Raw genomic sequence first — 72,089 nt, 5'->3', positions numbered from 1 at the left:
CATACATACAGCTTCTCCCTCCCCTGGCCCGACATACATACATACAGCATCTCCCTCCCCAGGCCCGACATACATACATACAGCATCTCCCTCCCAGGCCCGACATACATACATACAGCATCCCCCTCCCAGGCCCGACATACATACATATAGCATCTCTCTCCCCAGGCCCGACATACATACAGCTTTGCATCTCCCTCCCCAGGTCCGACATACATACATACAGCATCTCCCTCCCAGGCCCGACATACATACATACAGCATCTCCCTCCCAGGCCTGACATACATACAGCTTTGCATCTCCCTCCCCAGGTCCGACATACATACATACAGCATCTCCCTCCCAGGCCCGATATACATACATACAGCATCTCCCTCCCCAGGCCCGACATACATACTTACAGCATCCCCCTCGCAGGCCCGACATACATACATACAGCATCTCCCTCCCAGGCCCGACATACATACATACAGCATCTCCCTCCCCAGGCCCGATATACATACATACAGCATCTCCCTCCCCAGGCCCGACATACATACATACAGCATCCCCCTCCCAGGCCCGACATACATACATACAGCATCTCCCTCCCAGGCCCGACATACAAACATACAACATCCCCCTCCCAGGCCCGACATACATACATATAGCATCTCTCTCCCCAGGCCCGACATACATACATACAGCATCTCCCTCCCAGGTCCGACATACATACATACAGCATCTCCCTCCCCAGGCCCGACATACATACATACAGCATCCCCCTCCCAGGCCCGACATACATACATACAGCATCCCCCTCCCAGGCCCGACATACATACATACAGCATCTCCCTCCCCAGGCCCGACATACATACATACAGCATCTCCCTCCCAGGCCCGACATACATACATACAGCATCTCCCTCCCAGGCCCGACATACATACATACAGCATCTCCCTCCCAGACCCGACATACATACATACAGCATCTCCCTCCCCAGGCCCGACATACATACATACAGCATCTCCCTCCCCAGGCCCGACATACATACATACAGCATCTCCCTCCCAGGCCCGACATACATACATACAGCATCTCCCTCCCAGGCCCGACATACATACAGCTTTGCATCTCCCTCCCCGGGTCCGACATAAATACAGCATCTCCCTCCCCGGGTCCGACATACATACATACAGCATCTCTTGTCCCTCCTCTTTATACCACAGATCACTTCTACTACATCAATTAATGAGCCTTTTTCAGACATGTTTCTATGTCATTAATTGCTTTTAAAATACACAACACAGACCACAGCAATTTATGGCAAATTTAAAGTAGTATGTAAAGTCCTATCTCCTGTCCATGATAGGACATGGCTGACGTCCCACTGTGATGTCAGCCATACCCTTTTATGAACATGAAGAACTACAGAAGCCTGGGGGACCCAGAAACTATTGGCGGCACACAGGTGAGGATGGAACCTGCTTGGTGCTGCCTCAAGCTGCACCTGGTTACAGCATCAGATTGTCAAGGGAGCAAGGGCATGATGTGTGCCAGCTACCTTCACAAGTCAATGCTGAAACCAGGCTGATCACGATATGAAATGTGCTGTCACCACCGCTCACATCACCATCTTGCAAAGCTAATTGGTAGACCTCCAAGGCCTTTACACTGCTAATAAATTGAACTTGCATAGCCGCTTCACTGACTTCACCTTCAGACTGAGCCTCTTCAATGGAAGGTTGCCTGGAGATATACAATGAATCAAGAATTAGAAAATAAGCATATTAAATTATTATAATAAAATAACATTAAATATATGTAGATACATACCTTCAAACAACACCAAGACTAGAGCCACATAAGCTCAAGCTCAAGGGAGATACATAAATAAATGAATAAAAATATTTTTATTAAGGTAATTTAAAAATTATCACATATAAGGTCATTTAGGAAACAGAAGCCTTCCAATACCAATTGCAAAAAACCTTTTGTATAAATTACAAATGTATATATCAATAATAGATATCCTAAAACATGGCCCATATCTCATATCGGTTTAATATTAGGCTTAAGACCATTACAGTACATAAAGGGATAGTCCTTGTAACAAAGTATCAAGAAATAGCTAGAGTTGCAACACAAAGTATTAGTTATATATAGTATATAAGTCAGTGCAGACCCAAATGACTGGACTATATCTAAATTATGAAGAAGATTTTATAATTAGCCTTAATCAACCATGGTATATCCAGGATAAAGTGTCAAAGCATAATGCAGGGCTCAATTGAGGGATAATACTCACAAGTAAACAAGGTTTTCAGCATAGGATGGGGTTTAATGCTATGCTGAAAACCTTGTTTACTTGTGAGTATTATCCCTCAATTGAGCCCTGCATTATGCTTTGACACTTTATCCTGGATAAACTGAGGTGTCATGGTATTTTATATTTATATGGTAGAGAGTAGGCCGGAGCCAGCCATGCAATGTACTTTTCACACCTGAATAGTGCAACAGTAGCAACTCAAATGTAACATTTGAATTTCACACTTTTATTTGCTTTTCACACTCATAGACAAATACTGGCCAGCATTTACACCACCACTTCTTTAAACTTGTGCTTTATTAATTAACATTTATTTAATTGCCAAGGACACTATATACCTTTAATTATCTATTAGGATACACACAGACAGTCTGACATCTGACTCATTCATAACAGATGTAAAACTAAGCCATGAATTAAAAGACTTTTAAGGGAGCAATCTGTTTACAGAGCTAAAGTAGAACTACACAATGAGTGGTGGCACTTGTTCATAGCAAGAGTGGTTCCAGTACAAGACATGTCTAAAATTGGTACTGTTTGCTCCGATTCCGAAGGTTCAATCGAAAAACAGAGATAAACACTTTGAAGCAATCACTCTCCCCTTTCAAGGGACTCCTCACATGTGTATGTATGCCATTTCCCTGAGAAGCAGCATAATAATGCTCTTTATAATGCCCCATGCAGTGCTTCTCCAGGTGGTAGAGGAGGGGGCTGTCTACTGTCAGTGACAGACAGACAGACAGAATTAGACGATTATATAGTAGCATGTGTTTATGGCCATATAAGATATAATCATCATCATAACTGCCTTTTCTCATTCTTAGGTTTCTTACACCCAAAGACAGTTGAAAGATTCTTATTTCAGAAAAAGCCACTATGGACGGTATATTCACAAAGGCAGAATTGGGCGAGGAGTTGGACACTAAAGAAAAGATGCTGGCTTGTTTGTACCTTGATGTTTCCTGAGCCAATTTTGAAAATACACTATATGACAATGTCAAGAGAAACAATAGGAGGCATTTACAAAGCTCAAATCATAAAAGTCCTTGAAAAACCTTTTAACATACCTTCTCTGATTTTGACTTCACAGAGAAAGTGTCTCCAAGAGGCCAAGGAGCAGCGCTGCCCAGGGATCGGACAGCAGTGAAGGGTCGAGCACAGAGGGCCACAGTGAAGGGTCGAGCACAGAGGGCCACAGTGAAGAGGAACAAAGCAGTGATGAGGAAGAAAGCAGTGATGAGGAAGCTGTGTGTCCGCGCAGTTTGTTGTTTCGGAAGCTGACAGCTATACACCGAGTAGCAATACACAGTTCTCCACCTACAATAAGAGAATGTAGAAATGTAAACCGGGAGCATGCAAAATTTCTGCAAAAGAAATGGCTCTACAATCAGAAAAAATTAAGATTAACAGATGCTGCTGGTAAGATTTTAAAGTTTACACCCCCCCCCATTCCAATCTATCTACAGTAGATGGCACTGTTCCAGGCCTATGCTTATATAGAAAATATGTGTGCTGATTATTCTAACATTCTTATTTTTTTCGTATTTAGAATATTTCAAGACAGTCCCCAATGAAAAAGAATTGTTTAAGTATGCAAAAGAACGGGGATGGGGCACAAATGTTCCAGACATAAAACAAGTGAAAAGCGCTTGGAAACCCCATGGGCGAAGGCACAAGCCCAATTTTCAAGATGAGGAGATCAAAGAGCTTGTGTTAACACAGAAATGGAAGGGACTAATTATAGCAGAAGACATTGGCAAAGGTGGACGTACCGTAAAGACCATCAGTGCTTTTAAAAGGGGTCAAGTGATATGTGACTATCGCGGGGAACTTATGGACCATCAAAGTGCGGAAAAGCTGCAGAAAATGCTGACCGGACCATCATATATGTACTTTTTTCAACACAAAGGCCGAAAATTATGCATTAATGGCTCCAAAGCGCCTTGTGATTGCCATCCAGATATAGAGTCCACTTTTGGAAGGCTGATCAATCATAAGCCCGCCAATTTCAATCTTCACTCAAAGGTTTGGTCATATGGAGATGGGTCACCAACAATTCTGTTTTATGCTAATCAAGATCTGAAGCCAGGAACAGAAATCTTCTTTGATTATGGTGTCCGAAAAAATGATTTTGGAGAAGGGGCGGAATTAGACTGGCTAGACGAGTAATATTTTACATGGGTTCTATCCCTGCATCTGACCCGCTGTTCTTTGTATCTGTGTACTTTATATATTAGCTTTATGGGTGGACAAAGGGGCAGTTGACTGTTATATTATTGTAATTTGTTTTTTCAATAATAAAGTTGGTATTTTACTGTTGAAGTGTTTGTACTAGGACTTATAATTGCTTCTCAACTACTCTGTCCATCCAGGTTGCTTCTGACCAGAAAATGTGACTGCCTCAGCCAATCACAGGCCATAATTAACCGGATTTACCCAAAGTCCATTTTCCCTAAACTGGGTAAATCCAGTTAATTTGTAGCATATAGCGCAGAAGATAACCAAAGTCCATTTTTCCCTAATCAGGTGAACAACTGCACCATATGATACTACTTAACCGCATTTACTCAAAATGAAGGGACTTTGCTGGTTTTTTAGACCCTGGGTCACTTCCACTGTCAGAGGTGCGGGCATTCAGGTGTCTGATGCCCGTCCCTGCTGGCCAGGGGGGACGACACCATCACCAGCAGCCGCGTCCCAGCTGGCCAGGGGGGACGACACCACCACCAGCAGCCGCGTCCCAGCGGGCTAGGTGGGAGACGGTCTCTGGTGGCTCACGCCATACAAATACACACATATACATATATACTCAAACCAAGGAAGAAGAGGGTAGCCGGGTTGCATTATACTACTTAACCGGAATTACTCAAAATGAAGGGACTTTGTCGTTTTTTAGACCCTGGGTCACTCCCACTGTCAGAGGTGCGGGCATCCAGGTGTCCGGAATAGGGGGTGCGGGCATCCAGGTGTCCGGAGTGGGGTCAATAAACTTTGGGTACATCCGGTTAACATCTGCACCATGTTCTGCTAAGTAACGGGATTAGGGTGAATAAACTTTGGGTACATCCGGTTAACATCTGCACCATGTTCTGCTAAGTAACGGGATTAGGGTGAATAAACTTTGGGTACATCCGGTTAACATCTGTACCATGTTCTGCTAAATAACCGGATTTGCTCAAAATGAAGGGACTTTGCCGTTTTTTAGACCCTGGGTTACTCCCACTGTCAGAGGTGCGGACATTCAGGTGTCTGTACCCGCTGGCCATCGGGGGCGACACCACCACCAGCAGCCAAGTCCCAGCTGGCCCGACACCACCACTAGCAGCCTCGTCCCAACTGGCCAGGCGGGATGACATCACCACCAGCAGCCGCGTCCCAGCTGGCCAGGGGAGGCGACACCACCACCAGCAGCCGCGTCCCAGCTGGCCCGACACCACGACAAGCAACCCTAACCCTCTAATCCATTCCAGCACCTTAATTTTAAATAAATGTACCCCATCACCATCCCTTCTAAGTGGAGGTGTATGATCAATGATTCTAAATTTAGCATGCTTTTCAGAGTGTCCATTCTCTATAAAAGTGTTTGAGACAGGCAAGTCTAATCACTTCTTTCTGATTGAGTCATCATAGGTATACTTTCTGGTCTTGAAATTGAGCATAGTCTCGCCTACATATAAAAGATTGTAAGGGTATTGTAAGAAGAATCATGTATTCCGATGAACACGTAAGGTAGTGGTTAGAATTCCTCCACTAACGATGGTGGAACACATTGCGGCAGTAGATACAGTTCAGACACGGAAAACAACCAGTCCTGTGCTTCCCAGTTAAGGGACTTAGGATTGATGTCTTTTGAGACCCTACATCCGATCAAACTAATCTATCCTTAATAAACTTAGCACGCTTCTACGAAATCAAAAAAGATAGCTTCATCTCTTTAATCTCAGGTAAACATCTGTCCAACATAGGCCAATGGCGTTTAATAATATTCACTATATCCTTGCTCTCCTCACAAAAAGGTAGTCACGATTGGTATTCTTTCCATAGATTTCTCTTTATTAGTTGCTCGATCAATATTCCTCACCTTCTCTTTCCATTCATCTAAGGGTTTTCTAGGATATTTCTCTTCCCTCTAAACGTCCTGGTCATTGACTTCAAAAGATGTATCACGTCACTGAATTCATACAGGACTGTGTAATGGGATTATCCACTCACAGATATTTGTATAAGCCCTCATCTATAAAGGCCCTGATGAATTGTTCCATCCATGTTTCATCTTCCTTAAAAATCGAAAATTAGGGTCCCTATTTAATTTTTCATAAACCATTCTGATAATTATGAATTTATTTCTGCTATATATTTAGCTGTATCCATGAAGAAGACCACAACGCCTTTGTTGGCCGGATTGATTGTAATGTTGACATCCTGCATCATCAATGCCATATACTCAGCGCTAGTAAGATTTGGATGTCTAAATTGGTCTTCATTATGGACCGCTTCAACACCTCTATATCCCTATTCACAGATGCTATATATGCCTTAATAGCAGGGGCATTCACAATAGGCACAAAATCACTTAGAGAGCATAAAATCTTGTCATTTAAAAGTAGTTTTACTTACTACACCAATCGACTGTTCCTTGGTATTTTTACCATACTGATATTTCGGCTTTATAAATCTAAAAAAAAATAAAAATTAATAAATAAATAATCTAATCTAAAGAGCTCAGCTTCTAATCTAAACCAATTGACATGAATACACTGACTATATGAAAAACCTTTGTTAAAACATTAATCTCATTCTCAGAGGACTTTAGAAGAAAGGTTTACTACCAGACTTTTTATCCTCACTGTTCTGTCCCAGTGGATTCATCCAATCTGTCCTTTTTGGTCCACAATGGTGTTTTCTTCCTCTTCTTCCATTCCTCTGGTATCTTCCATTTTGCTCAAGTCTTTCTAGAAATATGATGTAAAACAAGTAAGGCATCATAGTTAACATCAATACAGTCTCTAGAGGGTTAGCAGCTTTTTCATTGATACCTCCTGCGGTTTCTGGTGGCTCGGGGAAGAGGGCACCATCAGCACCATGTTAAGTCAATGGTAGGAATCAATGGCATTTCCCTATCTCACTTTCACCTGGATTTTTCCGGAACCGTGGGTCCGATGAACAATCCGAGATATACGTTCTGTAGACTGGACCATCAGCTTTCCAGGGATTCATATTCTGAGTGAGAGGCATCTTGTACCAAGGAGCAGCACCCCGAGAGCCATGATCCCCCTCTGACCAGACGGCCCATGTCTGCTAAATGAGGTTACCCACTTTTCAGTGCTGACATCTTGACTTGTGAAGGTCCAAGATGGCCCAAACTTGCAGTGTTTACAGAGATAAAGTAGAACTACACAATGTGTGGTGGCACTTGTTCATAGCTAGAGTGGTTCCAGTACAAGACATGTCTAAAATTGGTACTGTTTGCTCCGGTTCTGAAGGTCCAATAGAAAATCAGAGATAAACACTTTGTAGCACTCGCTCTCCCCTTTCCAGGGACTCCTCACATTTGTATGTATGCCATTTCCCTGAGGAGCAGCGCCCCAAGAAGCGAGCCACCCCTACCTGGTAAATGCTAAATGTGAGTCTGTGATAGTGAGTGCCGTATTTGGCACATTCTATCAAAGTCTCACACTAAAGATCTGCATCTGAAAATGCTCCTCCGACTTTGGGGGGCAGATCTCAGCAGCAAAGGGAGCAGACTGCAAACGGACAGAGATGTATTTAGATAATCCTCTTGGCTTCAATATTCACTAAGCAGCTTTTTCTTTGATCCCTCCAGCGGTTTCTGGGGGCTCGGGGAAGAGGGCACCCCTAGCACCATGTTAAGTCAATGGTAAGAATCAATGGCATTTCCCTATCTCACTTTCACCTGGATTTTTCCGGAACCGTGGGTCCGATGAACAATCCGAGATATACGTTCTGTAGACTGGACCGTCAGCTTTCCAGTGATTTATATCCTGAGTGAGAGGCATCTTGTACCAAGGAGCAGCACCCCAAGAGCCGTGATCCCCCTCTGACCAGGCGGCCCATGTCTGCTAAATGAGGTTACCCATTTTCCAGTGCTGACATCTCGACTTGTGAAGGTCCAAGATGGCCCAAACTTGCAGTGTTTACAGAGCTAAAGTAGAACTACACAATGAGTGGTGGCACTTGTTCATAGCAAGAGTGGTTCCAGTACAAGACATGTCTAAAATTGGTACTGTTTGCTCCGGTTCTGAAGGTCCAATAGAAAATCAGAGATAAACACTTTGTAGCACTCGCTCTCCCCTTTCAAGGGACTCCTCACATGTGTATGTATGCCATTTCCCTGAGGAGCAGCGCCCCAAGAAGCGAGCCACCCCTACCTGGTAAATGCTAAGTGTGAGTCTGTCATAGTGAGTGCCATATTTGGCACATTCTATCAAAGTCTCACACTAAAGATCTGCATCTGAAAATGCTCCTCCGACTTTGGGGGGCAGATCTCAGCAGCTAAGGGAGCATACTGCAAACGGACAGAGATGTATTTAGATAATCCTCTTGGCTTCAATATTCACTAAGCAGCTTTTTCTTTGATCCCTCCTGCGGTTTCTGGTGGATCAGGGAAGAGGACACCCCCAGCACCATGTTAAGTCAATGGTAGGAATCAATGGCATTTCCCTATCTCACTTTTACCTGGATTTTTCCGGAACCGTGGGTCCGATAAACAATCCGAGATATACGTTCTGTAGACTGGACCGTCAGCTTTCCAGGGATTCATATCCTGAGTGAGAGGCATCTTGTACCGAGGAGCAGCACCCCAAGAGCCGTGATCCCCCTCTGACCAGGCGGTCCATGTCTGCTAAATGAGGTTACCCACTTTCCAGTGCTGACATCTCGACTTGTGAAGGTCCAAGATGGCCCAAACTTGCAGTGTTTACAGAGCTAAAGTAGAACTACACAATGAGTGGTGGCACTTGTTCATAGCAAGAGTGGTTCCAGTACAAGGCATGTCTAAAATTGGCACTGTTTGCTCCGGTTCTGAAGGTCCAATAGAAAATCAGAGATAAACACTTTGTAGCACTCGCTCTCCCCTTTCCAGGGACTCCTCACATGTGTACGTATGCCATTTCCCTGAGGAGCAGCACCCCAAGAAGCGAGCCACCCCTACCTGGTAAATGCTAAGTGTGAGTCTGTGATAGTGAGTGCCGTATTTGGCACATTCTATCAAAGTCTCACACTAAAGATCTGCATCTGAAAATGCTCCTCCGACTTTGGGGGCAGATCTCAGCAGCAAAGGGAGCAGACTGCAAACGGACAGAGATGTATTTAGATAATCCTCTTGGCTTCAATATTCACTAAGCAGCTTTTTCATTGATCCCTCCTGCGGTTTCTGGTGGATCGGGGAAGAGGGCACCCCCAGCACCATGTTAAGTCAATGGTAGGAATCAATGGCATTTCCCTATCTCACTTTCACCTGGATTTTTCCTGAACCGTGGGTCCGATAAACAATCCGAGATATAGGTTCTGTAGACTGGACCATCAGCTTTCCAGGGATTCATATCCTAAGTGAGAGGCATCTTGTATTGAGGAGCAGCACCCCGAGAGCCGTGATCCTCCTCTGATCAGGCTGCCCATGTCTACTAAATGAGGTTACCCAATTTCCAGTGCTGACATCTCGACTTGTGAAGGTCCAAGATGGCCCAAACTTGCAGTGTTTACAGAGCTAAAGTAGAACTACACAATGAGTGGTGGCACTTGTTCATATCAAAAGTGGTTCCAGTACAAGACATGTCTAAAATTGGTACTGTTTGCTTCGGTTCTGAAGGTCCAATAGAAAATCAGAGATAAACACTTTGTAGCACTCGCTCTCCCCTTTCAAGGGACTCCTCACATGTGTATGTATGCCATTTCCCTGAGGAGCAGCACCCCAAGAAGCGAGCCACCCCTACCTGGTAAATGCTAAGTGTGAGTCTGTGATAGTGAGTGCCGTATTTGGCACATTCTATCAAAGTCTCACACTAAAGATCTGCATCTGAAAATGCTCCTCCAACTTTGGGGGGCAGATCTCAGCAGCAAAGGGAGCAGACTGCAAACGGACAGAGATGTATTTAGATAATCCTCTTGGCTTCAATATTCACTAAGCAGCTTTTTCTTTGATCCCTCCTGCGGTTTCTGGGGGCTCAGGGAAGAGGGCACCCCTAGCACCATGTTAAGTCAATGGTAAGAATCAATGGCATTTCCCTATCTCACTTTCACCTGGATTTTTCCGGAACCGTGGGTCCGATGAACAATCCAAGATATACGTTCTGTAGACTGGACCGTCAGCTTTCCAGTGATTTATATCCTGAGTGAGAGGCATCTTGTACCAAGGAGCAGCACCCCAAGAGCCGTGATCCCCCTCTGACCAGGCGGCCCATGTCTGCTAAATGAGGTTACCCATTTTCCAGTGCTGACATCTCGACTTGTGAAGGTCCAAGATGGCCCAAACTTGCAGTGTTTACAGAGCTAAAGTAGAACTACACAATGAGTGGTGGCACTTGTTCATAGCAAGAGTGGTTCCACTACAAGACATGTCTAAAATTGGTACTGTTTGCTCCGGTTCTGAAGGTCCAATAGAAAATCAGAGATAAACACTTTGTAGCACTCGCTCTCCCCTTTCAAGGGACTACTCACATGTGTATGTATGCCATTTCCCTGAGGAGCAGTGCCCCAAGAAGCGAGCCACCCCTACCTGGTAAATGCTAAGTGTGAGTCTGTGATAGTGAGTGCCATATTTGGTACATTCTATCAAAGTCTCACACTAAAGATCTGCATCTGAAAATGCTCCTCCGACTTTGGGGGGCAGATCTCAGCAGCTAAGGGAACAGACTGCAAACGGACAGAGATGTATTTAGATAATCCTCTTGGCTTCAATATTCACTAAGCAGCTTTTTCTTTGATCCCTCCTGCGGTTTCTGGTGGATCGGGGAAGAGGGCACCCGCAGCACCATGTTAAGTCAATGGTAGGAATCAATGGCATTTCCCTATCTCACATTCACCTGGATTTTTCCGGAACCGTGGGTCCGATAAACATTCCGAGATGTACGTTTTGTAGACTGGACCGTTAGCTTTCCAGGGATTCATATTCTGAGTGAGAGGCATCTTGTACCAAGGAGCAGCACCCCGAGAGCCGTGATCCCCCTCTGACCAGGCGGCCCATGTCTGCTAAATGAGGTTACCCACTTTCCAGTGCTGACATCTCGACTTGTGAAGGTCCAAGATGGCCCAAACTTGCAGTGTTTACAGAGCTAAAGTAGAACTACACAATGAGTGGTGGCACTTGTTCATAGCAAGAGTGGTTCCAGTACAAGGCATGTCTAAAATTGGTACTGTTTGCTCCGGTTCTGAAGGTCCAATAGAAAATCAGAGATAAACACTTTGTAGCATACGCTCTCCCCTTTTAAGGGACTCCTCACATGTGTATGTATGCCATTTCCCTGAGGAGCAGCGCCCCAAGAAGCGACCACCCTACCTGGTTAATGCTAAGTGTGAGTCTGTCATAGTGAGTGCCATATTTGGCACATTCTATCAAAGTCTCACACTAAAGATCTGCATCTGAAAATGCTCCTCCGACTTTAGGGGGCAGATCTCAGCAGCTAAGGGAGCAGACTGCAAACGGACAGAGATGTATTTAGATAATCCTCTTGGCTTCAATATTCACGAAGCAGCTTTTTCTTTGATCCATCCTGCGGTTTCTGGTGGATCGGGGAAGAGGGCACCCCCACCACCATGTTAAGTCAATGGTAGGAATCAATGGCATTTCCCTATCTCACTTTCACCTGGATTTTTCCGGAACCGTGGGTCCGATGAACAATCCGAGATATACGTTCTGTAGACTGGACCATCAGCTTTCCAGGGATTCATATCCTGAGTGAGAGGCATCTTGTACCGAGGAGCAGCACCCCGTGAGGAGCTCTAACACTGTCAATTTGTAACAGGGGGTAAATCCGGTTAAAGAGTGAACTATATGCTATATTTTAACCAATGGCATGCACTAACAAATTTCCGTCACCAGGTGGAGCACGGTCAATGGAAATTTGTAATGAGGTTAAATCCGGTTAAGACTGCACTATATGCTACTACTTTACCGGATTAGGGTTGTGCATGCACTAACAAATTTCCGTCACCAGGTGGAGCACGGTCAATGGAAATTTGTAATGAGGGTATATCCAGTTAACATGTGCACCATGTGCTGCTAAATAACCGGATTTACTCAAAATGAAGGGACTTTGCTGTATTTTAGAGCTTGGGTCACTTCCACTATCAGAGGTTCAGGCAGTCAGGTGTCTGATGCCCGAAATGACCTCCAGGGGTTATGGCCCATTACCCCCCCCCCTGACAGTGCTGGACATTATATTTCATTAACCTCAGATTGATTAGTGTAATTTTCTGACTTTTTTGAAAATTTAATTTTTGGTGAAAATCTCCGCTAAATGAGGGAATAATATGTTAGAGGGCATCCCAGGAGGGTTCCAAATGTGTGGGTAAAATATATATCCCACGAGGGGAAAATTGAAAAAACGTTGGAAAAAAAATTTTTTGTGGACTTAGAAAATTTTCCAACTTGTGTCAGACTTCCAGAGAGGGGAGCATGTCAGTGCGCGCATCCGATTTCAGTTCCAGAGCGATTTGCCCGATGAGTCCTTCATACTTAGTCGTTTTTGCCAATTTTCTGATATTTGTCTGGAATGGGGTCAATAAACTTTGGGTAAATCCGGTTATCATCTGTACCATGTTCTGCTAATTAACGGGATTAGGGTGAATAAACTTTGGGTACATCCGGTTAACATCTGTACCATGTTCTGCTAATTAACCGGATTTACTCAAAATCAAGGGACTTTGCCGTTTTTTAGACCCTGGGTCACTTCCACTATCAGAGGTGCGGGCATTAAGGTGTCTTATGCCCGAAATGACCTCCAGGGGTTATGGCCCATCACCCCCCCCCCCTGACAGTGCTGGACATTATATTTCATTAGCCTCAGATTGATTAGTGTAATTTTCTGACTTTTTTGAAAATGTAATTTTTTGTGAAAATCTCCGCTAAATGAGGGAATAATATGTTAGAGGGCATGCCAGGAGGGTTCCAAATGTGTGGGTAAAACATATATCCCACGAGGGGAAAATTGAAAAAAAGTTGGAAAAATTTTTTTTTGTGGACTTAGAAAATTTTCCAACTTGTGTCAGACTTCCAGAGAGGGGAGCATGTCAGTGCGCGCATCCGATTTCAGTTCCAGAGCGATTTGCCCGATGAGTCCTTCATACTTAGTCGTTTTTGCCAATTTTCTGATATTTGTCTGGAATGGGGTCAATAAACTTTGGGTAAATCCGGTTATCATCTGTACCATGTTCTGCTAATTAACGGGATTAGGGTGAATAAACTTTGGGTACATCCGGTTAACATCTGTACCATGTTCTGCTAATTAACCGGATTTACTCAAAATGAAGGGACTTTGCCGTTTTTTAGACCCTGGGTCACTTCCACTATCAGAGGTGTGGGCATTAAGGTGTCTTATGCCCGAAATGACCTCCAGGGGTTATGGCCCATTACCCCCCCTCCCCTGACAGTGCTGGACATTATATTTCATTAGCCTCAGATTGATTAGTGTAATTTTCTGACTTTTTTGAAAATGTAATTTTTTGTGAAAATCTCCGCTAAATGAGGGAATAATATGTTAGAGGGCATCCCAGGAGGGTTCCAAATGTGTGGGTAAAATATATATCCCACGAGGGGAAAATTGAAAAAAAGTTGGAAAAAAAAATTTTTTGGGACTTAGAAAATTTTTCAACTTGTGTCAGACTTCCAGAGAGGGGAGCATGTCATTTCCGCGCCTCCGATTTCAGTTCCAGAGATTTGCCCGATGAGTCCTTCATACTTAGTCGTTTTTGCCAATTTTCTGATATTTGTCTGGAATGGGGTCAATAAACTTTGGGTAAATCCGGTTATCATCTGTACCATGTTCTGCTAATTAACGGGATTAGGGTGAATAAACTTTGGGTACATCCGGATAACATCTGTACCATGTTCTGCTAATTAACCGGATTTACTCAAAATCAAGGGACTTTGCCGTTTTTTAGACCCTGGGTCACTTCCACTATCAGAGGTGCGGGCATTAAGGTGTCTTATGCCCGAAATGACCTCCAGGGGTTATGGCCCATTATCCCACCCCCCTGACAGTGCTGGACATTATATTTCATTAGCCTCAGATTGATTAGTGTAATTTTCTGACTTTTTTGAAAATGTAATTTTTTGTGAAAATCTCCGCTAAATGAGGGAATAATATGTTAGAGGGCATCCCAGGAGGGTTCCAAATGTGTGGGTAAAATATATATCCCACAAGGGGAAAATTGAAAAAAAGTTGGAAAAATTTTTTTTTGTGGACTTAGAAAATTTTCCAACTTGTGTCAGACTTCCAGAGAGGGGAGCATGTCAGTGCGCGCATCCGATTTCAGTTCCAGAGCGATTTGCCCGATGAGTCCTTCATACTTAGTCGTTTTTGCCAATTTTCTGATATTTGTCTGGAATGGGGTCAATAAACTTTGGGTAAATCCGGTTATCATCTGTACCATGTTCTGCTAATTAATGGGATTAGGGTGAATAAACTTTGGGTACATCCGGTTAACATCTGTACCATGTTCTGGTAATTAACCGGATTTACTCAAAATGAAGGACTTTGCCGTTTTTTAGACCCTGGGTCACTTCCACTATCAGAGGTGTGGGCATTAAGGTGTCTTATGCCCGAAATGACCTCCAGGGGTTATGGCCCATTACCCCACCCCCCCCCCCCTGACAGTGCTGGACATTATATTTCATTAGCCTCAGATTGATTAGTGTAATTTTCTGACTTTTTTGAAAATGTAATTTTTTGTGAAAATCTCCGCTAAATGAGGGAATAATATGTTAGAGGGCATCCCAGGAGGGTTCCAAATGTGTGGGTAAAATATATATCCCACGAGGGGAAAATTGAAAAAAAGTTGGAAAAATTTTTTTTTGTGGACTTAGAAAATTTTCCAACTTGTGTCAGACTTCCAGAGAGGGGAGCATGTCAGTGCGCGCATCCAATTTCAGTTCCAGAGCGATTTGCCCGATGAGTCCTTCATACTTAGTCGTTTTTGCCAATTTTCTGATATTTGTCTGGAATGGGGTCAATTTGATGCCATTAATCAGAGCGTCAGTTGCCCCGTCGACGTGGCAAGCATACGGTAAGGCATGGGAAGAGTGGACACGACTAGTAGCAGGCAGACGGGTTGACATATCAGGGGCGTCAGCGCAGCGGTGTCTGACTGGAGTAGCATTTCACTTCCAACTACTGAATTGGGGAGTTGTGACAAAGGTTCATCATCAGACAATCCATAAAAGGGTGGAAAAGGGGTCAGCCAAGTCAGGAGTGTAGACGTCCCGTCCCGTGTCACTAAAACTGATTTCTCACATCATATCCCTAACACCATTAACATGACACTCACAATTTGAAGCAACACTACTGTCTACTGCCTTTGTGATCGCCTTCTTCGGGGCGCTATGCATAAGCGAATTAGTCCCTCAATCCAAAATTACCACCAGTGGAGGCTTATTACACCAGGACGTAGTCATAGCCAATAATGCAATACGTCTACGCATACACAAATCGAAAACGGTTCCAGCGGGCAGGGGCACTTGGGTACTTCTACAACCCACAAACGGTACACTGAGTTGGGTAACAATAGTAAAAACATATCTAACCATCAGATCACAAAGTAATTTCTTCCTATCACACATTGATGGAATGCCATTATCAAGATACCAGTTCCAAGCTATATTTAATAAATGCATAACATCGGCAGGGAACCACCCCAAAGATTATGGGACACACTCATTCCGCATAGGCGCGGCCACGGAAGCAGCAAGAGCAGGACTGTCAGAAACGGAAGTTCAGAGGATAGGGAGACGGCGATCCACGTGTTTGGCAAGATACATAAGACCGGACTTGTTATCCTAACGTGGTTTGTTTCTTTTACAGGTGACGCTAAGCCAACAGTGTGGGTGATAGGCCACTCGTATATGTATTGGGCAGAAAAAAGGGCGAAAGTCTGCCCAGGCGGGAGGAAATTAGAGTTTCATAACACATATTTCAACTAGAGAGGTATTAGAGGCCTGCTATGGCCACAGGTACTAATGGAGGTAATCAAGGTAGGGAGAGAGGCAAGATGTCCGGTCATCTTAGTTATACAGGCCGGGGGAAACAACCTAGGTCATCATAACAGCGCATAAGTAATGGCAATAATGAAACTAGACACTGAGCGCTTTAGAGAATTTTTCACAAAACTAGCGATAGTATGGTCAGAGATTGTGCCGATAGCGGTATGGCAAGGTGCGCGAGACATCACGGCCATCGAACGGACAAGGCGGGTAATAAATATTCGGATGGCAAAATTTAGAAGAGACAGAGGCGGTGTAGTGGTACGACACCGACAACTGGAAGGAGATAAAGCAGGCCTCATACGGCCCGACGTTGTTCATTTAATGAATATTGAACTGGACATATTCCTGTCAGGACTCCAGGACGGAGTGGAACAAGCGTTAAGAGTGATGGGTGGGGGTCAGAGTCCTACATACGAGTACGCAGGATCCTCTGTGGCCTGGAAATAGAAAGGACATGTTGGAGAGTTACACTTGTTGGCCAACTTGCCGGAGTGGAGACCCAGGGCATGCTGCAACAAGCTGAATTATTTTAGAAATAAAATGCCTTTCTAATGGAATGAGTATAAAGAGTTAATAAAGCTGTGACCGATCCTCACCCATCCAGTTGTAACAGTTACATTATTGTATTGTCAAGGAAAGGGGGGCGGTAGGGGGGCTGAGCGTCTGGGTTTGGTTGGGGGTCCCCACAGTCTGCCTAGGCTAGATGCATTTAAAAATTCTTATTAGATACACAGGCGGTGCAGCTTGCTTCGCAGCTGGGCTACTACGCCCAAAGTATTGCCTAGGCTAGATGCAGTTAAAAATTCTACGCTGACTAGCAGACACTGAAGATTTGGAGCAGACCTCTGAGCTCTTCAGACTCAACCATCTGTGTTACCCCAAGCCATAGTGTATCTAGTTTCTTACAGTTAAAAAGGGGGGGGGAGCGACCCAACCCACCTGGAATTGACGATGCCAACGTCACGTAAGACACAGCAAGGGGACTCCAAAAAGAGTCTCCATTTTTTCCCAAAATTGTGGCACAGACACCACTTAACCCTAGAACGCATACCTGGGGCCTCGCAGGCCCGCCCTGTTAATTGTTTTCTATTTTCTGCAAGATTACTTTAGTTAGAATTTTGAAACTCTAGGTATTCTTCATGTATATAGTTGTTTGTCATTTGGGTTTGAGTTATTCCATGTTATTTGCACACGAGCCTAAAAGGCCCCAGGTATATGAAAGTGTAGATATTTATGGTCATGCGTTCTAGGGTTAAGTGGCATCAATTGCCCCACAGTTGCTTAAAACGGTTGGTGAGGTGATTTTACCAAATCCTCAAGGTTTTAGTCTCCCAAGGATAACACAGGGGTAGAAAAGTCCTTGCGAATCCATGATTTGTTCATCTTTATGAACGTGAGTCTGTCTACATTCTCAGTGGACAGACGCGTGCGCTTATCTGTCAGCAAACCACCAGCAGCGCTGAACACACTTTCAGAGAGAACACTGGCTGCAGGGCATGACAAGATCTCCAAGGCGTGAGTGGCGAGCTCCGGCCATTTTTCCAGATTGGAATACCAAAATGAGCAAGGGTCCAGTGACACAGTCATGGCTTCGATGTTCACTTGGAGATACTCCTGCACCATCCTCTCTAGGCGTTGACTATGTGTCAGACTTCTTGCCTCCTGTGGCCTTGCCAAGGATGGTCTAAAAAAGTGGGGAAACGATTCCACAAAATTGCTGTTACCAGCAGATACTGTGTTACTGTTACGGTTTGAGTGATGAAGACTCGACAGTCCCACGGTTGGCAAGTTAGAACTGTGAGATTCACTACGTGCACCACTGGTGTTTTGTGGAAAAGCACATGTAAGATTCTGCAACAGCTTCTGCAGATACTCCTGCATTCGTCAATACCTTTTTATGGCAGGAATTATTTCGGCAAATATACTTTTGTACCGGGGATCTAAGAGTGTGGCAACCCAGTAGTCGGGATTACTTCGAATTCTGACAATCTGAGGGTCATGTTGCAGGTAGTGCAGCAAGAAGGCACTAATGAGTCTTGCGCATCCAGGAGGACCAAGTCCTTGTTGTGTTGGTAGAGAGGTAAGAATCATGCTTCCTTCCTCTGCCCTCTCCCCTCAACCTCGCACAACAGAAATGTGATCAAGGTCTCCCTCATCTGATGAGTCTTCCATGCCCACCGCCAGTTCGTCCTCCACTTCTTCCTCGGCTCCTGCACCTTCCTCAACAGTTTGGCTGCTACCATGCGCCCTGGTTAATCCCTCTCCCCCACCCTCCCATGCCTGCTGCCTTGGTGCTGCCAACCGTCTGGACCTTGGAGATGTTATCCCTTCCGCATACGACTCCTCCTCTACTTCCTCCACCTCCTCTTGTCCCACCACCTGACTCTGAATTCTGTTTAGTGTGTGCTCCAGCATGTAAATCACCGGAATAGTCATGCTGATAATGGCATCGTCGTCAGCACTAAACATCTTCGTCGCCATTTCAAAACTGTGCAAAAGGGTGTGTGGCGCCCCTGAGGGTTCAGTCACCACAGAGTTACTGCATCTCACCCAGAGGTGTGGTATCTCACCCTCAGGTAAGGAAGGCATATGGCTCGGGACCCTAACACCTGCATCCTACACATACCCGCAGTGGGGGTAGGGCAAGATTGCTCCTAAGGGAGAGCACAGTCCCAGGTCCCTAGCTGGTGGAAGGGTCCTATGTAGTGGGTGCTTAGGGGAGCAGCTTAGCGGAGCACATGACAGGGAGAGTATAAATAGGAAGCTATCTTAGAAAGAGCAAGCCAGTCAGAGGAGGAAAAGTGACAGGAGCAGAGGCTCGGCATGAGCTCTGCTCCAGAGGCGGGCCTAGCCTGGGAGGCCCAGGACTGAAGGAGAGAAGAGAGGAGTGGGAGCAGGAAGGCTCCAGGAACCGAAGGGACCCTAGGGCTATGGGCCGTGTAGAAGGCCACCCGTACTCCTGCTGCTACCAGGAGGTAGAGGGGTCAGACCAGATAAGGGGAACCGGTCCCTCAACTAGCGGAGAAACAGCAAGGCTCAACTAGAAACCGGAGGCTGCAGCATTTCATGTACTGCAGGTAAAAGTCCACACCAGTCTCACTAAGAAGGTAGCCACATAGGACCCAGGGGACGGAACACAAGTCGCCCGCCAAGGCCCGAGGATACCAGATAGAAGTGTCACTGAGTGTGAGGTGCAGGTAGAAGGCCAGAGAAAGGACACACAGAAGGGGGTCCTGCTAAGTACTCCGGAGCTATCTGGGGGTGGACTGAGCCCCTCACTGAGTACGCACAGCACGACGGGTGAGATTGCTCTGGTACCTGTAATCTGGACTGCAACAACTGTGAGTAAAGATCTTGGGACTGCATCACACGGACTCTGTGTTCATTAATGACTCCCTGCACTACAACCACCATCATCCACCCACACTGCCCTCAAGCTACACTCTTCCTGTGGTGAGTAATAATACCATTGCTGCAAAATCACCAGCTTCAGAGGACTGTTCCACAGCGGCGGCCCCTTTTGCCCCACTCCAGAGGTGGCGTAGTCGGAGATTATAAAACCCATATATACAAATTACCCTTGGATTGACCACCCTGGATCACGGACCGGGTCACCGCCACAGTGACTACAACCCCCAGCGTCTACCGGCCCGGCTCAGGGTACCCCACGGCCCAGGGGGCGCGTCAACTTCATAGGTCCCTGATCTGAGACCACTCCTGCAGCGTGATTTGAACCACCTCTGGATCTCGTTGGCCCAGGCTATACGTCAGAACGTATTGCACCAGGGCTTGTCGGTGCTGCCACAGTCGCTGCAACATGGTCAGAGTTGAATTCCACCGTGTCGGCACATCGCATTTCAGCCGGTGAACTGGCAGGCCCAACGACTTCTGTAGAGATGTAAGTCATTGAGCTGCGGGATGCAAACGGCGGAAGTGAGCACACAGCGACCGTGCAACCTGCAGAAGGCCATCTAGTCCGGGATAGTGGGCTAACAATTTATGGACAACCAGGTTCAACACGTGAGCCATACAAGGCACGTGTGTGACATTGCCCCGGCGATGCAGCATTGTCGCACACGGCTTTCCCTGGTTGCAGGTCCAGTGGAGACAACCATTCATGAAACTGGGTCTCCAGAGCTGACCACAACTCCTCAGCTGTGTGACTCACATTTCAAAGTAAACACTGATGCCTTGAGCCCTGCTGCCAGCATAGTAAGGAGGTGTGCAGGATTCCTTCTGCGCAGTTAGAATGCAGGTGGCATTACCAGACAGGCTTTGGGTGCAGGTGGAGGACCAAGAGGAGGTTGAGGAGGCAGAAGCAGTGGAGGAACTTTGAGATAAAGAGGATTGACGCACAACTCGTGAGGACGGTAAGACTTGGACAGCAGCCCCTTGTCCTGCTGTCACCATAGTTACCCAGTGCCCAGTCAGCGACATGTAACGCCCCTGTCCATGCCTACTCGTCCAAGTGTCTGTGGTGAAATGCACCCTGTCACACACAGAGTTTCTCAAAGAAGCGGTGATGTTGTGTGCGACATGCTGGTGGAGCGCAGGCACACCTTTCTTTGAGAAGTAGTGCCGACTGAGCATCTGGTACTGGGGCACTGAGACGGACATAAGGTCTCGAAAATCCACTGTGTCCTCCAGGCGGAAAGGCAGCATTTCTGTAGCCAAGAGCTTGCAGATGGTGAAATTCAACCTCTTAGCTTTCTCATGGCTAGGAGGAAATGGTCTTTTACTTTTCCACATCTGAGGGACCGAGGGCTGGCTGTTGTGCTTAGACGGAGTTGAGTAGGATGTCCCCGGCAAACTGCCGGTCTGTGAGGAAGATGCAGGCGGACATGTTAGATTGCCTTGATCCAAAGCTGGTGCTCTCGATGTCAGAGAGCGCTCAACACCAGCAGGTGTTTCCACTTCCCAATGAACTGATGACCTGCCAATCACACTGGCTGTTACAGGTAAAGAGATGGCAGGTCTGCGTCCAAAAACATGTGTGACTGCTGTCCCCCCAGTCACAGAGGATGAAGAGGCCGCGGATGCACAAGATGGGGCAGACGGTGGTTGGCCCAGTCTGCTAGGCCGCATTGTAGCACAGTGAGCTTCCCACTGCAACTTATTCTTCATATCCATGTGCCGGTTCATGCATGGAGTACTCAAACTATGGATTTTTTGGCCTCTACTTATGTTTTGGTTACAAATATTACAGATAACACGAGTTGGGTCATCCTTATCATTCTGAATAAATGCCCAGGCTATGCAAGGCTTAGAGCCCATGCCACCTGAAGAACCACTACGACTTGTGGTCAGAGGCAGAGTTGTGGTTGAGGATGCAGTTGTTGACGTGCTTCCAGTACTCCATCTGTGTCCAGGAAGGCGCAACCTAACCTCGTCGTCAATAGCATCTGTGACGCCCCGCTGTGCTTGGTATAACATATCCTAGAAGAGTGTATTGATGGAATCCTCCACAAGAGGCCCCCATAAACATTCACACATCTCCACCTTCCACCTCAGACCAGCAGAGGGAGCCCGTTAGGGATATAAATAGGGAAGGTGGAGCTAGGCAGTTCAGTTTCTCTGAAGAGTTCCTGCAGTAGAGAAGCCTAAGAGAGGTCAGTCTGCAGTGGAGCTCAGTCTAGTCTAGAGAACTCAGTTAATAGTTCAGCAGTGGAGCACGAGGCTCCTGCTAACTAGATTCAGTAAGGCATAACCGGAATCCCTGGAGAACTACAAGTCCCAGGATGGCTAAGGTGCTGATACGTAACAGAGCCAGGAGACGCATAGTGGGAGCGTGAACTCCAAGAGAAGGCCCTACCACAAGGTCAGCCAGCGCAGGACAGAGACAAAGTTAGGCCTAGCTCCAGCCAGGTCAGAAACTTACTACGCAGAGGCAAGAAACAGGAGGACCTACACCCGCTCATTGGGGAGGATCCTGATATTCACCCTTCACCCTACAGTGCTCCGGGATGTGCCTGAATTTCCTCCAGTAAAAGGTACTGAAGTGACTACCGTGTCCGTTCCCGTTCTTGCTCTGACCCAGCTGGGTCTCGCCTGTCCTGCATTCCCCCTGCATACGCTGCCCTGAGACCTAGCTCCACCTGTGGGGAGCTATACCATCGAGCAGCCTTATCACGGGTCTCAGTGGACTGCTGCAGCGCTGGTGCTTCTCACCAGATACCACAGGTGGCGTCACAAACTCTTATAAAATTAACAATTATCCACTCTTTTAAAGAGTGACCCCAGGGTACGGGCCAGGGAGCCGACCACCGCGACATCCCCAAGGCCAGGCAAAGGCCCGGGTACCGAGTCATCCCCATCCCCTGGGCTAGTCACATCCTCCTCCACCTCCTCCGTTGACCTCATCGACTGGCTGACTGTGGGTTGACAGTAAGTGGGATCTCCAACCTCGTCATCATCACCCTGTGTGTTATCACATCCGTCGTCCTCAAAGCCAACCTCTTCCTGCCCTGACCGAAAAGTCAAGTTGTCGCTCCAATCAGGTATTTGAGTCTCATCATTGTCTTCATCATTGTCTCCACCAACAGGAGTGACAGTTTGGGAACGAGGGTCTACATTATGCTCAGAACCTTCTTCATCTGGTCCTGGATCCGACTTATAAAGATTCTGGGCATCAGTGCAGATCATTTCCTCGTCTGGATTAACAGAAGCTCTGGAGCAGACTTACATTTCCCAGGCTATAGTATGAGTAAACAGCTCTGCAGACTCAACCATCTGTGTTACCCCATACTCAGATGGGCAGCTGGAGACTTGGGAGCTGTGAGGAAGCAAGTGCGATTGGGGTGACACCTCTGAGGACTGGAATATTTGTGATGTTGAAATTGAGGAGGAGGAGAGCCCACTTGAAGGAGCACTTGATATCCGCTGAAGCACCTGCTGTTTTTGTGCCTCATCTGGAATTTGTAGCGATGGGCGTGTCCGTAAGAAAGGGATTGTATCACATTGTCCACGAAAAGAAGTCGACATCTTAGCTTGGCTGGAAGATGGTCTTTCTTCTGCAGATGTTACCCCCCCCCCCACTGCGGGGGGGCTCGACCCACCAGCGGACAGGCACCAGTATTGGGAGTGGGGGGCTGGCCGTCAGGGTCCACCGCGGCTCTGGCACAAACCCGGCGACACGGAGGTGGCACGGGCAGGAACGAACTGGCCGTGTCGGCTTCTCACTTTTTGGATTTTAGAAGGGCATGACATGCCTATATCTGTGTCTCCCCCTCCTTTTACTCCTCCACCTCTTTTCTTTTCGCATGACTATATGTACTTGTCACTTTTCCATGTGTTAGTTATGTCTTCTGAGCAGTTTGTCAGCTTTTGGACACCTTTGAAGGTGTTTTCTATGTGTTTCTATGTGTTTTTGTTTGCCTGCCATTGGTTTTAACGGTGTTCGAAGGTGTTCGACGAACAGTTCGACGAACAGTTCGGCGAACACACGGGTGTTCGACGAACCGAACCGAACTCGAACACTACGGGGGTGGCTCAACACTACTGCAGAGATATGTCGTATTGGGGGACCTACAATACAAGCTGCATCCAATGATTACATCCGTGACCACGGTTCGTTAAGAGAAGGAGAGGTGATGGCTACAAGAGCCGGACAGCTATCATGTCAGTTTGTTATACATGCGGTTGGACCAAAATATGATCCCCTGGATTTTCCCAGGTCACAACACCTGCTTACAGAAACAATCCAAAACACCATAGCATACACATCACAGCTTCATGCGGCCCCAACCCTAGCCCTGCCATTCATTTCCACTGGTATCTTTGGATACCCAAAAGAGGATGCGGCCAAAATAATAGTCAGGGCTATAAAGCAGTATATTGCCACACATCCACCTAAATTGAGAGAGATAAGACTCTTGGCCATCGACAGGGAGCTTGTTGATTATGCCGCTCAATTAATCAAACCCACAATCAAACCCGATATCTGGTCTTCCCTAGTGTTCCCCTACCTCCAAGATCTCCCCACAATCAGTACTCTTGCTGATTTCCTTCCACTTCCACCCCCTCTGGAGGAAGCAGCCCCGAATACAAGTACCAGATGTCACGGGTGTGTCGCCACAAAGATCGTCATGATTACACAGCCTGACTTCTCGCAGCTGAGTTTTTGGTGTTTTGTGTTTTTCGGCAGTGAGGGAGTTAACTCTCTCTCTCTGTGCTAGACGAGGTCCTGCCTCGCCCAGCTGCAATCAATGCTGCAGTAGTGGGACTCCTTCAAATGCCTGCCAGTCTGTTAGGGAAGTGTCGGTGAAAGCATTTCATACAGACAAACAGAGCGGATCGTGGTATTTTGGAGTTCTGAGCTAAGTGTATTTGGTGTGGTTTTTCCCTTCCTCGCTTTATCATTTATCTCCTTTCCCGTTGGTGTTCCCTCTGTAGTTGTGGTGTAGTTTTTGTATGCAAGGTGGTTTTTGGTTTGACCCTTGTACTGTCTCGTTCGTCTAAGTACTGTGTGTTGGCATATTATTTCCTGTCCCCTATTGTTGTGATCGGGGTCCTTCTCAGGACTAGATTACTGAGGTGCAGGGATCCTCAGGAGGTAGGGGTTACGCTGGCGGCCTGGACCTCTGTACCTTTAACAGTACCTCCAGGTAGAGGGATTAGTCAGGGCCCCAGCTTAGGGTCAGCTTAGGCCCCTGACCTCCTGTACGCAGTGTCAGTGTGACACCAGACCACCCAAATATACCCCGTTTACCCCACCACAGACGGATAATCTGTGTAACCGTCTCCCAGATCCCGAACATTCCCCCGTGGCTTTTTACAGAGCCATGGCCACAAATAGAGATATATATTGAACAACAAGGCAAGATCTTTTACACCTATCCGTGTAAAAGTCGGTGAAGGATATTATCCGATGATAGAGACTGCTATCCCATATAACAGAGCATTAGACTCCAATACGTATGAGAGTGCGGTTGACTTTTGAAAAGCCCTTAAAATATGGGCTCAGGATAAGTTGACTGAACAATCCACTACCCTCACAGATGTCACTCAAGAGAAGGGAGAGTCGGCTGAGAAGTTTTATGGGCGCCTTATGCAGGTCTATAAGGACCTTGGGTTTTCCTTGCATACTAAAACTCATTGCCAGCTGTTGGTATCCGCCTTTATCCAGGGATTACGGGCTGAAATCAAGGATGCGATATTGGCTGTACTACCAGATGTTGAGTCAGCCACCCCAGGAGATGCCCTAAAGGTAGCAAAAAGCTTCCAGAAAAGTGTCGACCGGACCGCTTCTGCGGTTAAGTCTAAATCCAAACCCGCTGCAATGGTAGTTGCTGCACCCGCAGTACCCATAGTACAGTATCCCCCCTTGCCCCCTCAGTATCATCCTCCTCCCTTACAGCCCCACTATTACCCCATGGCGGTACCTGATCAGCGAATAATGTATCCCGAGAGAAGACCAGAAGTGAATTCCCGTCTTCAGTGTTGGAGGTGTGGCCGAGCAGGACACTTCCAAAGGGACTGTCACACCCCTTCTGGTCAGTGCACCACACAAGCCCCCGTATCCAGAAATAGGATGCCTGGCCCACAGGACTTGTCAAGAGAATATGTCCCCCAGGACCGCCCATTCTGAAATGAAGGCCAACCAGAGTCTGCCATCGTGATGCCCGTAACCACCCCCGGGCTCTGTTCATCTGTAGTTCTCCCAGTAGGAGGGAATCCGGTGAAGTTCATGGTAGACACTGGGGTGGCCAGCTCCATTTTAAAATCCACTGAACTATCCCAGGGTCTCCCAGTCCAATTTTCTAACGACAATCTAATATTGATTGGTGTAGATGGCAGACCTAACAAACACACTCTCACCAAACCTATTCCGATTGGCCCATTTCCAGAAGTAATGGCACAATTTGTCATATCCCCAACCTGCCCGGTAAATCTTTTAGGAGCAGACCTCTTGTCTAAATTCCGATCCTGAATTCAATTCCAGGACAATGGTCAGATGATCCTTACTTTAAAAGATCCAAACTCTGATGCACACATAGAGGAGGTCTGCATCTTACGGGCACTACCCACGGTTATGATTAACATATCAGATACCAATGGAAATCTCCCTAAAGATCCCAGGTTAGCTCCATACATAGAGGAAATCCCTTCTCATCTGTGGTTACAAGGCCCAGATGACATTGGGAGATTGCCGGTAGAACCAATACAGGTGTACCTGAAGCCTGAAGCTCCCTTTCCCACTCACACATTCACAAGAACAAGGTCTACACCAGCAAATTCAGACCTTGTTAGAGAAAGGGGCACTAATTCCCTGCGTCTCCCCGTGCAATACGCCGTTGTTCCCCGTAAAGATAAAATCCCAACCGGGGCAGCCGCTGGCTGCCGATTGGTGCAGATACCATCTACTGTTGCCTGGTTTACAGTAATTGATTTAGCAAATGCCTTTTTCAGTATTCCACTACACAAAGACTGTCAGTTTCTGTTTGCACTTACATATCAAGGCAGGCAATTAACCTGGACGGTGATGCCACAAGGAACGCAGAATAGCTCTAATCAGTTTGCAAAGAACATGTCTAGCTGTCTGCTGCCGTGGTAGCTGGACAACTCAGAGGTAGTACTGTTACAATACGTGGATGATCTTCTTTTGTGTGCCCCCATGGAGCAAGTGTCCATCAGGACCAGTGTTAGCCTCCTCAAGCATCTGGCAAAACTGAACTGTCGAGTCTAAGCCTCGAAACTTCAGTTTTGCCTCAGTCAAGTGGTCTTCTTAGGCCACTGCCTTACTCAGGGAGCCAGACATCTCACAGAAGAAAGGAAGACGAACATCTACGCAATACCATTCCCAAAAGATCACATAGAGCAGCAACGGTTCCTCGGACTATATACATATTGCAGACAATGGATCCCCGACGCCTCACGTCTGATGCAGCCCCTATATGATGCATTAAAAGAAGACACTCTGGCTGATGTAAACAACAAGGACCACCAAGAACTGCAGCAACAAGCTTTTAAGCAACTAAAGTCAAGGATAATGACAGCCCCTGCCCTTGGATACCCGGACTATGCTCAACCTTTCCATTTGTATGTCTCTGAGACAGGAGGGCATGCAGCCGGAGTACTCATGCAGAAACACTGTACAAAGCAACGCCCAGTCAGGTATTACTCAGCGCATCTGGACCCGGTAGCCAGGGCCTCCCCCAGCTGTCTATGAGCGGTTCATGCCACACAGCAGTTACTTGAAAAAACGGCGGACATCATCCTTGGACATGAGACTCACATTTATGCTCCGCACGATATTGCGGCTGTTCTGGCTTTACAGCAACCTAAACATCTGTCCACACAGAGTCATCTGCGGCTGCACTGTTCATTGATGTTGCCAGAAAATGTGAAATTACACCGGTGCACCACCATCAACCCGGCCACCCTGCTACTAGCACCTGAAGGGGAGGGGAAAGAGGCTCCACCACATGACTGTCTGGAACAGATTACTGAGGAGTCAACTCCACTTGTTTTAGTGGGGGAAGTACCCTTGGATGACCCAGAACTTATGTTATATATGGATGGATCAAGATATTCTGACACCTCTGGCAGGTTTCATACTGGATATGCAGTCACAACAGAAGATACATTGGTAGAGGCTGCAGCCTTACCTCCCAGTATGTCAGCACAGGAAGGCGAGCTCAAAGCTCTGATTGCTGCTTGTCAACAGGCCAAAGGAAAACGTGTGAATATATTTACTGACTCGAGATACCCATTCGGGATTGCGCATGATTTTGGGGAAATCTGGGCAAGGAGAGGCTTTGTCACAACTGCAGGTTCTCCAGTGAAAAATGCTGAAAGCGTCAGACAATTGATGGAAGCGGTGCAACTACCAAGACAGTTGGCTGTCGTAAAGGTAAAAGCTCATACCCAACCAGATGCCCCTGAAGCAAGAGGTAATGCACTTGCTGATCTCCATGCTAAGCGAGCAGCTCTTCTTCCGACATCCATGTCCATGGCTGTTACGCTGCAACAGGCCAAACAGCTAAATTCCGTGCCAACCCAGGATCAACCTGCAGAAGAGCATCAACCGGTCCCTCCAATCACAAAGCTACGCTCCACACAGCAAAAAGTCTCTAAAGAAGAACGCCAGTCGTGGAATGAGTCGTGTGCTAAGTTGATAGATGGGCTATGGAAGAAGGAACAACTGTATTGCTTGCCTAGACTTCTATATCCAGCCGGTGCGGCCTGAGCCCATGGACCGGTACATCGAGGGAAGAATCAAGCTTTGCTTTGGTACAGAAACTCTATTGGGCCCTAGGAATTTCCACCGTGTTGAGTGCACAGAACAAAGGTTGCACAATATGCCAAACCTGGAACCCAGGCAGATTACAGAATGTAGCGACAAAACACCTTGACAAACCAGAGTATCCGTTCCAACGATTGCAAGTTGATCACATCACTCTCCCTAAAGCAGGACGATATGAATACTGCTTAGTGGTAGTGGATATGTTTTCTAGTTGGCCAGAAGCATTCGCCATTCCAAACATGACTGCCAAGACTACCGCCAAGAAGCTGATCTCTGAAGTTGTTTGCCTGTATGGAGTCCCAGAAGTTATCGAAAGTGATCAAGGACCAGCTTTTTCCTCATGCGTGTATCAAGAAATACTTACCATGATCGGATCAACAGTGGCGCTGCATACTCCTTATCATCCACAGTCAAGCGGCAAGATGGAGAGATTGAATGGCACACTGAAAAGGCAGTTGACCAAAATGATGCTGGAGACTACGGACAAGTGGCCTGGGCTCCTTCCCATTGCACTATATCACATACGCACCACCCCCATAGGGAAACACAAACTGTCACCCTATGAGATACTATTTGGGTCACAACCAGCTATAGCTCGATTTACCCCACAACAATTATCTGAAGAAACAGATCATGTTTTACAATATGTGATTCAGCATGCCAAAGCACTAGCTAACACCCATGCGTTAGTATCATCTTCTATGCCAGATCCAGCTCATGCAGAAGGTTGTCATACCCTCAAGCCTGGAGATTATGTGTATGTGAAGAAGCATGTTTGGAAACACGGACTAGAGCCATTGTATGACAGACCATACCAAGTGCTCCTGACAACGCCAACAGCAGTAACACTTGAAGGGAAGTCAACATGGATCCATGCTTCACACTGCAAACGTCAACCATCTTGAGATGTTTTATGATAATTGTAATGCACACGCCCGGGCTGAGCGGCGTGTGCGTGTGAATGTAGTGATTCCACTGGACCGTGCCGGAGAGTGAATGCCTGGAGGGGCGTAACTAGGTATTCACCCGATCCGACCAGGGTCACACGACGGCATACGACGCCAGTGCACCAAGGAGGAACCGAGCGGAGGGACCAGGTGCTACTCCAGGACAGACCCCGGACACGGCTGTTGACCCACACAGGGGAATACAGGAACAGACTGGTAGGCTGACACACAGACTGGTGGGAATAGGCAGGCGGGTATGCAGGCAGGTGGGTATGCAGGCAGGTGGGTATGCAGGCAGGCGGGAATGCAGGCAGGCACGGCTAGAGTGCAGCCAGGGAGGCACTAGCATGTAGGAACACTGGCGGAATAGGACCCAGTACACACTGGGACTCAGGAACAGAACCACAGATGTGGCGGACAAACACAGCAGAGTGAGGCCGCCCAGAGAGGTGAGCGAGAACAGGGCAGGACAAGGCCACCTGGAGCGGTGAGCAAAGGGTCAGAGCTGAGCGAGACTGCCGGAGCAGCGAGCAAAGGAGTCAGAGCAGGCTAGAACCGCCGGAGCGGCGAGCAAAGGAGTCAGAGCAGGCTAGAACCGCCGGAGCGGCGAGCAAAGGAGTCAGAGCAGGCTAGAACCGCCAGAGCGGTGAGCAAAGGAGTCAGAGCAGGCTAGAACCGCCGGAGCAGTGAGCAAAGGAGTCAGAGCAGGCTAGAACCGCCGGAGCGGTGAGCAAAGGAGTCAGAGCAGGCTAGAACCGCCGGAGCGGTGAGCAAAGGAGTCAGAGCAGGCTAGAACCGCCGGAGCGGTGAGCAAAGGAGTCAGAGCAGGCTAGAACCGCCGGAGCGGTGAGCAAAGGAGTCAGAGCAGGCTAGAACCGCCGGAGCGGTGAGCAAAGGAGTCAGAGCAGGCAAGGCTGAGCAGGGGGGACAGGGCTCTGTTCACACGGAACAGACAGGAAGGGAAAGGCAGAGCCAGATACCCACAGGGTACTTGCAGTGAAGTAGCGAGTGGACCACAAACTCACAAACGGGAGTACAGAGACAACAAGCAGGAGTTAGGTACGAGTTCAGACTCTGCAGAAAAAGGAAGGGAACGGACATAGAGGCAAAACAGGTAAAGGATAGGAGAGAGTTCAGACTGGAACTGAGTGTACGGAGGAGACTGACACTGCAGCGGAATACAGGAGCGGGTCTGGGAATACGGCCCCCAGAGAGGCAGGACGAACAGGCAAGAAGCGTGTTCAGACAGGACAGACAAGATACAGGAGCGGGTCTAGGTAATCGGCCCCTAGAAGGCAGGAGGAACAGGCTAGGAGCGTGTTCAGACAGGCCTGGAAATACAGCCTCCAGGATAGGCAGACAAGAGAACACAGAACGGGACCTGGCACCTTCAGAATGCAAGCACACACTGAATGAAACACTATGCTCAGGCAGGGATAGATGGGAGCAGCTGAGCTATATACCTGGTGACAGACAGCAATAGGCTGAGGACGCACAAGGGGTGTGACCCACAGCAGGTACAAAAAGCAGGAAGTGATCGGGCGCCGCCCTTAAGCAGCAGAAACAGACACAAACAGACAGCATGGAGGGAAGCCAGAGAGACATTCTGGACAGGAGATCAAGTGCGCGCTCTTGCACAGTGGGAGATGGACCACTATGCAAGGACGCCGCCAGGTATGTTACAGTACCCCCCCCTTACGCCCCCTCTTCTTCAGGCCTGCCAGAATCTCCCACAGGGAATTTGAGGGCCAATTCCTCCCTTCGAAGAGATCACTTCCACTGTCCACCGGAAAAACTGGTCTCCTCTGGGTAGCTAGGATGCTACCTCCCATCCAGCCACCCTTAGCAACAGACTAAATGGGTGGAGTACCAGGAACAGCACACAAGGAAGTCTCACTCCACATACTTTCAGGTGGCATCCCAGAGGGTACAGGAGACAACTGGAAGTCCTTCACCGGGTTGGAGGGGGACAGAGACTTGAGGGTAATCTCTGCTTCGAGGTACATCTTGTCAAGCTCACAGGAAGAAATAGACGGGTTATCAGGTACAGGATGAGGAAAAGTCACTGTCTCTTTGTTATCTGGTGGTACCCCGGAGGATTCAGGAAACAACTGGAGGTCCTCCGCCGGGTCAGAAGAGTGCAGAGGCTCAGAGAAAACATCTGCTTCAGAGTACACAAGGTCGGACTCACTGGACGAAGCAGGCGAGGTATCGGGTACCGAGTATAGGAAAGTCTCTGTCCATTCACCACCAGGTGGCACCCCGAAGGGTTCTGGAGACAACTGGCGGTCCTCCGCCTGGTCAGAGGGGTGTAGAGACTCACGGGTAACCTCTGCTTCAGAGTACACTAGGTCGGACTCACTGGACGAAGCGAGCGAGGTATCAGATCCAGGATATAGGAAAGTCTCTGTCCATTCACCACCAGGTGGCAACCCGAAGGGTTCTGGAGACAACTGGAGGTCCTCCGCCTGGTCAGAGGGGTGTAGAGACTCATGGGTAACCTCTGCTTCAGAGTACACTAGGTTGGACTCAGTGGACGAAGCGAGCGAGGTATCAGGTACAGAGTATAGGAGAGTCTCTGTCCTTTCGCTACCAGGTAGCACCCCGAAGGGTTCTGGAGACAACTGGAGGTCCTCCGCCTGGTCGGAGGGGTGTAGAGACTCGGGGGTAACTACCACTTTGGGGTACCCATTGTCAGGCTCACAGGACGAAGCGGACAAAGTATCGAGTACCGGGTGTAGAGAAGTCTCTCTCCATTTGTCATCGAGTGGTATCCCGGAGGATTCAGGAGGCAACAGGGGGTCCTCCGCCAGGTAGTAGAGGTGCACAGACTCTGAGATAACCACAGCTTTGGAGCATCCTTGGACATACACACCGGTTAAAGTGGGTGAAGCATCTGATGCCGGGTGCAGGAAGTTCTCCTGTGTGGAGTCTGGATGGGCAGAAGTCTCTTCGGGCAGGAGAACTGGTGCACTACCCACGCACATTACCCGTTGGGGCTTCTCCGGGATACAGGGAGATGAAGCTTCAGTAGGGACTTCAAGGTTGGGGTCAGGAGGTCTCAGGGAGGACAGACCCTGGCGTGACGGCTTGCCTCTACGTCTAGCACGTCTGGACTGCCTCTTGAGGTTGGGAGAAGTATTCCGGAAAGCGTAGTCACCCTGTGAGGATTCTGGGTGGGCAGTAGTCTCATTGGGCTGGAGGACTATTGCGCTACCCACACACATTACCCATTGGGGCTGCTCCAGGATATTGGGAAGTGAAGCTTCAGCAGGAGCCTCCGGGTTAGGATCATCGAAGACCATTAGAAAGGCCACCAGGAAGGCCATTAGGTCCAGGAGGATCGGATCCTGTGTTTCATATAGGGGGTTGATCCATTCCAAGGCATCACCCGCCAGGTAAGACATAATGAATGCCACCTTAACCCGATCGGTGGGAAAACATAGAGGGTAGAACTTGAAGTGTAGCATGCATTGCTCCACAAATGCACGACTTTGTCTTGGATCCCCATAGTAACGTGGCGGATCGGCAGGAGCGAGAGCAGATAGATCCATCTGGACGGGTGCGTAATTCGCCTGGAACTCGGCTGAAAAAAAAAAAAAAATTATTTATTTATTTTAATGCATGTATTCGCTGGAAAACTTCTCAGAGAGCGAAGGCCATGGGGCTCAACGGGAACCATGGCCTGAGCATGCTGTAATGCACACGCCCGGGCTGAGCGGCGTGTGCGTGTGAATGTAGTGATTCCACTGGACCGTGCCGGAGAGTGAATGCCTGGAGGGGCGTAACTAGGTATTCACCCGATCCGACCAGGGTCACACGACGGCATACGACGCCAGTGCACCAAGGAGGAACCGAGCGGAGGGACCAGGTGCTACTCCAGGACAGACCCCGGACACGGCTGTTGACCCACACAGGGGAATACAGGAACAGACTGGTAGGCTGACACACAGACTGGTGGGAATAGGCAGGCGGGTATGCAGGCAGGTGGGTATGCAGGCAGGTGGGTATGCAGGCAGGCGGGAATGCAGGCAGGCACGGCTAGAGTGCAGCCAGGGAGGCACTAGCATGTAGGAACACTGGCGGGATAGGACCCAGTACACACTGGGACTCAGGAACAGAACCACAGATGTGGCGGACAAACACAGCAGAGTGAGGCCGCCCAGAGAGGTGAGCGAGAACAGGGCAGGACAAGACCACCTGGAGCGGTGAGCAAAGGGTCAGAGCTGAGCGAGACTGCCGGAGCAGCGAGCAAAGGAGTCAGAGCAGGCTAGAACCGCCGGAGCGGCGAGCAAAGGAGTCAGAGCAGGCTAGAACCGCCGGAGCGGCGAGCAAAGGAGTCAGAGCAGGCTAGAACCGCCGGAGCGGTGAGCAAAGGAGTCAGAGCAGGCTAGAACCGCCGGAGCGGTGAGCAAAGGAGTCAGAGCAGGCTAGAACCGCTGGAGCGGTGAGCAAAGGAGTCAGAGCAGGCTAGAACCGCCGGAGCGGTGAGCAAAGGAGTCAGAGCAGGCTAGAACCGCCGGAGCGGTGAGCAAAGGAGTCAGAGCAGGCTAGAACCGCCGGAGCGGTGAGCAAAGGAGTCAGAGCAGGCTAGAACCGCCTGAGCGGTGAGCAAAGGAGTCAGAGCAGGCTAGAACCGCCGGAGCGGTGAGCAAAGGAGTCAGAGCAGGCTAGAACCGCCGGAGCGGTGAGCAAAGGAGTCAGAGCAGGCTAGAACCGCCGGAGCGGTGAGCAAAGGAGTCAGAGCAGGCTAGAACCGCCGGAGCGGTGAGCAAAGGAGTCAGAGCAGGCAAGGCTGAGCAGGGGGGACAGGGCTCTGTTCACACGGAACAGAGAGGAAGGGAAAGGCAGAGCCAGATACCCACAGGGTACTTGCAGTGAAGTAGCGAGTGGACCACAAACTCACAAACAGGAGTACAGAGACAACAAGCAGGAGTTAGGTACGAGTTCAGACTCTGCAGAAAAAGGAAGGGAACGGACATAGAGGCAAAACAGGTAAAGGATAGGAGAGAGTTCAGACTGGAACTGAGTGTACGGAGGAGACCGACACTTCAACGGAATACAGGAGCGGGTCTGGGAATACGGCCCCCAGAGAGGCAGGATGAACAGGCAAGAAGCGTGTTCAGACAGGACAGACAAGATACAGGAGCTGGTCTAGGTAATCGGCCCCTAGAAGGCAGGAGGAACAGGCTAGGAGCGTGTTCAGACAGGACAGACAAGATACAGGAGCGGGTCTAGGTAATCTGCCCCTAGAAGGCAGGAGGAACAGGCTAGGAGCATGTTCAGACAGGCCTGGAAATACAGCCTCCAGGATAGGCAGACAAGAGAACACAGAACGGGACCTTGCACCTTCAGAATGCAAGCACACACTGAATGAAACACTATGCTCAGGCAGGGATAGATGGGAGCAGCTGAGCTATATACCAGGTGACAGACAGCAATAGGCTGAGGACGCACAAGGGGTGTGACCCACAGCAGGTAGAAAAAGCAGGAAGTGATCGGGCGCCGCCCTTAAGCAGCAGAAACAGACACAAACAGACAGCATGGAGGGAAGCCAGAGAGACATTCTGGACAGGAGATCAAGTGCGCGCTCTTGCACAGTGGGAGATGGACCACTATGCAAGGACGCCGCCAGGTATGTTACAATAATATGTATGGTTGGACTAGGCAATACCTGGAATATCCTACAACAGAGTACTGACCCTTTTAATAACAAGTTCATTACTCACCACCAGATTTTGGTACAAGAATTGAGTCAATTAGAGAACAACCAGATCAGTGACTGTTGGATATGTACTCACTCACCAGTTTCAGCCGCTAGTATGCCCTTTCTGGCGGTCCCAGTCACTCTGGAAGAAATACTAAACTGGCCCAATTGTAGTGACGCCTTTGCTAATAACGCTAATATGTTTAGTAGATTATGGAACACCACTGTAGGTATACCAGTAATTGGGTGGGTGGATCTCCCCTGGTGGCAAGGAAATCTTACTGCCACCAGTAAATACCTACAATTTCTTGCCCTTAATGGAAACATATGGGTGCCCATAAACAAGTCTTCCTTCACTAATTTAGGCTTCATACCAACTGAAGGTTTACAAATTAGTTTTAATGCTACCTCTAGTATGGCAGATGCTTTTAAACCGTCATTGTTGGAAAGATACATTCATAATCACTCATGGGTACATGCAAATCTGTTTAGAAAAGGTACCAATGACACATGTTATAAAATATCTGGTAACATCCCTTGTAATTAATCCTCTGAATATAAGCCTAGTGTTCCAACATGTGGCAATCCGAATGTTGGATATTGTAGCCCCCTGGGACAAATGCCTTCATGGTGTATGTTATCAAATAACACCGTTTTTATCGATTTGGTACATAAATTAGTATTACAGCACTCTGCTTTATGGGATTTACCATCAGCCACATATTGGGTCTGTGGGAATAATGCATATAAATGGCTCCCAGTCGGAGTTGGGGGGACTTGTACGTTGGCCCGGCTAACTCCAGCCACTTATCTTATTCCCCGTAGTAAAGTAGATATGAGAGCCATCCCTCTTCATACTATTTATAAACATGCCAAAGACAACACCCCACACCCATATGGAAGACCTCATTTAGTACAAATGAGTATACCCAATAAGATAACCAGTACCGTCTTCCTCTACCCTATGGTTACACAAATGTGGGACAAGTTAGTGGAAGTCACTGATTACTTAGATGACCAGATTTGGAATATTTTGGAAGTAATTAATACTACTGTTGCAGTGCAGAATCAACTTATTATAGTGGCCAATCAACATACTTTAGTGCTGGACTATTTGACAGCAGCTCAAGGAGGGATGTGTCAGGTTATAGGCCCAGCCTGTTGTCACTATATTGATCCCGACTCTACCATACGGTTAAAGACTAAAATGGAAGACATTAGGAAACTCAGGGAAGAGTATAACAAACATAACGAATTGACCAAAGACAGTTGGTGGTCTGATACATTCTCCTTTTTGAATTCTGCTAATTGGTTTAAAGGGATTGGTGAGTGGATTGCTGGAATATTGCAAGGAGTGTTGCATATTGCTGCTTGCGTCTTGTTAATATATGTTTTACTAAAACTAGTCTTTTATTGTATCCCATTTTGCATGAGGAAAACCTGCCAGTCATCAGAGAGCAAGGACGACGCTGTTAACCGACATCCACGGCTAATGTACACGGACCTCCCAGATGTAACCAGCATTGAGGACCTGGATGACAAGGGAATGATGACCTTTACCCGCATACCCCAACCAACCTCACGTCTGAAGATCAGAGCTTTATGATTATATCAACGAACAAGGGGGGATGGACATGCCGCGACAGCCTCGATTGGTAACAAGGACACTAATTGAGTGAAGACCAATGTCCCTCAGGCTCAAAGCATGACCCTGGGATAGCACCTCTATTGTTGACAATAGCATAATTTTTAGGGGGGAAATGTAAAGGACATATTGATATGACGCGCCCCCTGGGCCGTGTATGGGGGAATACCCGGAGCCGGGTCTCTGTGTAATGTAAGGGGTTGTAGTCTCCTTGGCGGCGACCCGGTCCCCTGGCACAGGGTAGTCAAACCAGTGGTGGATCTGTTTACTTGGTTTTTAATATTTAAATGTCCGACTACGCCACCAGTGGATTGCGGTCACTGAGAACCGCCGTTGCAGGGCAGACCGCTGAGGATGATGTTGTGCGCACAGCAGAGGGTAGTATAACTCCCCACGGGAGGAGAATAGCCTCAGGTCAGCGTGTGTAAATGGTGGGGGTTGTGGTGCCTGGGCGCAGCAGAAATGACTCAGAGTCCGTGAAGTGCAGTTCAGGGTCTTTACTGTTGGGAATGAAGAAGGCCCTGCCGGGAGTACTGGCTAACATTAGAGGCCTGGTCAGTCTGTGAGCGAACAAGAGTTCCCCTGGCCAGGTGGAGGTGTAGGCCTTCCCATCTGACTGCACTCTTCCTGGCTACCTTGCTGTAGTCGTGTAGTATGGCTGGTGACTTGGGGCCTTTGGTTCCTTCCGCTCCTCGATGGCAGTGCCGGTCCCTTGCGTGTGACTGAGCCTCCGGGCTTTCTATGGCCAGAGGACCTGAAATCCCTTGCCAGGTGGTTTCTGCTGCTGGATGTGGATATCCTCACAGCCTCGGACTCTGGTGTCCGGTTCTATCAGCTCCAATCCCTGGCTTTCAGCTCCTGGCTCCTACAGAGCTCCTTGCTGCTCCTCAGTCCCTTCCTCTGGAACTAACTAACTAACCCCGCCCCAGATCCAGTTTGTGAAGGGCAGGTTCCTCCCCTCCCTGGATTGGGGCAGGAGGCGTTGCATGCAAATGTGCTCCTGACCAGGAAAACCCATGCTCGCTCTCAGACATAGTATTTCTACCACTGTGGCAACCAGACCCCCTGGGGTGCCACAGATAGTCATGATATAGCAACTCCATTTTGTCTGCTTGTTTCAAAATCATGTTATTATCACTCCTTGCATAACATACATTCTTTCCATCTTTTCTCATGCTTTACATGGAACTTTCTCACACTAACTATTTCTCAAGAGAACATTTTGTCAGACACCTGCTTCTGTTATCTAACTAGTCTAGGCCAGGATTGACCTTGTAAATCGTGCTTCGAACTAACGATGATAATATGACCATATATGTCTTTCCGTAATAATTGCACTAACATTGGTTAGCCTGTAGTACTGTAGTATGGCTGTAGAGTTGATTGGCTATTGATATACTCAAAACAATATAAAATGCTAAGCAAAATAAACGGGATCAGAGATTTGTTGAATCCTCCCAATACAGAACACTGTTTACATTTGGTTTTCTGTGGATTGCAATCAACATAATAATTTGACACTCACTTGGTTAACCGTGAAGGGTTATTGCCCTCCCTCAACAGTGACACCCCAATTACCCTTGTTTTCCCCGTCACAACTTTCCAACCGCCCAACTGACTGTGGGGAACCACAGATAGGAAAGTCTGCGGAGCTCTTCACACATCCTATTCTATGGATATTACAAGTTTACTACAAAGAATCACAGACTCAAGAAGAGGAAAGCATCTGCAGCAATGTCCCAATTTTTTTTCAGTTGGATCCAGGGCCGAACGAAGTAGGGTACGAGCAAAATCCAGACTCTCGTCACCAGACGTTAATCCCTGGGGGTGGAGTGAACCTGATGAGACTCCGATACCTGAGGGTCAGTCGGACTGTACTGTGCTATCAAGGCAGGAAGAGGGTAACTCTCAAGCCAAGGAGTGGGAGAACAGAAAGGATGACAATGAGGTTGTAGATCCCACTTGGTGTGAACCCAAAGGCACACAGCTGAATAACGCAGCAGAGGAGGTGGAGGAGGAGAAAGATGAGGTGGTTACGTTGCAGCTTCCAACACAGACACGGAGCGATGTGATGCAACCACGACAAACACTGCATCCTCAGCTACAACTCTGGCTGTGCCCAGCAGCGGTCATGGGTCTGCAGCTTGCAGGAGTGGCAAGTGTTGCCTAGCCTGGGTTTTTTTTGGAGACCACTAAGAATGACACAACTCACGTTATCTGCCAACTTTGTTAAAAACGACTAGAGGCAAAAATTGCAATAATTTGACTACTACATGCAAGAACTGGCACATGCATGATCAACATGCGTTAGTCTGGGAATCTCACTGCTCCAAAATGCAGACTAGCAGTCTTCGCCAACCACCGGCTGCCCTATTAACCGCATATGCTGCTTCTTCCTCCTCCGTCACCGTGGCAAGTGTTCTCACACAGGTCTCCAGCTTCAGAACCTTCACTTGTTTACCTGCTACAGTTGGGGTGAGTGAGAGCCCATCAGCTGTTACAAATGTGGACTTGCTTGCTGTTTTTGAGTGATCTCAGACACTGAGTACACCACATCTTTCTCAATCCACCATAACATCTCCACCTACAGCTCTCTCACAGTCCAGCAGTTTGTCTTGTTCACCCTACTCCACTTTTTCTCAGTACAGAAGCCAGCCCTCGATCCCGCAGTTGTGGTCACATAAAAGATTGTTTCCTTCTACATATTCCAAAGCAAACAGCTTGGACTTCACCATCTCCAATCTGTTGGCCACAGAAATGCTGCCTTTTCACCTGGAGGAAACAGACGGCTTCCGAAAACTGATGGCCATCACGGTCCCCAGTACTAATTGCCCAGTTGCCATTACTTCTCTAAGAATGATGTGCTTGCGATACACGAGTATGTTGCCAACATCACCCGTTCCTTGAAAAAAACTGTGTCTGCCAGGTTGCATTTCATCACTGACACCTGGACAAGCAAGCATGGCCAGGAGAGTTACGTCTCACTGACTGGGCACTGGGTGACTGTGGTGGCTGTGGGGGCAATGGGAGAAGGGGCTGCTTCCCAAGTCTTGGAATCCCCAAGGCTTGCAGGACAAAACTCTGTATTTCACACTTTCTCTACTCCTTTGGCCTCCTCCACCTCCACTAGGTTCTCTAACTGCTCCCTCAACCTCTGCCTTAATGAGACAAGCATTTCAACAGTGCAGAGCGTATCCCCACCACCTCCATACTGAACAGCCAGAGCTCACTGCAAATAGGCAGTTTTAAAATTAATATGCCTTGGAGATCACATTCATACAGCTGAAGAGTTGTGGACAGTTATCCAGGCCAAGTTTGAGCAATGGGTGTCTCCACTGAACCTGGAGCCAGGGAAGGCCGTGTGCGATAATAGTGCGAACATGTTGGTGGCCCTACGCCGAGGCGAGCTCATACATGTGCCTTGCATGGCTTAAATCCTCAACCTGGTGGTACAGCGATTTCTCCGCCACTATCCCGGTCTGGATGAGCTGCTTCAGAAAGTACAGAAACTGTGTGCTCACTTACACTATCCGCATACCTCATGTCATTGATGGGGGACATTTTGCTTCCCATGCTTGCAAACCTCGTGGTGGCCCTACACCGGGGCAAGCTCACACATGTGCCTTGCATGGCTCATGTCCTAAACCTGGTGGTACAGCAATTTCTCCACCACTATCCTGGCCTGGATGCGCTGATTCAGAAAGTACGGGTACAGAGGTCTTTTTATTTCATACCAGTTAACCGATTGATATCCGATGTGCCGACAGGGTGGAATTCCACTCTGCACATGTTGCAGCGACTGTGGGAGCAGCAAAGAGCCCAGATGCAGTATGTCATGTCTGATAGCCTGGGCTAATGCAGTACATCTCGTTGACTGGGCACTGGGTGACACTGGTGGCTGTGGGGGCATTCCTGGAATGGGCTGCTCCACAAGTCTTGGAATCCCCAATGCTTGCAGGGCACTTGGAGATTGAGAACTAAACCACTACACAATTGAAGATGGAGAAGTAAAGTGCTAGACAACAGGGGATGAAGCTACTAAACACTTAGGGATGGAGAACTATAGCACTACACACCAGAAGATGGAGAACTAAAGCCCTAGACACCAAGTCTTGAAATCCCCAAGGCTTGCGGGACAAACCTCTGTATCTAAAACTTCCTCCACTTATTCTGCCTCCTCCACCTCTTCTAGGGCCTCCACCTGTGCCCTCAACCTCTCCCTTAATGCGACACACGTTACAACAGTGCAATAGTACTTAAATTAATATGCCTTGGAGATCGCAGTCACACAGCTCAAGAGTTGTGAACAGCTATCCAGGCCGAGTTTGAGCAATGACTGTTTCCACTGAACCTGAAGCCAGGGAAGGCCGTGTGTGATAAAAGTGTGAACTTGGTGGCATTCCTATGCCAGGGCTACCTTACACATGTTCCTTTCATTGCATTCAAAGTCACATCCTCAACCTGGTGGTTCAACAATTTCTCCACCACTATCCTGGCCTGGATGCTCTGTGTTCTCACTTCCGCCATTTGCAACCCACAGGTCATCGACTTGTATTGCTACAGAGATCTTTCGGCCTACTGGTTGACTGGTTGATATGCAATGTGCCGACATGGTGTAGTTCAACTCTGCATATGTTGCAGCTACTGTGGCAGCAGCAACGAGCCCTGGTGCAGTATGTAATTTTGAATAGCCTGGGCCAACGCAGTACGGACATGGTGCAAATCCACTTGCGGAGTGGACACAGGCGAAGGACCTCTGCACCCGTCTGCACAGTTTTGAAATGGCTGCTAAAATGGATAGCGCTGACTAGGCTGTCATCAGCATCACTATTGTGGTCATCTACATGCTGTAGTACAATTTGAATTGTCTGCTGGAGTAGGGGATGGTCCCAGGGGAAGAGGAGGAAGCAGATCAGGATGCAGAAGGATAACAATATCTCTAAGATCCGGACTGTCGTCACTCAGGCAGGTTCCACTGGAGGGTGGATGACAGTGATCAAAAGGGCTCATGGTACCAGACAAACTGTTAGTAAAGGTGCAGGAGCTGAGGAAGAAGTGAAGGAGGACGAGGAGGAAGAGTTGATGGGTGCGCAACAGTTAGTTGATGAAGAGGATAATTATCTCCTCTCTGTTGTCCGTGGTTGGTGGGAGGGGGCAGAGGAAGCAAAGTGTAGTGTTACCCCTCCACCAACACACCATGGATGTGGACCTCACAGAAGAGCCCGACACATGAGCGCCTTCTTGCTGCATTATATACAACATGATTGTTGCCCGTATTGTTAGGATTCTAAATAGCGCTGACTTCTGGATTGCCACTATGTTAGATCCACAGTACAAGAGTAAATTTTGCCAGATGCTCCCCCCCCCCTGGATATGGATGCACGCATGCTGGAGTATTTAAACATGCTTGAAGACAATCATAAAAGTGTTTTTAACCATGACAGCATTGAGGCACACAGTATGCATCGCAGTTCTAGACTTCCAACCACGGGAACGTTCAGTCGTCGATGCAAAATATTAGCAGCCTTGCAGCACTAGTGTCCTGGGTTCCAAATCCACCAAGGAAAACATCTGCAAGGAGTTTGTATGTTCTCCCCATGTTTGAGAGGGTACTCAGGTTTCTTCCAACACTCCAAAGACATACTGATAGGAAATTTAGATTGTGAGCCCAAATGGGGACAGTGCCAATAATGTCTGTAAATATATGTAAAGCGCTGTGGAATTAATGGCACCAAATGAATAAAATAAAAAAATGTTGTCTCATTCATTTTTTAGACAAGCCCGTGCACCAACAGAACAGAGTACAAGTCTGCCACGTAGTCAACGACTGTAGAAGATGGTGCAGAAATATCCCGAGCTCAATATCAATGCCATTGGGGGTGTTTGGATCCTTTTGAATTTTGGTCTAGAAAAATAGAAGAGTGGCCTGAGCTCACCTGCCACGCCTTTGATGTTTTGTCATTTCCGGTAACCAACGTTCTCTCAGAACATGTCTTCTTCTCTGGTGGTGGTGTCCTGACAGATTAGCACATCCAGCTTTCCACTGAACGTATAGACAACCTAACTTTCATCAAGATGAACAAGTCATGGATCTCCAGTGACTTTTACACCCCAGTCGCAGACTGGGCAGACTAGTCAATGGTGTAGTTTCTAGTGTGCTGCATTGATCTTGCGTTATTGCAGTCTGTGACACCTTTGTTGTGGCTTCTGTGCCTGCTGTTGCTACTGCTGCTGATGTTACTAACAATTTTTTGAAATGTGGAGACTCCAACTTGGGTCTCCATCGGGTCAGTTGCCTGTAGTGGAAGCAGTGTCAGAGACTCATTATGCTATTTATGCTCTGGGGAAATTAATCATGTCTGTAAAATGCTGTGGAATTAATGGCATTATATAAGTGAGTAAAATCAATAAATAATTTAAAAAAATTTATGCCACTTTAGATGTGCCTGCCCCGAATTTTTAGAAATGTTTGGACTCAAAGTTAGGTCTCCTTCATGTGTGTTCCCTGAATTTGACAGCGCTCTCAGAGCATCAGGCCAACACCTGTCACTCATCCACCTGTTACTGATCAAAGTTTAAGCTAGAAATGCTGCTCCAAGCCCTGTCCCATGTTGAAATGTGGCCTGGTTTCTGGACCACACTATTAACACGAAGAATTTAGATTCTGAAATGTGGACTCCTGGCTTGAACACAATATTAGCACAAAATAATTAATAGGTGAAATGTGGCCTGATTTCAGGACAACGCTATTAGCACAAAGAATTTAGATTCTGAAATGTGGACTCCTGGTTAGAGCAGAATATATTTAACAAAATAATTAAAAGCTCAAATGTGGCATGGTTTCTGTAGCATGGTACTAACAGAAAATTATTTGGTTTTATAATGTGAACTCTTGGATTGAGCCGAATCTCATTGCAAAATAATTGCAAGCTCAGATGTAGGCTTGTTTATGTAGCATGGTAGTAACAGAAAAAAAATAGATTTTGTACTGTGGACCCTAGATACACAGCAGAATGTCTGCGCAAAAAAATTACAAGCTCAAATGTGGCATGATTTCTATAGCACGGTACTAACCAGAAAAAAATAGATTTTATAATGTGAACCTCTGGATGGAGCAGAATATTCAGTGCAAAATAATTGAAAGTTGAAATGTGACCTGGTTTCAGGACCACGCTATAAGTATAAAGAATTTGAAATGTGGACTCCTGACAGAATATCAGCGTGAAAGAATTAAAACATCAAATGTGGCATGCTTTCTGTAGCATGGTAGTAGCAGAAAAAAATTTGATTTTAAAATTGAATATCTGGATTGAGCAGAATCTCAGCGCAAAACAATTACATGCTCAGATGTGGCCTTGTTTATGTAGAACAGTAGTAACAGAAAAAAAATTGATTTTGTACTGTGGAGCCCTGGATAGAACAGAATCTCAGAGCAAAACAATTACAAGCTCAGATGTGGCGTGCTTTATGTAGAATGGTAATAACAGAAAAAATTTAGATTTTGTACTGTACTCAACAATTACATGCTCAGATATGGCCTGCTTTTTGTAGCACGGTAGCACGGTAAAAAAAATTGTGCATGGAGCAGTATATGAGCACAACAGAGTTCTAAGCTGAAATGTAGCCTGGTGTCTTTGTCTTGACCACACTATAAGCAAAAACTATTGATCTGCTGCAAGGTCGATTTCACAGCCATACAGGATCCTATCTATCTAAACTATCTGACTTACAAGCAAGCGCCTAGCAAACTATCTCACTCTCTCAGTATCCAGGAGCAGCCTCTCTGCGCTGTTACACTGTCAAAATGGTGCCAAAACAACATGTCCGCTCTTTATACGGAGAGGGACATGTGACTTTGGCAGCCAATGACACAAGCCCTTGTGTCTGGACGTTGTGGATGGTCCCTGAACCCTGATTGGCTGCCGGAATCTGCACACATTAAGTTTAGAAGAAAAAAAATTATGAATAACAGTCTGCCGCTCATCTGACTTCTCTCCAACCTCTCCCCTCATCAAACATGTCCCCCTTGCTCATCATACAGCACCACTATCTTAGCCAAGTCCTAAAAAATATACTATCAGAAACGCGATCATTTACTGCACTTTGGCCAAATTTGAGTAAAAACGCTCAGGTGTCCGATCAATAATCTGAATGTGCAATGTTCCTGCTGAATTTGAAATTATTGAACCTTTTCCAAATATATTTTCTCATCTCTAATTAGGACAAACCACAACTTACACAGTTTTAGGTGCTCCCTAAAAATACATCTGTTTAGGGCGGCCTATCACGTTCCCTAATTGAAGTCCCTTTTACATATAGCCCATTCTCTATTTCTATAACTATTATGTTACTTATGATTATGACTGTTGTATATGAACATTTGGCGTTATATAAATAAAGATTATTATTATTATTATCCTGTGCTACCTTCCCCCACCTTAGACCATCTGACTACACCTCTGTCTCACTCCCCTGTACCTTGTACCTGCTCCTCTGACCCTCTGGTCAGCTGCTGCTGACCCGGGGACTGCCCTGTAGTGGTATCTGGTGACTACCGGTGTCAAACCCTAGCCTCACCATTATGGGTTCCAGTCAATACCCGGTAGTAGCCTTGTCTACCGCGTCTGCGGTTTCGCTCTGCTCAGCCTTGTCTACCGCGTCTGCGGTTTCGCTCTGCTCAGCCTTGTCTACCGCGTCTGCGGTTTTGCTCTGCTCAGCCTTGTCTACCGCGTCTGTGGTTTTGCTCTGCTCAGCCTTGTCTACCGCGTCTGCGTTTTTGCTCTGCTCGGCCTTGTCTACCGAGTCTGCGGTTTCGCTCTGCTCGGCCTTGTCTACCGCGTCTGCGGTTTCGTTCCGCACAGCCTTGTCTACCGCGTCTGCGGTTTCGTTCTGCTCAGCCTTGTCTACCGCGTCTGCAGTTTTGCTCTGCTCGGCCTTGTCTACCACACCTGCGGTTTCGCTTTGCTCTGCTTGATTACCGCATCTGCGGCTCTGAACCTGTCTCCCAGTCTGTACTGGACCCTACCCAGCCTGCGCTCTAGCCTGCCTGTTCCTGTATTCCCTGGTGTGGGTCAACAGCCGTGTCCGGGGTCTGACCTGGAGTAGCACCTGGTCCCTCTGCCCGGTTCCTCCCTGGTGCACTGGCGTCGTATACCGTCGTGTGACCTTGGTCGGATCGGGCAGATACTTAGTTACGCCCCTCCAGGCACTCTCCAGTTCATGGCACAGTGGAATCACTAATCAAGCACACGCCAGTCAGTCCGGGCGTGTGCATTACAGCATGCTCAGACCATGGTTTCCGTTGAGCCCCACGGCCTTCGCTCTCTGAGACATTTTCCAGCGAATACGTGCATCTTGAAGAAATTTATTTATTTATTTTTTTTTTTTGCTACAAGCTGAGTTCCAGGCGAATTACGCACCCGTCCAGATGGAGCTTTCTGCACCCGTTCCTGCGGATCCGCCACGGTACTATGGGGATCCAAGACAGAGTCGTGCATTTGTGGAGCAATGCATGCTACACTTCAAGTTCTACCCTCTTTATTTTCCCACCGATCGGGTTAAGGTGGGATTCATGATGTCTTACCTAGCGGGTGATGACTTGAAATGGATCACCCCCCAATGGGATGCTCAGGATCCTATCGTCCTGGACCTGCAGGCCTTCCTGGTGGCCTTTCTAATGGTCTTCGATGACTATAACCCGGAAGCCCCTGCTGAAGCTTCACTTCTCAATATCCCGGAGCAGCCCCGATGGGTAATGTGTGTGGCTAGCGCACTAGTCCTCCTGCCTGAAGAGACTACTGCCCACCCAGAATCCACACAGGATGACTACGCTCTCCGGAATACTTCTCCCAACCTCAAGAGGCAGTCCAGACGTGCTAGGCGTAGAGGCAAGTCGTCACACCAGGGTCTGTCTTCCCAAAGACCTCCTGACCCCAACCTTGAAGTCCCTGCTGAAGCTTCACTTCCCAGTATCCCGGAGCAGCCCCGACGGGTAATGTGCATGGGTAGCGCACCAGTTCTCCTACCCGAAGAGACTGCTGCCTACCCAGAATCCACACAGGAGGACTTCCTGCACCCGGTATCTGATACTTCACCCACTTTACCCGGTGAGCCTGTCCAAGGGTACTCCGAAGCAGTGATTACCTCTGAGTCCGTGTACCTCTACAATCTGGCGGAGGACCCCCTGTTGCCTCCTGAATCCTCCGGGATACCATTTGATTACAAATGGAGAGAGACTTTCCTATACTCTGTACCTGATACCTCGCCCCCTTCGTCCAGTGAGTCCGACCTAGTGTACTCCGAAGCAGAGGTTACCCCCGAGTCTCTACACCCGTCCGACCAGGCGGAGGACCTCCAGTTGTCTCCTGAACCCTTCGGGGTGCTACCTGGCAGCGAATGGACAGAGACTTTCCTATACTCTGCACCTGATTCCTCGCCCGCTTCGTCCAGTGAGTCGGACCTAGTGTACTCCGAAGCAGAGGTTACCCCCGAGCCTCTACACCCCTCCGACCAGGCGGAGGACCTCCAGTTGTCTCCTGAACCCTTCGGGGTGCTACCTGGTAGCGAATGGACAGAGAATTTCCTAAACTCTCTACCTGATCCCTCCAGGGTACCACCAGATAACAAAGGGACAGTGACTTTTCTACACCTTGTACCTGATACCTCGCCCATTTCATCCTGTGAGCTTGACAAGATGTACCCTGAAGCAGAGGTCACCCCCGAGTCTCTGCACCCCTCCAACCCGGCGGAGGACTTCCAGTTGTCTCCTGAACCCTCTGGGGTGCTACCTGATAATAAGTGGAGAGAGACTTCCTTGTGTGCTGTTCCTGGTACTCCACTCATTTCGTCTGGTGCTGAGGAAGGCTGGATAGGAGGTAGCATCCTAGTTACCCAGATGAGACCAGTTTTGTCTCTTCCTGTGGACAGTAGAAGTAATCTCCTTGAAGAGAAGGATTGGCCCTCAGATTTCCTGCGGAAGATTCTGGAAGGCCTGAAGAAGAGGGGGCGTAAGGGGGGGTACTGTAACATACCTGGCGGCGTCCTTGCATAGTGGTCCATCTCCCACTGTGCAAGAGCGCGCACTTGATTTCCAGTCCAGACTGCTACTCTGGCTTCCTTCCATGCTGTCTGCTTTGCTCTGCTTTGGCTGCTTAGGGCGACGCCCGCCGAACTTCCTGTTTCTTGTAGCTGCTGCAGACACACCCCTAATGCGTCCTCAGCCTATTGCTGTCTGTCACCTGGTATTTAAACCAGCTTCTCCTTGGAATCCATGCCTGAGCATCTCGTTCTGTCAGTTGGCTTCTTGTCACTGATGTGCCAGGTCCTGTTTATGTTTCCTGCCTTGCAGTATCAGTTCCCGTGTCTGAACTGTGTCCTGTTTGTGCACTCTAGCCAGCTGTCTTTCTGCCTTTGCTGGAGGCTGTATTTCCAGGCCTGTGTGAACACGCTCCTAGCCTGTTCGTTTCTGCCTCTGGGGGCCGCATACCCAGACTTGTTCCTGTATCTCGCTTCAGTAACTGATCTTGTCTGAACTGTCTTCTAGCTTCTTACCTGTTTTGTCTTTATGTCCGTTTGCTCCCTTTTTCTGCAGTGTCTGAACCAGCACTTGGCTTTACCTAGGCTCGTTCCTGCATTTTGCTGCAGTAACTGTTCTTGTCTGAACTGTCTCCTAGCTTCTTACCTGTTTTGTCTTTATGTCAGTTTCCTCCCTTTTTCTGCAGTGTCTGAACCAGCACTTGGCTTTACCTAGGCTCGTTCCTGCATTTTGTTGCAGTAACTGTTCTTGTCTGAACTGTCTCCTAGCTTCTTACCTGTTTTGTCTTTATGTCCATTTGCTCCCTTTTTCTGTAGAGTCTGAACCTGCACCTAACTTCTACTCGTCATTTTATTTCCGCTTGTGAGTTGGAGTCCTTTCGCTACTTCTTTGCAAGTACCTTGTGTGTATCGGGTTCTGCCTTTCTTTTCCATTCTGTTCCGTGTGAACAGAGCCCTGTTCCCTTTGCTTTGTTTACCGCTTCGGCGATTTATCTCTGTCCTGTCTTACTTACCGCTCTGGCGATTCCTGTCGCTCAGCTTTGTCCACCGCACTTGCGGTTTTGGTCTGCTCAGCCCTGTCCACCGCGTCTGCAGCTTTGCTCTGCTCCGCCTTGTCTACCGCATCTGCGGTTTTGCTCTGCTCAGCCCTGTCCACCGCGTCTGCAGCTTTGCTCTGCTCAGCCTTGTCTACCGCATCTGTGGTTTTGCTCTGCTCAGCCCTGTCCACCGCGTCTGCGGTTTTGCTCTGCTCAGCCTTGTCCACCGCGTCTGCGGTTTTGCTCTGCTCAGCCTTGTCTACCGCGTCTGCGGTTTCGCTCTGCTCAGGCTTGTCTACCACGTCTGCGGTTTTGCTCTGCTCAGCCTTGTCTACCGCGCCTGCGGTTGTGCTCTGCTCAGCCTGGTCTACCACGTCTGCGATTTCGCTCTGCTCAGTTTTGTCTACCCCGTCTGCGGTTTTGCTCTGCTCAGCCTTGTCTACCGCGTCTGCGGTTTCATTCTGCTCAGCCTTGTCTACCGCATCTGCGGTTTCGCTCTGCTCAGCCTTGTCTACCGCGTCTGTGGTTTCGCTCTGCTCAGCCTTGTCTACCGCGTCTGCGGTTTTGCTCTGCTCGGCCTTGTCTACAGAACCTGTGGTTTCGCTTTGCGCTGCTTGATTACTGCATCTGCGGCTCTGAACCTGTCTCCCAGTCTGTACTGGACCCTCCCCAGCCTGCGCTCTAGCCTGCCTGTTCCTGTATTCCCTGGTGTGGGTCAACAGCCGTGTCCGGGGTCTGACCTGGAGTAGCACCTGGTCCCTCTGCCCAGTTCCTCCCTGGTGCACTGGCATCGTATGAGGTCGTGCGACCTTGGTCGAATAGGGCAGATACTTAGTTACGCCCCTCCAGGCACTCTCCGGTTCATGGCACAGTGGAATCACTAATCATGCACACGCCAGTCAGTCCGGGCGTGTGCATTACACTCCTCATAGAGTAGCAAGAAAGTCTTCTCTCTTTCTAAGGCTTCAATCACTTATCCACTATGGATATACCAACACCAAAGTCTCATTTTTTTGTCTCTAGGGAGACTCATTTCTAGTGAAAATTTTGGATATGAATTTTGGTAATAAAATATGAACTTTTGGAAGTTGTGTACTTGTGATACTGAAGCCCCTGCACTAAAAATATGCTCATAGATGCACTGTTTGCATGGTAAAATTGTGAAAAAGCTAAAAAATGGTGTGAAACGCTCCTTTTAGATTACTGGGATTTAGTTACAAACAGTTCATGTTAGAGGAAAAAGGTTGACACATGCAGAGTAATTCCCCTCACATCAAATGTTGTCTTGTTTCTCCCTCATGGAGGTAGGTACTTCTCAGCAACACTTTTCGCTTTCCTGCTGGTTCCCCCTTTTTATGCATTGGCAAATTTATCCTTCTATCACACTCTCCTTTTGCTGTGCAACCTTGGAGGAGGTCTCTTTTCTTCAATTCAGCTTGACATCTGAAAGGATGTGTAGCCTGTGACTCGGATGTACCATCTTACACTCAGAAGATCCAAGGTACTGACCTGGCTCAGTAATTATATGGCTCGTTACTCACTAGACACTCTTTTGCTAAACACATACATTTCTTTTTGGCAACTCCTCATGATTCAGGTGGTCACACACTTTACTTTTAAGTATAAGCTGTCATGCTCTTCTCTACAGTGGTTAATCAAATATTTGCTGGTGTAAGCCACAATGCTCCCCTCTGCAATGTCTTCAACTGTGTCCCTAACTATTCCAGGGATGATGAACTGTCCAGATTCTGGTGATATAACATATATATTGTGTCTCAGTTATAGGATAAAAATGGAGTTTTAAGTTTATGGAGCCGAAACATTACACTTATGTGTGACTCACGCGCGTCCTCTGTAAGCCCTACCCTGGGAGATGGGGGACTCGGAGTCGGGTCCAGTGATGTAGAGATGGGGTGCAGCCGTGGCCCGGACCCGCTCCGTAGTCAGGGCCGTCACACTAAGACAAAAGAGATGGTACGGGCTTATCCGGGTTGAGTGGCTGATCTCAACTACGCCACCTGTGGCACCTGGTGAAGGCCACGAACGCTGCTGCAGTCCGCTGAGGCCTGGTGTTATGGCAGCCGTCGTTGTTGCTACTCCCCACAGGCGGAGCAGGGCCTCAGGGCAGAGGGACAGGATGGAGGGAGTAGTAGTCTAGGAGGTCTTTTGCCGCGTAATGTGGTGTAATGCAGAATAAAGAGTCCGGAGGCCATAGAGGTTAACTCCCAGGGTTTGTTTACTCACGTTGAAGAGTACAGCTGCAAGGCTTCTCCCTGCTCCTCACGGATTTCTGCGGTCAGCAGAGACGGGGGGGTCCGACAACCCCCGAGTAAGTCCAGTGTTCAATCAGGACCCCGCACCAGAGTGTTCCTAGACTTCAGACCGGGTCCTTTCCTGTCTGTGTGTGTATATATAGGCCGGGTCTCCCTCTGAACTTCTCTCAGCAAAAGGATACGGGTGGCAGCTCTGCTCCTTCCGATACCCAGGTGGGATCCTCTGGGCCTACCGGACTTTCCCAACCAGGACGTGGAGTAGCAAGGTCAGGTGTCGGGGGCCGGTACCCCTCATGCAGCCGGAATCCCTCTGAATATATCAAGTTGGCGAGGACAGGTGGCGTATACCGCTCCCTCTGCATCCTCCCTGGGATCCATTTGCAGTGGAGCTACACTCTTAAGCTCCGGGCCTTCTTGGTCATGGTCCTTGACCGGGCTGAGACATTCATTATCTGCAACCTGCCCCTTGACCCAAGGCCGGGGTACAAGGGCCGCGTCTCCATCCACTGCAGGTCCACACAGGATCCACGCTCAGGGAGGGAGGCCGCGTTAAGAACAGTCAAAGAACCATCAAAAGATAAGACCAGACCAGACAAGACCATGAGCCAAGATGGCTGTGTATTAAATATGAAATTTAAAGTGTCACTAAATTGTGAGTCCTCCACCCTCACCCACTAAATGGTTCCCCTATCTCTTGGTTCCCCAGTCTCCCGATTACCAGGAGGGGCAGCACCTAGTGCATTCTAGCCCCCTCTGGTGGGAGAAGTGTGGTGTTGGATGTGGTGGTGGGGTCCTGACCATCACACTGTTCTTACCTCAGAGGAGGAACACTACACTCCATAAGAGAAGTGCAGCATCCCTGTGGCAGTCAAACCCTCAGGGGCGCCACACTTAGATTAGATATGCCACAGCTTGCTATGTTAAAAGGTTGGTTAGCCCCCGATTAAGTATAATTAAGCTAGTATTACCTCATTTAGTTTTCTATCTGGAAATTCGTATGCTTCTAGCTATTGAGCCCGTTCTATGCCCGGATGGCGAGCATTTTTATTGGTATATGGTCTCCCATGCTGGTATGTGCTGCCCCCATTCTGGTGTTTGTGCTGTCCCCATCCTAGTGAGTCCGACCTAGTGTACTCCAAAGCAGAGGTTACCCCCGAGTCTCTGCACTCCTCCAAACCGGCGGAGGACCTCCAGTTGATTCCTGAATCTTCCGGGGTACCACCAGATAACAAAGGGACAGTGACTTTTCTACACCTTGTACCTGATACCTCGCCCATTTCATCCTGTGAGCTTGACAAGATGTACCCTGAAGCAGAGGTCACCCCCGAGTCTCTGCACCCCTCCAACCCGGCGGAGGACTTCCAGTTGTCTCCTGAACCCTCTGGGGTGCTACCTGATAATTAGTGGAGAGAGACTTCCTTGTGTGCTGTTCCTGGTACTCCACTCATTTCGTCTGGTGCTGAGGAAGGCTGGATAGGAGGTAGCATCCTAGCTACCCAGATGAGACCAGTTTTGTCTCTTCCTGTGGACAGTAGAAGTAATCTCCTTGAAGAGAAGGATTGGCCCTCAGATTCCCTGCGGAAGATTCTGGCAGGCCTGAAGAAGAGGGGGCGTAAGGGGGGGTACTGTAACATACCTGGCGGCGTCCTTGCATAGTGGTCCATCTCCCACTGTGCAAGAGCGCGCACTTGATTTCCAGTCCAGACTGCTACTCTGGCTTCCTTCCATGCTGTCTGCTTTGCTCTGCATTGGCTGCTTAGGGCGACGCCCGCCGAACTTCCTGTTTCTTGTAGCTGCTGCAGACACACCCCTAATGCGTCCTCAGCCTATTGCTGTCTGTCACCTGGTATTTAAACCAGCTCCTCCTTGGAATCCATGCCTGAGCATCTCGTTCTGTCAGTTGGCTTCTTGTCACTGATGTGCCAGGTCCTGTTTATGTTTCCTGCATTGCAGTATCAGTTCCCGTGTCTGAACTGTGTCCTGTTTGTGCACTCTAGCCAGCTGTCTTTCTGCCTTTCCTGGAGGCTGTATTTCCAGGCCTGTGTGAACACGCTCCTAGCCTGTTCGTTTCTGCCTCTGGGGGCCGCATACCCAAACTCGTTCCTGTATCTCGCTTCAGTAACTGATCTTGTCTGAACTGTCTTCTAGCTTCTTACCTGTTTTGTCTTTATGTCCGTTTGCTCCCTTTTTCTGCAGTGTCTGAACCAGCACTTGGCTTTACCTAGGCTCGTTCCTGCATTTTGCTGCAGTAACTGTTCTTGTCTGAACTGTCTCCTAGCTTCTTACCTGTTTTGTCTTTATGTCCGTTTCCTCCCTTTTTCTGCAGTGTCTGAACCAGCACTTGGCTTTACCTAGGCTCGTTCCTGCATTTTGTTGCAGTAACTGTTCTTGTCTGAACTGTCTCCTAGCTTCTTACCTGTTTTGTCTTTATGTCCGTTTGCTGCCTTTTTCTGTAGAGTCTGAACCTGCACCTAACTTATACTCGTCATTTTATTTCCGTTTGTGAGTTGGAGTCCTTTCGCTACTTCTTTGCAAGTACCTTGTGTGTATCGGGTTCTGCCTTTCTTTTCCATTCTGTTCCGTGTGAACAGAGCCCTGTCCCCTTTGCTTTGTTTACCGCTTCGGCGATTTATCTCTGTCCTGTCTTACTTACCGCTCTGGCGGTTCCTGTCCGCTCAGCTTTGTCCACCGCACTTGCGGTTTTGCTCTGCTCAGCCCTGTCCACCGCGTCTGCAGCTTTGCTCTGCTCAGCCTTGTCTACCGCATCTGCGGTTTTGCTCTGCTCAGCCCTGTCCACCGCGTCTGCGGTTTTGCTCTGCTCAGCCTTGTCCACCGCGTCTGCGGTTTTGCTCTGCTCAGCCTTGTCTACCGCGTCTGCGGTGTCGCTCTGCTCAGCCTTGTCTACCACGTCTGCGGTTTTGCTCTGCTCAGCCTTGTCTACCGCGTCTGCGGTTTCGCTCTGCTCAGTTTTGTCTACCCCGTCTGCGGTTTTGCTCTGCTCAGCCTTGTCTACCGCGTCTGTGGTTTCGCTCTGCTCAGCCTTGTCTACCGCGTCTGCGGTTTCGCTCTGCTCAGCCTTGTCTACCGCGTCTGCGGTTTTGCTCTGCTCGGCCTTGTCTACAGAACTTGTGGTTTCACTTTGCGCTGCTTGATTACTGCATCTGCGGCTCTGAACCTGTCTCCCAGTCTGTACTGGACCCTACCCAGCCTGCGCTCTAGCCTGCCTGTTCCTGTATTCCCTGGTGTGGGTCAACAGCCGTGTCCGGGGTCTGACCTGTAGTAGCACCTGGTCCCTCTGCCCAGTTCCTCCCTGGTGCACTGGCGTCGTATGAGGTCGTGCGACCTTGGTCGAATAGGGCAGATACTTAGTTACGCCCCTCCAGGCACTCTCCGGTTCATGGCACAGTGGAATCACTAATCATGCACACGCCAGTCAGTCCGGGCGTGTGCATTACACTCCTCATAGAGCAGCAAGAAGGTCTTCTCTCTTTCTAAGGCTTCAATCGCTTATCCACTATGGATATACCAACACCAAAGTCTCATTTTTTTGGCTCTAGGGAGACTCATTTCTAGTGAATATTTTGGATATGAATTTTGGTAATAAAATATGAACTTTTGGAAGTTGTGTACTTGTGATACTGAAGCCCCTGCACTAAAAATATACTCATAGATGCATTGTTTGCATGGTAAAATTGTGAAAAAGCTAAAACATGGTGTGAAACGCTCCTTTTAGATTACTGGGATTTAGTTACAAACAGTTCATGTTAGAGGAAAAAGGTTGACACATGCAGAGTAATTCCCCTCACATCAAATGTTGTCTTGTTTCTCCCTCATGGAGGTAGGTACTTCTCTGCAACACTTTTCGCTTTCCTGCTGGTTCCCCCTTTTTATGCATTGGCAAATTTATCCTTCTATCACACTCTCCTTTTGCTGTGCAACCTTGGAGGAGGTCTCTTTTCTTCAATTCAGCTTGACATCTGAAAGGATGTATAGCCTGTGACTCGGATGTACCATCTTACACTCAGAAGATCCAAGGTACTGACCTGGCTCAGTAATTATATGGCTCGTTACTCACTAGGCACTCTTTTGCTAAACACATACATTTCTTTTTGGCAACTCCTCATGATTCAGGTGGTCACACACTTTACTTTTAAGTATAAGCTGTCATGCTCTTCTCTACAGTGGTTAATCAAATATTTGCTGGTGTAAGCCACAATGCTCCCCTCTGCAATGTCTTCAACTGTGTCCCTAACTATTCCAGTGATGATGAACTGTCCAGATTCTGGTGATAAGTTGACGCGCCCCCTGGGCCATGTTTGGGGAATACCCGGAGCCGGATCTGTTGGGGATAGTAGTCCTCGTGACGGTGACCCGGTCCGTGCCCAGGGTGTCAAACTAAGTGGCGGAATTAGCATAAGATGATATAGTGTTCGACTACGCCACCCGTTGAATGCGGTTACAAAACCGCCGCTGCAGGGCAGACCGCTGAGGCCGGTGGTACGGTTGTGCAGCGTGGATAGTATAACCCCCAACGGGAGGGGTATGGCCTCAGGGCAGCGGACGTGGATGATGGGGATAGTAGAATTGCACGCAGGCACCAGGAACCACTCAGAGACGGTGCGGTGTAGTTCAGGGTCTTTACTGGTGGCAAAGGTAGACCCTCCCGGGAGTACTGGCTAGCGATCGGGGCCTGGTCAGTCCGTGAGCAGATAGGATCTCCCCTGGCCAGGCGGAGTTGTAGGCCTCCCCAACTAATTGTACTCTTCCTGGCTACCTTGCTAGAAGCGGGTAAAAGTAGCCCACGTCCCTGAGTGTACCGTGTGGTGCTCACCCGTACGGCCGGTGACTCGGGGCCTTCTGGTAGCCTCCGCTCCAGGACGGCGGTGCTGGTCCCTTGCGTGTGACCGTACCTTCGGGTTTCTTGGCCAGAGGACCTGAAATCCCCTGCCGGTCGGTTTCTGCTGCTGGGTATGGAACAGTCCCCACAGCCTCGGACTCCGTGTCCGGTGATATCTCTTCAGTCAGGACGAGCTCTACAGCTTCCAGTCTCTGACCCCTTTTATCACTGCTCCCACAGAGCTCCTGATCTTGCTCTCCCTGCAACTGCTCCACTCCAGACCAGACTGTGTCTCTGTCTGGGACTCCTCTTCTTCTCCTTCTACTACTCACTAACCCTACCTCAGCCCCAGTTTATATAGGGGAAGTCCTTCCCCTCCCAGGACTGGGCAGGAGGTGTGGCATGCTTAGGGTTCCTGACCAGGAGACCTCCCACCTGCTCACAGACGTAATATTGCTATTACTGTGGTAACCAGACCCCTGGGGTTCCACATTCCCCCCTAGTAAAATTTAGTACTCCGGGACTAAACATATTTTTGAAAACATAACAGGGTATAAACAGGAACAATACAATAAGGAAAAACACGTTAAGGTGGTCACGGCGTGTCCGCAACCGGGTGCAATTTTTGAAGCAAAAAGGGTGTCCATTTCACCAAAGAACAGGGAGCCGTAACCAGGTAGGGGTCTGTCCTGCCCCGAGTCTTTAACAGTCTTTAGTCCGTTCCTGGGTTACGCTCCAAACATATATACAACAGAGTTCTGGTTAATCCACAAAAGACACCTATAAAATAACTGGAAAAACATAATTATTTACAAGCAACAGTAAACAGGTAAATACCAATAAAACAGTCTGAACACTTTAGATCCTCCAACGTACGGGCAACTGGCCTCTAGTGGCCCTAGTAGACCTACGGAGCTTACTGACCGATCCTGAGCTACAGGGTGTAGGAGGTGTCAAAGGTAAGCTGGGCAACTGTCTATGGACTCTTTGGCTCACTAGGGGCACGGCAGGCTCACTATAAGCAGAGGGTCGATTCTCCTGGTCTGCTTGTGTGGGGTCTTCTGCCTCCTGGACCGGCTGCTCTTCCAGTTCTACCTGTTTTTCCGTAGGCACTTGGGATGTTGGCTGGAGGAAGGTGAGGACGGGTACCACAACAGCGCCATTTACTTGTGTCCAAGACCGAGGGAAGTCTCCGAGTACAGTACTGACCATCTCTTCCCTCTCCTCTGCGGGTCGAGGGTTTTCTTGATCTTCTTCAGGGTTTCGTAGCTGCTCGGGACACTTCTTCAGGTGATCTCGGGAGACAATGGCTGTGGTTTCTCCTCCATCCTTACTGATTGTGCAGACTTTCGGGTTTTCATGGCTTGATGGCAGTACGGTGTACGGGTCCTTCTCCCACTGGTCGTCCAACTTGTGGAGCCGTCTTTTCCTCTTCAAGACCTGCTCTCCAGGTACCAGGGGAACAGCGGGAGCATACTGGTTGTAAGTCTTCTCCTGTCTTTCTCTTGCTTGACAGAGACTTTGCTCAACGCTCTCCTGTACTTTCCGGTACTGCTGCTGCCTCTCTGTGTCCCAGTCTGTTTCTGGTGAAATGTCCTCGGGTGTCAGGACTCCCATATCCAGATCAACAGGCAGCTTACCAGGTCTTGCTCTCATTAGGTAAGCCGGGGTACAGTTGGTAGAACCTACAGGGATGTGGTTGTATAGGTCCACCAGATCAGGCAGTTTCTCAGGCCACAGACTGCGTTCTTCCAGGGGCAATGTTTTCAGAAGGTCTATCACCACCTGGTTCATCTTCTCGCAGAGTCCATTGGTTTGCGGATGATAGGGTGTTGTTCTTATCTTCCGGCAGCCATACAGAGTGCAGAACTCCTGGAAGACTTCCGCTTCAAAGGCAGGTCCTTGGTCCGTCAGCACCTGCTCTGGGTATCCGTGTGGACGGCAGAAGTGCTGCTGGAAGGCTCTAGCTGCTGTTTGAGCCGTTAAGTCCTTGACGGGGACTACAACCAAGAACCGGGAGTAGTGATCCACGATGGTTAACACATAGACGTAGCCACTTCTGCTGGGGGTCAGTTTTACGTGGTCCAAGGCTACCAGTTCCAACGGCTGCCTGGTGACGATGGACTGCAGGGGGGTCTTCTGGCTGGCACGGTCCTTCCTTCTTAGGTTGCATGGACCACAGTCTCTGCACCACCTCTCGATGGTTCCTCTCATGCCTACCCAGTGGAACCGCCCGCGCAGCAGGAACTCCAGCTTTTTCCATCCGAAGTGCCCAGCTCCGTCGTGGTATGCCTCCAGTACCATAGCCGCGTCTCTTCTTGGCACCACTACTTGCCAGATCAGTTCATGCGTCCGGGAGTTAACCATTCTGCGGCACAACTTCCCCTTGTAAAGGAACAGTCGACTCTTCTCAGCCCACAGTTGCTTGGTCTCCTCCGGAGCGTCTGGATCAAGGCGGGCATCTGGCTGAGTCAGCATCTCCTTCACTAGTCGGACGGTGGGGTCACTGTCTTGCGTTTCCGCCCAGTTGTAATGAGGTAAGGGGTTGAACGTAGTGGATTGCTTACCCCTTACATGGTGGGAATACTGGGTAGTCCCATGACGGTGAAACTCGGGGAGTTCAACTTCTTCCAGTTCCTCTGGATCTTCCCCTACGTCCGGTAGGTTTGGCATTCTGGACAAGGCATCCGCGTTGGTATTGGAGCGTCCTGCCCGGTATTTGATCGTGAACTCATAGTTGGACAAGCGGGCCATCCATCTCTGCTCCAGGGCACCGAGTCTTGCAGTGTCCAGGTGTGTCAACGGGTTGTTATCAGTGTACACGGTGAACCGGGAAGAGGCGAGGTAGTGCTTAAAGCGTTCGGTGACTGCCCACACCACTGCCAGGAACTCTAGCTTGAATGAGCTGTAATTCTCAGGGTTTCTTTCGGTGGGTCGCAGTTTTCGGCTGGCGTAAGCAATTACCCGTTCTCTCCCCTGCTGGATCTGGGACAGTACGGCTCCTAGCCCGATGTTACTTGCGTCGGTGTAGAGGATAAAGGGCTGGCTGTAATCAGGGTACGCCAGGATTTCATCCCCCGTGAGGGCCATCTTCAGCTGGCGGAAGGACTCTTCTTCCAGCTTCTCCCATCTGAAGGGCGGCTTCTGGTTCTTATCCTTCCTGGACTGGCCTATCAGGAGGTCCTGCATAGGAGCTGCCTTTTTGGTGAAACCGGGAATGAATCTTCGGTAGTAGCCTACCAACCCGAGGAACTGCCGCACTTCCTTTACGCTGGAGGGTCTTGGCCATTCCTTAATCGCGGTGATCTTATCAGGGTCGGGAGCCACTCCGTCAGCACTCACCACGTGTCCCAGGTACTGCACTTTTGGTTTTAGCAGGTGACACTTCGATGGTTTCACCTTCAGACCGTAGTTTGCCAGGGCTTCAAACACTTCCGCCAGGTGTTTCAGGTGGTCCTCGTAGGTTTTGGAATAAACTATAACATCGTCCAGGTACAGCAGGACCGTCTCAAAGTTCCGGTGTCCCAGACAGCATTCCATCAATCGTTGGAAGGTTCCTGGTGCGTTGCAGAGTCCGAACGGCATGCAGGTAAACTCGCTAAGTCCCATCGGGGTGGTGAATGCGGTCTTCTCCGGTCCGCCTCTGCTACAGGAACCTGCCAGTACCCGCTAGTGAGATCCAAAGTGGAGAAGAAGTTAGCAGATTTTAAAGCAGCCAAAGACTCCCCTATCCTTGGTAAGGGGTACGCATCTTTGTGTGTGATACGGTTGATTTTCCGGTAATCTACACACATTCTCATGGTGTTGTCTTTCTTTTTAACCAAGACCAGTGGAGCTGCCCAGGGGCTACAGCTATCCCTGATTACCCCAGCCTCCTTCATGTCTCTAAGCATCCCCTTGGCGTGTTGGTAGTGTGCAGGGGGTACGGGACAATACCTCTCCTTTATGGGGGGATGGTCTCCCGTGGGGATGTGATGTTCCACTCCCTTCACTCGCCCGAAGTCTAGCGGGTGTTTACTGAACACTCTCTCGTATTCCTGGATCACCCGGTAGACTCCCTGCTTTTGGTAACCGGGAGTGGAGTCAGTACCCAAATGCAGTTGCTGACACCAGTCCTCCATTTGTTGCTTAGAGCCGTTACCTTCCTCTGGATGAGATGGAGGCAAGGGTTCCACGGACTGTACAGAATTTTGGTTGATGGTATACAATTTGGCTAGCGTAGCATACCGGGGTAGGTACACTTCCCTCTTCCCGATATTTATTATGCGAACGGGCACCCTCCCATGGCGTACATCAACCACCCCCCGTGCCGTCAAAATGGTGGGCCTACTATCTGAGTAGACTGGTTCTACCATTGCCTGGTAATCTCTACCTCTCAGACCAATAGCTGCCCGGCACCAAATCATTATTTCACTTTTCGGGGGCATGGCAATAGGGAAAGGGTCACACATTCTCACGCTACCAATCTCACCACCGGAGAGTTCCACCTGTTGCCGTCGCATCAGTGCCCGGATCTATTTTTGGAGCACTCGCTGCTGGCCGGAGCTGGCGTTCTTGGCAACCTGCTGTAAAATGAGAATCACCTCTGCAAGACAATTTTCAATCACATTAGTTCCTAGAGTTATCTTTGGGTGACTCTCACGCTTGTCAATGTCCACAATGATCAGTCCCTGTGCTGCCAGTTCGACTTTACCGATTTTAATGGTCACCTCTTTAAATCTGATCTGTGGCACGGGCTGACCATTGCTGGCGATGATACTCAAGTCGTCGTCTGGGTAGCGGGTTATATCCGAGTCATTCCAGTACTGCTTGAAGAGCACGTACGGGATGGTGGTGACCTGTGACCCGGTGTCAAGTAGGGCACTCATAGGAATGCCATCCAGTACTACAGGCAAGACTGGACGTCCTCCCACGTATTTGTCACGCCAGTTCGATGGGCCTGGTGATCTTATTCCTAGGGGTTGGCCCTCTACCCCAGGTTGTGCCGGTTTAAAGGACAGTACCTTGCCATATGTCCGGGTTGATTGCAGCGGCGGCAGATGGGTTGTCCGTCCTCGTTGTATCGGTCGCTGGGTCTTCCTCTGGCCGGTGGGGTCCTCCTTGGTCGGCGCCACGGGATATCCTCCGGTCCGGATGCCAGCTGGATCTTCCCTGGAGTAGAAACCTGTAAAGACTGCACAGTTCGGGTTAGCGCGGCAACGCTTTTAGTTAGCTCTTGGACCTGATGGTGCAGGTCTGTAGCCGGGTCATTGTTTAAAGCCTGCGCATCAGCTCCCACAGGCCCTGCCGACAAGGGCGCCGTCTCCTGGTGGTAAATGGTAGCAGGGCGTTTGTGGGTCACAGCGCCACCTGGTGCCGGTTCTCGGAGCACCCGGATGGCTCTGTCCTTGAACTGTGCAAAGTCCAGATGAGGGTCCTGTAAGGCCATTGCTCGCAACTGGTTTCGGTGGGCATTCAATGTAGACCCTCTATAAATTGTTCAGTCAACAGCTTGTCTTCGTTTCCCACGCCGTCAGGGTTGGTCTGCTTAATGGCTCTCAGGGCCTCTTGTAGGTTTAGTGCATAGTCCCTTATATTCTCATGTGCTCGCTGCTTGCACCCGTAGAATCTAAGCTTGATCTCGGCTGAGGTACGGGTATCAAAGGTGTCCTTCAGCCGGGCTAGTATCTCTGCGACAGTCCTCCTCCTCCCAAGTGGCCAGGACTTTACCTCCCTTTGGGCTGCCCCTGTTAATTGAGCCACCAGGATGCTCACTTTTTGCTCTTCTGTGAGGGGGTACACATGGAAGAGGCTATCCAGCCTTTCTCTGAAGTCATTTAGGGTATGTGACTCCCCTGAGCACTGGGGTAGCCAGGCTGCCCCCGGGATGTAGGGCATGGTGAAAGGCATGACCGCAGCAGCGGTGGTGCTGGCGGTGGCTGTGGCAGTGAAGCTCTCCTCCGTATCCGACATCCTCCTCCCCCCTAGTGGACCGTGGCCTACCTTGCGATGATCCTCTTCCGTAGGCCGCGGCTCCGCAGTGGATCGTCAGGGTTGAGGACCTTCCGTCGCGCTCCTGTGACGTCGGCGTCTGCTGGGCTCCTTCCAGGACCTTACGCAACGTCCGGACGTGAGGCGGGGCTTCAGTTCTCGCACGCTTTCGGAGTCCACGCCCCTCTTCTTCCCGCGCGGCGTCCTCGAGATGGCGTCCAATGGCGGGAAAACTCCATGGATGGCGGGAAGAAGGCAAAAGATGATGTCGGATGGCGGGAAAACTCCACGGATGGCGGGAAGAAGGCAAAAGATGGCGTCGGATGGCGGGAATCTTCACCACAGGTAAGTTTATCAGTCTTTTTCAGGCACGCAGTACCCGGTGGTTGCGGGCACGGGATCCTGACGACTACGCCAAAAGTTGACGCGCCCCCTGGGCCATGTTTGGGGAATACCCGGAGCCGGATCTGTTGGGGATAGTAGTCCTCGTGGCGGTGACCCGGTCCTTGCCCAGGGTGTCAAACTAAGTGGCGGAATTAGCATAAGATGATATAGTGTTCGACTACGCCACCCGTTGAATGCGGTTACGAAACCGCCGCTGCAGGGCAGACCACTGAGGCCGGTGGTACGGTTGTGCAGCGTGGATAGTATAACCCCAAACGGGAGGGGTATGGCCTCAGGGCAGCGGTCGTGGATGATGGGGATAGTAGAATTGCACGCAGGCACCAGGAACCACTCAGAGATGGTGCGGTGTAGTTCAGGGTCTTTACTGGTGGCAAAGGTAGACCCTCCCGTGAGTACTGGCTAGCGATCGGGGCCTGGTCAGTCCGTGAGCAGATAGGATCTCCCCTGGCCAGGCGGAGTTGTAGGCCTCCCCAACTAATTGTACTCTTCCTGGCTACCTTGCTAGAAGCAGGTAAAAGTAGCCCACGTCCCTGAGTGTACCGTGTGGTGCTCACCCGTATGGCCAGTGACTCGGGGCCTTCTGGTAGCCTCCGCTCCAGGACGGCGGTGCTGGTCCCTTGCGTGTGACCGTGCCTTCGGGTTTCTTGGCCAGAGGACCTGAAATCCCCTGCCGGTCGGTTTCTGCTGCTGGGTATGGAACAGTCCCCACAGCCTCGGACTCCGTGTCCGGTGATATCTCTTCAGTCAGGACGAGCTCTACAGCTTCCAGTCTCTGACCCCTTTTATCACTGCTCCCACAGAGCTCCTGATCTTGCTCTCCCTGCAGCTGCTCCACTCCAGACCAGACTGTGTCTCTGTCTGGGACTCCTCTTCTTCTCCTTCTACTACTCACTAACCCTACCTCAGCCCCAGTTTATATAGGGGAAGTCCTTCCCCTACCAGGACTGGGCAGGAGGTGTGGCATGCTTAGGATTCCTGACCAGGAGACCTCCCACCTGCTCACAGACGTAATATTGCTATTACTGTGGTAACCAGACCCCTGGGGTTCCACAATAACATATATATTGTGTCTCAGTTATAGGATAAAAATGGAGTTTTAAGTTTATGGAGCCGAAACATTACACTTATGTGTGACTCACGCGCGTCCTCTGTAAGCCCTACCCTGGGAGATGGGGGACTCGGAGTCGGGTCCAGTGATGTAGAGATGGGGTGCAGCCGTGGCCCAGACCCGCTCCGTAGTCAGGGCCGTCACACTAAGACAAAAGAGATGGTACGGGCTTATCCGGGTTGAGTGGCTGATCTCGACTACGCCACCTGTGGCACCTGGTGAAGGCCACGAACGCTGCTGCAGTCCGCTGAGGCCTGCTGTTATGGCAGCCGTCGTTGTTGCTACTCCCCACAGGCGGAGCAGGGCCTCAGGGCAGAGGGACAGGATGGAGGGAGTAGTAGTCTCGGAGGTCTGGTGCCGCGTAATGTGGTGTAATGCAGAATAAAGAGGCCGGAGGCCATAGAGGTTAACTCCCAGGGTTTGTTTACTCACGTTGAAGAGTACAGCTGCAAGGCTTCTCCCTGCTCCTCACAGAGTTCTGCGGTCACCAGAGACAGGGGGGTCCGACAACCTCCGAATAAGTCCAGTGTTCAATCAGGACCCCGCACCAGAGTGTTCCTAGACTTCAGACCGGGTCCTTTCCTGTCTGTGTGTGTGTTTATAAGCCTGGTCTCCCTCTGAACTTCTCTCAGCAAAAGGATACGGGTGGCAGCTCTGCTCCTTCCGATACCAGGTGGGATCCTCTGGGCCTACCGGACTTTCCCAACCAGGACGTGGAGTAGCAAGGTCAGTTGTCGGGGGCCGGTACCCCTCTTGCAGCCGGAATCCCTCTGAATATATCAGGTTGGCGAGGACAGGTGGCGTATACCGCTCCCTCTGCATCCTCCCTGGAATCCATTTGCGGGGAAGCTACACTCTTAAGCTCCGGGCCTTCTTGGTCATGGTCCTTGACCGGGCTGAGACATTCATTATCTGCATCCTGCCCCTCGACCCAAGGCCGGGGTACAAGGGCCGTGTCTCCATCCACTGCAGGTCCACACAGGATCCACGCTCAGGGAGGGAGGCCACGTTAAGAACAGTCAAAGAACCATCAAAAGACAAGACCAGACCAGACAAGACCATGAGCCAAGATGGCTGTGTATTAAATATGAAATTTAAAGTGTCACTAAATTGTGAGTCCTCCACCCTCACCCACTAAATGGTTCCCCTATCTCTTGGTTCCCCAGTCTCCCGATTACCAGGAGGGGCAGCACCTAGTGCATTCTAGCCCCCTCTGGTGGGAGAAGTGTGGTGTTGGATGTGGTGGTGGGGTCCTGACCATCACACTGTTCTTACCTCAGAAGAGGAACACTACACTCCATTAGAGAAGTGCAGCATCCCTGTGGCAGTCAAACCCTCAGGGGCGCCACACTTAGATTAGATATGCCACAGCTTGCTATGTTAAAAGGTTGGTTAGCCCCCGATTAAGTATAATTAAGCTAGTATTACCTCATTTAGTTTTCTATCTGGAAATTCTTATACTTCTAGCTATTGAGCCCGTTCTATGCCCGGATGGCGAGCATTTTTATTGGTATATGGTCTCCCATGCTGGCATGTGCTGCCCCCATTCTGGTATTTGTGCTGTCCCCATCCTGGTATTTGTGCTGCCCCCATCCTGGAATTTGTGTTGCCCCCATCCTGGTATTTGTGCTCCCCAATCCTGTTACCCTATCCTGTTATGTGTTCCCCTCATCCCTATAATTTTATGCATGGCACACTTCATCCCTATCCTGGTATGCATGGCAGACCTCACCCCCAATCCTGGTATGCATGGCACCTCACACCCTCAATCCTGGTATGCATGGCACCCCTCACCCAAAATCCTGGTATGCATGTCACCCCTCACCACTAATCCTGGTATGCATGGCACCCCTCATCCCCAATCCTGGTATGCATGGCAGCCCTCACCCCCAATCCTGGTATGCATGGCACCCCTCACCCCCAATCCTGTATGCATGGCACACCTCACCCCCAATCCTGGTATGCATGGCAACCCTCATTCCAATCCTAACATGCATGGCGCCCCTCATCCTGGTATGCATGGCACCCCTCACCCTCAATCCTGGTATGCATGGCACCCCTCACCCCCAATCCTGTATGCATGGCACCCCTGACCCCCAATCTTGTTATGCATGGCACCCCTCATCCCAATCCTGGTATGCATGGCACGCCTTATCCCAATCCTGGCATGCATGGCGCCCCTCATCCTGGTATGCATGGCTCACTCACCCCCAATCCTGGTATGAATGGCACTCCTCACCACTAATCTTGGTATGCATGGCACCCCTCATCCCCAATCCTGGAATGCATGGCACCCCTCACCCCCAATCTAGGTATCCATGGCACCCCTCACCACTAATCCTGGTATGCATGGCACCCCTCATCCCCAATCCTAGTATGCATGGCACTCCTCACCCCCAATCCTGGTATGCATGGCACCTCTCACCCTCAATTCTGGTATGCATGGCACCCCTCACCCTCAATCCTGGTATGCATGTCACCCCTCACCACTAATCCTGGTATGCATGGCACCCCTTATCCCCAATCCTGGTATGCATAGCACCCCTCACCCCCAATCATGGTATGCATGGCACACCTCACTCCCAATCCTGTATGCATGGAACCCCTCACCCCCAATCATGGTATGCATGGCACCCCTTATCCCCAATCCTGGTATGCATGGCACCCCTCATTCCAATCCTGGCATGCATGGCGCCCCTCACCCTGGTATGCATGGCATCCGTTATCCCCAATCCTGGTATGCATGACACCCCTCACCCCCAATCCTGGTATGCATGGCACCCCTCATCCCAATCCTGGTATGCATGGCACGCCTTATCCCAATCCTGGCATGCATGGCGCCCCTCATCCTGGTACGCATGGCTCACTCACCTCCAATTCTGGTATCAATGGCACCCCTCACCACTAATCCTGGTATGCATGGCACCCCTCATCCCCAATCCTGGTATGCATGGCACCCCTCCCCCCCAATCTGGGTATGCATGGCAACCCTCACCACTAATCCTGGTATGCATGGCACCCCTCATCCTCAATCCTAGTATGCATGGTCCTCCTCACCCCCAATCCTGGTATGCATGGCACCCCTCACCCCCAATCCTGGTATGCATGGCACCCCTCATCCCCAATCCTGGTATGCATAGCACCCCTCATCCCAATCCTGGCATCCATGGCGCCCCTCAACCTGGTATGCATGGCTCACTCACCCCCAATCCTGGTATGCATGGCACCCCTCACCACCAATCCTGTATGCATGGCACCCCTCACCCCCAATCCTGGTATGCATGGCACCCCTCATCCCAATCCTGGCAGGCATCGTGGTCCTCATTCTGGTATGCATGGCTCACTCATACCCAATCCTGGTATGTATGGTACCCATAATCCTGGAATGCATGGTACCCCTCATCCCTATCCTGGTATGCATGGCACCCCATCCTTCATACTGGTATGCATGGTACCCCTCATCCCTATCCTGTTATACATGGTACCCCTCATCCCTATCCTGGTATGCATGGCACCCCATCCTTCATCCTGGTATGCATGGTACTCCTCATCCCTATCCTGTTTTACATGGTACCCCTCATCCCTATACTGGTATGCATGGCACTCCTCATCTCTATCCTGTTATGCATGGTACCCCTCATCCCCAATCCTGGTATGGATGGTACCCCTCATCCCCAATCCTGGTATGCATGGCACTCCTCATCCCTATCCTGGTATGTATGGTACCCCTCATCCTGATATGCATGGCGCCCCATCCCTTATCCTGGTATGCATGGTACCCTGCATCCCTATACTGGTATGTATGGTACCCCTCATCCTGGTATGCATGGCACACCATCCATCATCCTGGTATGCATGGTAACCCACTCTCCTATCCTGGTATGCATGGTACCCCTCATCCCTATTCTGGTACGCATGGTACCCCTCATCCTGGTATGCATGGCACCCCATCCCTCATCCTGGTATGCATGGTATCCCACATCCCTATTCTGGTATGTATGGTACCCCTCATCCTTGTATGCATGGTAAACCGCATTCCTATCCTGGTATGCATGGCACCCCTCATCCCCAATCCTAGTATGCATGGCACTCCTCACCCTCAATCCTGGTATGCATGGCACCTCTCACCCTCAATCCTGGTATGCATGGCACCCCTCACCCTCAATCCTGGTATGCATGTCACCCCTCACCACTAATCCTGGTATGCATGGCACCCCTTATCCCCAATCCTGGTATGCATAGCACCCCTTACCCCCAATCGTGGTATGCATGGCACACTTCACTCCCAATCCTGTATGCATGGAACCCCTCACCCCCAATCATGGTATGCATGGCACCCCTTATCCCCAATCCTGGTATGCATGGCACCCCTCATTCCAATCCTGGCATGCATGGCGCCCCTCACCCTGGTATGCATGGCATCCGTTATCCCCAATCCTGGTATGCATGGCACCCCTCATCCCAATCCTGGTATGCATGGCACGCCTTATCCCAATCCTGGCATGCATGGCGCCCCTCATCCTGGTACGCATGGCTCACTCACCTCCAATTCTGGTATGAATGGCACCCCTCACCACTAATCCTGGTATGCATGGCACCCCTCATCCCCAATCCTGGTATGCATGGCACCCCTCACCCCCAATCTGGGAATGCATGGCACCCCTCACCACTAATCCTGGTATGCATGGCACCCCTCATCCTCAATCCTAGTATGCATGGTCCTCCTCACCCCCAATCCTGGTATGCATGGCACCCCTCACCCCCAATCCTGGTATGCATGGCACCCCTCATCCCCAATCCTGGTATGCATAGCACCCCTCATCCCAATCCTGGCATCCATGGTGCCCCTCAACCTGGTATGCATGGCTCACTCACCCCCAATCCTAGTATGCATGGCACCCCTCACCCCCAATCCTGTATGCATGGCACCCCTCACCCCCAATCCTGGTATGCATGGCACCCCTCATCCCAATCCTGGCATGCATGGCGGTCCTCATTCTGGTATGCATGGCTCACTCATACCCAATCCTGGTATGTATGGTACCCCTAATCCTGGAATGCATGGTACCCCTCATCCCTATCCTAGTACGCATGGCACCCCATCCTTCATACTGGTATGCATGGTACCCCTCATCCCTATCCTGTTATACATGGTACCCCTCATCCCTATCCTGGTATGCATGGCACCCCATCCTTCATCCTGGTATGCATGGTACTCCTCATCCCTATCCTGTTTTACATGGTACCCCTCATCCCTATACTGGTATGCATGGCACTCCTCATCCCTATCCTGTTATGCATGGTACCCCTCATCCCCAATCCTGGTATGGATGGTACCCATCATCCCCAATCCTGGTATGCATGGCACTCCTCATCCCTTTCCTGGTATGTATGGTACCCCTCATCCTGGTATGCATGGCACCCCATCCCTTATCCTGGTATGCATGGTACCCCGCATCCCTATACTGGTATGCATGGTACCCCTCATCCTGGTATGCATGGCACCCCATCCCTCATCCTGGTATGCATGGTAACCCACTTTCCTATCCTGGTATGCATGGTACCCCTCATCCCTATTCTGCTACGCATGGCACCCCTCATCCTGGTATGCATGGCACTCCATCCCTCATCCTGGTATGCATGGTATCCCACATCCCTATTCTGGTATGTATGGTACCCCTCATCCTTGTATGCACGGTAACCCGCATTCCTATCCTGGTATGCATGGTATCCCACATCCATATTCTGGTATATATGGTACCCCTCATTCTGTTATGCATGGCACCCCTCATCCCAATCCTGGTATGTATGACCTCCTCATCCCCCAATCCTGATATGCATGGCACCCAACCCCTCATCCTGGTATGCATGGCTCCCTCATACCCAATCCTGGTATGCATGGCACTCCTCATTAGTGTTGAGCCACCCCCGTAGTGTTCGGGTTCAGTTCGGTTCGTCGAACACCGGGATGTTCGTGGAACTGTTCGTCGAACACCTTAGAACACTGTCGAACAGCGTCGAACACCGTTAAAATCAATGGCAGGCAAATAAAAACACATAGAAAACACCTTCAAAGGTGTCCAAAAGCTGACAAAACTGCTCAGAAGACACTCTCTTTAAAAAAGCTGGCCGGCAATACAGCAGCGGTACCAGACAATTTAGAACAGAAAGAATAGAGCATCACACATAGATTAGATAGATAGAAACATGTCAGTCACATATATAAGAAGTACAGTGACAGTGTTCATTACTGTACTTGTCATATAGCGTTAAAGGATTTATTAAAAAAAATAATAGTGTTTTCATGCACCGTCTCTTTAAAAAAGTCGGCCGGCAATTCAGCATCGGCACCCGACAATTTAGAATAGAAAGAATAGAGCATCACACATAGATTAGATAGACAGAAACATGTCAGTCACATATATAATAAGTACAGTGATAGTGTTGATTACTGTACTTGTCATTTAGTGTTAAAATAAAGGATTTATTAAAAAAAAAATTGGCGTGGGGTTCCCCATAATTTTAGTCTCTTAGCGGAGGTTAAGCAGAAGGCTGGGGCAGATGCTTGAAGCCTGGGAAGGGGGTAATACCCACGGAGCTTCCCAGGCTACTAATATCAGCCCCCAGCTGAATACCTAGCCTTTACTAGCTATTAAAGTGGGAGACCCCAAAAAAATGACGTGGGGTCCCCCCTATTTTAATAGCTAGCAAAGGCTAGGCAGACAGCTGGGGGCTGACATTAATAGCCCAGGAAGGGTGCCATGAATATTGGCCCCCTCCCAGGCTAGAAAAACGAGCCGCCAGCCGCCCCAGAAATGGCGCATCCATAGGAGGCCGAAGCCCCACGTCAATTTTTTTAAAATTATTTCATGAATGTCCAAATGTGTCTTCAGTAAAATGGCGCCGAATAGCGCTATGCGCACGCGCCTATTCCGACGCCTTCACTCCTCCTGCCCCGGTCTGCGGTGAGAAGAAAGGTGCCGCAGCAATGCTTCTCCCGGTCAGGTAAGTATGTAAGTATGGCGCCGGAGATCGCGGTATGCGTTCAGTGCCTACGCACACTGCGATCTCCGACGCCATACACACTCCTCTTACCTGTAACAGCTCCATGCGTTCTTCTGTCTGGAGCCAGACTGTGCAGACGTGTCACGCTTGCGCAGTCTATAAAGGCTTCAGACAGAGGGACGCTTGTACAATTATATTATAGATCCCCTCAAAATTACATGGCTTTATGTTTGCTGAAGGCCCTCACCATCTCAATAATCAGAACTTGAAGTATGGTGAAATTACATGGAATGTACCACTTATGTTCTTGATAGAGAAGGATGTAGAAGGGGGAATGAAGCTCATATTAACTATAATAATTATGACTGTTTATAAAAAAAATGCAGAGTGGGACAGACAATCATTTAAGGAGTGCAGATAGAGATGAAAGTAAATGGAAAGGTGTCACCAATACTGTAGGAATAAAGTCTAGTGATGAGCGAGCACTAAAATGCTCGGGTACTCGTTGTTTGAGTAGAGCAAATTGGAATGCTCGAGTGCTGGTCCGAGTAATGAGCTCAATGTAAGTCATTTTTTCGGCAGTCCACCCCGGAGGTCTGCAGGGGGCCTAAAAACTACCTAAATCAATGGGAATAGTGATCAAATTACATGGGAACAGCATGGGAAATATCCCTGGAGGCATCTCTGTCTCCCAGGTCACTGCTGTGAACAATGTTGTCAGAAGTATTACGCCACTTTTATGGACTCACAATAAAACATACAAAAACGAAACCAAAATGGATTTTTCTGCAAAAAATGTTAAGGGACATCCTTTCCAGGATAATGACTTGTATATAAGGTAAAATAAATAACCAAAAACAAAAATGCTCCTCCACACCTTGGGCTATGTTCACACATAGCATTTTTGATGCGTTTTTGCACTTTTGCATTGCTTTCAACCAAGACAAATGCATTCACCAGTAAATGTCATTTTAACATATTACAACCTTATCTGGCCATGTGGTGTGTGAGACATCATCAGACACATTCTGTTCCATTTATGAAGGAGGTGACGCGCCCCCTGGGCCGTGTGTGTGTGTGGGGATACCCAAAACCGGACCCGTTGTGGATGCTGGGGGTTCTAGTCCTTGCGTGGCTCAGGGTAGTCAACTCAAATGGCAGTCTATTTGTGTGGTTTTACGATATTTAAATGTCCGACTATGCCACCCGTGGATTGCGGTCAGAGTGTACCGCCGCTGCAGGGCAGACCGCTGAGGCTGGTATTGGGAATGCAGCAGAGAATAGTATAACTCCCCACGGGAGGAGTATAGTCTCAGGGCAGAAAGTAGGAATGTTGGTGGTGATGGTGC

The 72,089-nt window shown here is 49.2% G+C and overlaps 1 pseudogene; it reads left to right on the top strand.

The window, feature by feature from the left end:
- Positions 1-35,373: 35,373 nt before the first annotated feature.
- On the top strand, positions 35,374-40,927 carry LOC141233357 (uncharacterized; annotated as a pseudogene).
- The last annotated feature ends 31,162 nt before the right edge of the window (positions 40,928-72,089 follow it).

The sequence above is a fragment of the Phyllobates terribilis genome, unplaced genomic scaffold, assembly GCF_046119375.1.
Source record: "Phyllobates terribilis strain yellow unplaced genomic scaffold, ASM4611937v1 Scaffold_576__1_contigs__length_1038135, whole genome shotgun sequence".
In the NCBI taxonomy this organism is placed as follows: domain Eukaryota; kingdom Metazoa; phylum Chordata; class Amphibia; order Anura; family Dendrobatidae; genus Phyllobates; species Phyllobates terribilis.
The sequence above is the reverse complement of the archived record's forward strand: the minus strand, read 5'-3'. Positions and strand labels throughout refer to the sequence as shown.